The sequence below is a fragment of the Malus domestica genome, chromosome 02 (genome assembly GCF_042453785.1).
Source record: "Malus domestica chromosome 02, GDT2T_hap1".
Classification (NCBI taxonomy): Eukaryota; Viridiplantae; Streptophyta; class Magnoliopsida; order Rosales; family Rosaceae; genus Malus; species Malus domestica.
Genome location: NC_091662.1, coordinates 1,903,798 through 1,975,886, shown reverse-complemented (window position 1 = coordinate 1,975,886; position 72,089 = coordinate 1,903,798). Strand labels below are relative to the sequence as shown.

Sequence of the window (72,089 nt, the reverse complement as noted above, 5' to 3'; positions counted from 1 at the left end):
AAACAAAAAAGAAAACTCAAGTTTACCCATCTCGTCACTTCGCTCTCAAAGCCTGCAATCGAACGCTGGAAAGGCCCTTGAAACACATCTAGCGGAACCTCGGATATGTCCAGATGGAATCCATTTCCATCATGCGCCCAGGTCACGCCTATTGGGTTTCCGTTGAGAAACGCATACAGATATCGGACAAAGTTTTCAGCCATGTTAACTAGCTCACAGATTGAAATTTTAATCAGTTCAGCGTTACTTGGCATTCTGCACTACTGAATTAACAAATGGAAAAAAGAAAAAAAAATTCCAAAATTTTCCGAACTTTCCCTACATTTTCTCAGCAGCCAAACAGAGCACAAAGATTCTCTGATTACTGATCAATTTCCAAGAAATTAATCACGCAGTTCACTCATAGCTCGCTTTATCAAATGTGTATCTATAAAAGGAACGACTTAAGATAGTAGTATACATTTTTCTTTCGCTCCCTTTTCTCGGCAGCCAAACAGAGCACAAAAAATTCTCTGGTTACCGCTGAATTACCAAGAACTTAATTACGCGATTCATTCATAGATCGTTTTATCATATGTGTATATAGTAGTAATCGATTTCTTTCGCTCCATTTTCTCGGCAGCCAAACAGACCACTGAGTACTAAATTTCCAAGAAATCAGGTAGTTCAATCGCAGTTCATTTTCCATCGAATCTCACAAACAAAACATCACATGCATGTGCGTACCAACTGTATATCACCTAAATCAAGAACAATTTCACAGAGGATTGCCAAAAAAAGAACGAACGATTTCACAGAGGATTACCAAAAAACAAAAAAAAGAAGAAGAATGATTTCAGAGCAGCAATCAATTTTCTTTCGATTTGGAAAAACAACAGTTTGTAAGGTTTCAGAGGTGAGATGAATTACCTGATTTGTTGCAGGCCCCTGAAGCTTTCAACTCCAACTCCAAGGTCTGAAATGGTTTTAGAGAGAGAGAGCGCGAAGCACAGAAGTTGCAGAGTCTGAAATGGTTTTAGAGAGAGAGAGAGGGCGGGAGACGGTTGAATTCATAACAGAATATCACACGTGCGAGACACTCGTGTCGGAAAATGGATTCAGAAGAAAGCAAGGGAGGGGATTCCCTTGGGCACTGACCATTTCAAGGACTTGTACTCCTTTCTGTCTATTGGGAGATTAATGAGTTTGGGCTACGTGGAGCAATGTGGTTGGTTTAGCTCTGAGTACTACGGTGACGTCGAGGGTCTCACATCCAACTTTGGGCTACGTGGTGCAACTAATCTTACCAAAATCTTTGTTTACATAGTTAGATCGTGCTACTTTGGCGAAATTACACATTTTTGGTTTAGTTCCTACCTTAGCGAAATTACATATTTAAAGTTACTACTACCAACTCGAATAGAGTTTTTATTTAAAATATTAGTGATCAATGCTAGAAGCCTGAAATTCATTTAGAGAGAGTTCGTTGGAGATGCTCTTACACTTGCAATAGTTATGTCACACCATTTGGATATCAGACATTACTTTAAATGTGATTAATGCAATTTATATAAAAATATATGATCGATTCAGTGTGGTTTTAGTTGGGTTTTAAAGTATGAAAATCGGACTCAAATAAAAAGAAATTGGTTTAGTTTTTCAATTATTTGACTTTTTTATTGATTCAAAATCAAGATTAAGTTCGCTTTTGGTCAGTTTGATTCCCACCCCTAATTTGAGTGTTGGAAAATACATTTACAAGATAGTTCATATGCGGTTGGAACCGGTGTTGGTATTGAAAATTTTAATAACCAACCAAACTCGAAGTAGTATTGCCAGGGACGTAGCTAGAGATCTACATAATTTTTTTTTTGGGGGGGGGGGGGGGCGGTCTTCAAACAATAAAGTCACAAATTATAAAATTCAAAAATGTACTAAACAAAATACTTATATACTAATCCATAAAGTTTGTCATACAACATTTTACAATAACCCTTGTTGTGTTTTCATGTTTTAAAACCGTTGCATGACAACTTCATTACCAATACCATAAAAATTCTCTCTCTATAAAAGTAATGGAGTTTCCATTGACCGAAAAACTGAAACAAAACTTGTTTGCATCATCCTGCTTTTATCTGTGCACAAACATGAACATCCTGAGAATGTTGTTTGGGTTTGAGGTCACAATGGTTTGTGTTTGTTTATCTGTATATCATCCCTGCATTGATAAAAATTCTCTCCAACAATTGCAGAACTCAATCAACACCACACATAACAATTTTCATCTAACGGTCTAATTTCCTTCTAATAATTCAATCTCAACGACATGAACTTTCTGACCGTCCTCAGGCAAATGATCCAATCTCAAAATTACCAACCCAGACGACGAGTCGTACTCAAAATCCACCACATTAGACCCGATCCGACACTTCTTGGGCTTAGCAGAAGAGTAAGCGCCAAATTTGCCGCAGCCCTTAACCTCCAATCGGACGACGCCGTTCTGTTCATATCCCAACCCTTCAATTGCTCCGCCTGCATTGTACATCTCCACCAGTCCAATTGGCGCGAAACTCAATCTGCCGCCCAAAACCCTGATCGGAGTCACCGTGAAAACCTCGTGCTCCAGCACTTTGAGCGAAATCGGCATCGACACATTGTAAGGAAGGGTCACCAGCTCTCCCGTCCGGTGACTGTACACGGCGCAGTCGCCTTTCCAGTCGTTGTCCACGGCGGCCTCCGCAATCAGGTGGACGTCGCGGCCGCGAATCAGACCCGTGATGGCCTCGGATTTGGTTTCGTGGAATGTGTTCTTCCGTTCCGCGGTGCTCCACGCTGCGCCTTGGCAGTTGTAGACGCCGAGGACTCCGGTGTACTTGTTCATGTTCCATATCTTCAGCAAGCTCACGCCGTCGCGGGCCGGGTCAGAGAACAGGCAGTCTTTCGTCGGGCGTCCAGGCAATCGGGCCCGAAGCACTGACCCGTCCGGCAACACCAGCTTCCTCAGCAGCTCGAAATTGTGCTTCCCAGGCGCGTCACTGTAAAAACCAATTATTAATTACTAATTACAAAACAAATTAACGTACAAAATTCGATATTAGAAGAGATAAATCTCTAATTACCTGACATAGATGGGCCCACCACTGACGGCCCTGGCGGAAGCGTGGTACTCAGCCGCCGGATGGAGCGACTGGAACATGTCCCAGTCTGGCAGCATAAACTCGCCGAGAAACACGCTGTTGTAAGCAACCGCCGCAATGTGGATCGTGTGCGACACCGGGTCGCGGGGGTAGAAATCGTCGGACGCCCTCACGACGGCGGTCTGTTTGGAGCAGTAGAGCGCGTCAGTATTGTGGCTCATGCACGCGATGCAGCCGTTGTCCGGGAAATTCCTCGCCACTGAGGCGTCCAGCGCCTGGTGGTACTTCTGGGTCAACTCGACCCGACCGCCTAGCCCGGCTCCGAGAGTTTCCAGTATGCACTGCACGTCCACCTTAACGCCGTCAATACCCGCAGAGCTCAAGTAGCTGTGCAATTCGTTGTAGAATTTGTACACGCCCTTCGGATCCACCAGCCCCAACCCTCGCACCGCCATCGCGTCCGTCTTCCACGTCGGCTCGTTGGCCACAACACCGCTGGAAACGTTCGGGTACTTCATCAAGGATCCGAATTCCTCCATCTCTTTGATTCCGGGTCTGACCCCGCCCCAGTAGCCAGTAATCGCGTGCCACACGTACACATACTTCAACCCGTGCTTTTGTTTCGCGATGCTGACGATGTTCTTAATCCCCACTGTCGGATCGTCCTTCTTCTGAAACTTTGAATTTTCTTTGATCCCAGTCAGCCTTAGCGGCTCCTGCTTTTCAACGCCGTCGTCGCCGCCGACGGACTGCCACCCATCGTCGATGATAACGAACTTCGGAGGTGTTCCACCGGCGGCTAAAGACTCGAGCCCGGCCTCCACGTCCTCCTGAGTCACGTCCCGGTAAAACGCGTCCCAGGTGCACCACCCGAAATAGTCAACGAATCCGGGGAGTTTCTTCTCGTGACGTTGACGAAACGTCTGAAGGTGAACTTTGACGGACCTGATCGCTTCCGTTATCGTACCGAACGGGTCCGTCCCGGCATGGACGTGCAGTGCGTGGGAAAACGACGACGCTTTGGTGTCGGCGTCGCCGCTCTCCAAACAGAGCTCGAGCTCGTCGCTCGCGTTGCCCTGCAGGCAACCGCGGAACGAGCCTTCGATGAGAGGGAGGAACACGGTGTAGACGATCTGGTTCTCTTCGTCTCCGCCGTCCGATTCCAGGTGGGACCCGTGCTTGGTCTCGAGCAATAGGAATTGAGTCTCAAGAGGTATGTCCCTTCCCTGATCCCCCATCTTCTGGGCCATCCACCACAGCTTGAACCGGAAGCACGCCATGAACCGGACTCCGGTAAGCGTCCCTAACGAAACCACGTGCCGGCTTTTCTCCTCCGAGAAATTCGCGCCGAGGAAGACCCCGTCGACCGGACCGGAAGACGAACCGGACGTGGCCACTACATTGTCCGGCAATCCCGTCAGAATCGTCCGGTCCTTCACGATCAGCTTCCGTTCCGAGATTCGAACCGCCGGTTTGATCGTCATCTCTCTTTCTTCTCTCTACAATTTCACAGAAAACGGATTCAAAATCTCCACTTCGAATTAAATCGAACACTGCAAGCACTAATAAGCCAATTAATCACCTGAAAAGCCAAAAACGAAGACGCCCGATTCCGAGAAAATCTGGAAATTCCACAACCCGAACAGTAAAACAAAAAAGCAATCAGCTTTGTCAGTAAAGATCTTCAAGCTAATTATTTTCTCGGAAACCAAACACTAATTGTTTTCTCAGAAAACAAACAGATTGAAGACAGAGAAAGAAGAGAATAGTACCAGAAGTAGTAGCAGGACGAGAAATTACAGAGCGCCTGAGAAAGTACAAGTTGTTTGGGTTCGGAAGATTGAATCTTGTAGTAGGAGAATGCTTGGGATAATTTGATTTGGGTAAATTATGCTTGGGATAATTTGATTTGGGTAAATGAATAATGGGGCTGGTATTTATAATACGAGATAGAGAACTGCTACACGAATTTGACACCATTGCTTGAGAGCTTCGACCTCTCTCGCTCTGAGATTAATCTACTAGTTTATTCTTCTAAGCCCCCAACTTCTCTAACAGCTTATCCATACAACGGCGACGGGATGTCGTATTAGTTGGACCGTTGAAATCGATGATAGGTAGCCACGTCGGATCCACGTCCTATCAATCCAGAAAGATTTTTCAGTGCGACCGGTATACAGGTGGTACATCACGTGTTATTATACACCTATCGAGATATGTGTGTTAAAAAGTTAATAAATTAAAAAAATAAATTTTTTATTTCTATGAAAATATGTGATGTACCATTTGTATTCCCGTCACAAAAAAAAATTTCTCGTATCAAACCTATTACTCGGATTACAACGCGACAACAGTTGGCTCCCATATCCAAATTCACCGGAGGGATTTTTATATCTACGTGGTATTTGACTAATAATATTTTTGCTGAAGCCGTATTTATGGACAACGCGGTAATGTCACAAAATGTACGTACAAATTTACAAGTAATTATTGTGTAACTTTGTATTACAGTACAGAGTATAATCTTTTTAGAGATTGTAATACGCATCTTTTTTTTTCTGTTTTTTAGAAAAACTAATGAAAATGGTTAGAAAACTTTGAGTTTTAACTATAAGAATAAAGTAAAAGGTAAAGTGAATAGTACCATCTTTTTAGAAATTGTAATATGTGTTTTTTTTTTTTTTTTTTAGAAAAACTAATGAAAAGGGTTTGAAAACTTTGCGTTTTAACGATAAAGATAAAATAAAGGGAGTTTTAACGAAAAGCTCATGGTACTGTTCACTTTAACGAAAAACCATATTTTTACACTAAAAAGTCAAACCTGATACTATTCACTTTACCCTTTATTTTGTCCTTATCATTAAAACTCAAAGTTTTCAAGCTATTTTCATTATATTTTCTTAAAATAAAAGGTAAAGTGAATAGTACCATAATTGACTTTTTAGTGTAAAAATATGATTTTTCGTTAAAGTAAACAGTACCGAAAGTTTTTCGTTAAAGTTCTTTTTTTTTATATATATAATTTATTAGTTATGATATAAGTGAATGACATCTAGTTGTTTAAGTACGCGATAATCGATCTCTTTAGTAATAATTCATTATACACGGTTGAAATTGACTACTGCCTATTCAACGTAAGACTACCTCGCCTATTCATTTATCGTATATTAATAAGCCGAGTATAGGTTCAAAATGAAAATGATACTCATAACCTGTTTTTGATATGTAAACATAGTATTAATATTTAAATTATAAATTTTATCATTCACTCGCATAATACTTATGAATTACCATATCACGTAATAGAGTACCATCCAATAATTTTTTTCAAAAGCATTGTTTGGGTCGATTCAAATTAGTAAAGGATTCATGGAATATTGTTGGGGAATCAGTAAAAATAACATGCGCAACGCGTAATTTTTTTTGGAAGGAAAGCATGCAAATTGACATTTCATCAAGCCTTGATAGGCTATAAGTTATTTACCAAGTCATATTGCATACTTGTCGACATATGTCAATAACTTCCACGCTTGTCGACATATGTCAATAACTTTCGAATAAGCATATCCATAGATGTCAATAGTTTTTAGCAAGCAAGATGAGTGAACCTATCGACAAATTCTCATAGCAACGCATACAAAGACATTTAGCTAGCAACTATCCTATTAAGTAGCTATAGAAGTAATTCATCTAGCAGTCGAAAGACATCATCCAACTCTTCCATGAAAGATTTCTTAGCTTGAGAACAGCTAACCCACTTGTTCCAAGATGATCAGCCCCTGGTCCCAATTCGTTGAATTGTAATTATTCTCCTAGGTGCTAGAACCCAATGGACCCGGCTCCTTTGCCCTCCCAGTTCCCATACAATCTCTTTCCCTCCTATTTTGTGCGGTCACGGTTAAGACACGTCAACATTTTATATTGATTTTTTTATAGGGATAATAAAAAAAAGTAATAGTAATATAAAATGTTGATGTGGCTTAAACGTGATCGCACAAATAGAAAGGGATAAGAATGTATGAGAAGTGGAATGGTACAGAAGTCAGGTCCGAGCCCAATACCCATAACTTTTTGAATTAGTTTATCAAGTGCGCTGATCTGTGTCCACGTACTCACTACTCTCCCACCATCTACGCGGCAAAAATAAACAAAAACGCGTTACTTTCTTTACATTCATCACACGTGGAGGCCTACTATTTACTTTCTAAGACAAAAATAAAATTGAACTTTTCTTTGTATCAGTTTAAGTGACAATTTATGATCATTGCGTTAAGAAATTGATTATTGGATAATGGTCATTATTATCAAATCATTGATCTTCCACGTTTGCATAAGGATAAGATCCCGTATTCCTGTAGGTAGCCCAAACAATTTGTTATGCGACCCGTTAATCTAATATGAATAATACGAAATAAAGGATTTCGGGTTAACTTGTTAAGTTGAGTCGTTATCAAGTAATCTATTAAAAATCTATTAGCATGTCACGTCATTGTCGGGTTGTCCGTTAAAAATCCAGTAAAATATCATTTGTCAGATCTAGACATTAGGCATGACAATTTCTTGTTAATCTGTTAACCTGACACGAAACGACACGACTCGTTAACTAATCGGGTCGTTATTGAGTCACTTGTTAAGAACCAATAAAATAACGAGTTTAGTAACGGATAAGACACGAAACAACACAAACACGATCATTTTGCCAGACCTCTCAATAACCTTATTATAATGGGGTTTTCATGTGCACGGAATAAGAAGTTATCTAGAACGAGAACAACACATTTTGATTTTCTAAACGCATTAAACACAATCTCATACGTTTTTAACTTCCCACACGATAATCTATTATTAATTCATATCCTATTATAGTAACATTCACGTTACGTAGAAGTTCTTCTCAAGTTGTCTTTGGTTCATTTGGAAATCTATTATTTAGATGAGAAGGTGGTACGTGGAATGGGAAAAGGATTCTACCGGATCCTTTTTGTATGGATCCTAGGGATGCTATGATTGTGATAATTCATCATACATTGTGCGGTCAATTTTCGTTAAGTACTATTTATATTTAATTTTAAAATTTAAATTTTGAAATAATTTCTGACCGCATGATATATGATAAACGATTACGATTATTGAATCCATAGAAAAAGAATCTGGCGAGAATCCTTTTTCCGTGGAATGGTCGCGATGGACTCCAAGTTGTGTGTTGGTGAATTCTTGGAAGGAAAACAATAATTTGGGATATTATCTGCACATGTATAATTGTATTGAAAATTTAATATTTATACGTAACCAATTATTATATATTGAAAGAGATAAAAAAATGATTCGGTCTGACGTGGATCCTTTGAATCGAACTATGAAAATGAGTTGTAAAGTTGGCAGCGTCAGTTTACTGTAGTTGGCATCTTGAATTATCTTCTACTATTTCTCAAGTCTCTACTATTTCTCCCAGAATTACTAAGTAATTCGAAAAATGAACGATGAAGATTGATTTTAAAAAATCAAGCTGTGAAGATTGTTTAAGAAGTCGAAATACTTAGCAAGTTGAACTACAAAGAAATATTATTCAGTAAATCTTATTTCCATGTAAATATTTAATAGCTTTCAAGTTAGGCATGGCAAACATATCGTATTTGTGGTGTTTGTGTTATAGCCGTTATCTTAAAAGGTTCTCAACAGATGACCCGATAACACCTCGATTTGTTAACTAATCATGTTTCATGTCGGATAACAGGTTATGCAAGAAATTGCAATCCCTAATGTTTAGATATGTAAAATGATATCTTATCATATTCTTAACGGGTCATCTGTTAAAGATCCAAATCATTATCAAGTTGATTCAAAACTATTATTTCCATATCATTTCGTATTGGATTAACGAATCATATGACAATTTACAAGACCTATTTCAAGTTATACTTTTGTTGAAATTCCAGTTTAAATCTACATTCTATCAAAATTGACAACATTTCCAATATGTCCACGAAGATTCCTCAAAATACAAAATTCTAACCAGCAACAAAAATATTCAGGTGGGTCACTATCCATTATCCAACATCACATGATTATTCAATAAACGACATTAATCAAACTTTCAACCTGCACCTTTGTTGGCTTCCCCTGCAATTTGCAACGTGTGTAATTTGGCTTATCTGCACTCCTCTTCCTCCTGGCTTATTGGCTCATAAAGTAAAAGAATCAAAACACACTATTTTGTTAAATTTTAACTGTTTACTCGTGAAAAATGATGTGCAGAATTAAGGTACACGTAACGTAAGTGACCAATATTTGTCTTGTTCCAACACAATAATATCTTATGGACAATGATTGTAAAACATATTTGTCCCGTGCATCACATCAAAAATACGTTTAGGAACATCTAGGTGCATGCATGACTAGAAGTCCAACCGACTGGCATAGTGGTGCTGATAGGTAGCGTTTGGTACGCAGACCGGATGGGACGGGACGGGACGGGACGGGACGGAACGGATGTTTTGTGTTATATTTGGTACGCGCAAGACCGAACAAGACGGAACGGAACCAAAAGATTAAAATGACTAAAATACCCATGTTCCATCTCTTGTTTGGTACAATTTTATGCGTGGAACGGGACAAGACTTTTTATAAGTTGTTCAAATTTGAACACTATTATCCATTATTTGTTTTTCTTGGTCCAAATTTTAATAGGTATATGTTGTGTTCACTTGGAGGGTTTGGTTTATACTAATGAAGTAAGTCAATGAAATTAAAGGAAGTAATAATATATAATGTTTACGGACGCTGCTTTCTTAGCTTGAAACCATTGAGCCATATGATCATCATGAACTCAAATGCTCAGTGAGAAATTTGACAACAAGGTCCCAAACTTTTTGCAAGGGTAATGGTCTACTCAACAACATATCAAATTTTCTAACTTCAATTTCTATTCACTTTTCCATCCATCAAAGAATTATGAACAAATAAAACCGATAATAAAATTTTGATCAAAACAAGAAATGGGAACGCCATAGTAAGCTGTATAAATAGACGCTGAAGTCCATCACTTCAATTTTGATCAAAACAATATTACCGAAAAAACCCTCCTGCATCGTCGAGTGATACTTTTCTGAGTTAGAAATTGGCGCTGAAGTCCATCACTTCAATTTTTGGGACTCTCGCACCCTCTACCATCCCTTGTGCTTGAAAACTTACATCTTCTTTCAAGTAATCCCGATTGAAGAAAAAGTCGTAATCCAGTGGTAGATCGTTTGTCTCGTTCACAAGCAGCACCCTTAGGCCAGCCACCTTCCCATTCGGATCCACATGAAATTTGTACGACCGCCGCCTTCCCTTCGTAGCTACATTGATTCGAATCCTTGTTTGCGTATGACGTCCACGTTGGACTGTTTGTGCTGCCGATACAGGTAGGTGTGCAACACTTGAACCGCCCAATACAAGGTTCCTGGGGCGGACTGTTTGTGTTGCTAATGGAGGCTGTGGAACACTTGTACTGCAAAATTCAAAGTGGACAGTTTGTGTTGCTGAGGGAGGTGGGTGTGTAGGAATTGAATTGCACAATTGAAAGTCCATGAAACAGTTAAATTATTGACAGACAGAGAGAGAAATAGAGAAAGAAATGGTTCGACTACTCAACTAATACACTAAATCTTGGGGCGCACACACATATACACATCACTCAAACATAACCTTTCAGATTTCGCAAGTGGATAACACATAATAAGCATAAACAAAAACAGGGTTTTGCAACAAAAAAAATAAAAGACCTTTATGATAGTTGATAATCGCTTTCAAAATTTAAAGGTTACACACTTAAATAAAAACCCAACAAATTAATTTTGGTTTTATATCAAATTGCTATGAGAACTGAACCGATCACTCCGTTGATTTCGAGTGAGAAAAAAACTGAAAGGAATTATGCTTAAAAGAGAAATAAAACCAAAATCAACTGAAGCATACCCTTGTGGTTGTTCATTATCAACACCTGTACTGCCAAATTCAAAGTTCCTGAGGCTGACTGTTTGTGTTGTTGAGGGAGGTGGGTGTGTAGGAATTGAACTGCACAATTGAAAGTCCATGAAACAGTTAAATTATTGACAGACACAAAGAGAAATAGAGAAAGAAATTGTTCGACTACTCAACTAATACACTAAATCTTGGGGCGCACACACATATACATTATCACTCAAACATAACCTTTCGGATTTCGTAAGTGGATAACACATAATAAGGAAAAACAAAAACAGGGTTTTGCAACAAAAAAATAAAAGAACTTTTTGATAGTTGATAATCGCTTTCAAAATTTAAAGGTTACACACTTAAATAAAAACCCAACAAATTGATTTTGGTTTTATATCAAATTGCTATAAGAACTGAATCGATCACTCCGTTGATTTCGAGTGAGAAAAAAACTGAAAGGAATTATTCTTAAAAGAGAAATAAAACCAAAATCAACTGAAGCATAACCTTGTGGTTGTTCATTATCAACACTTGTACTGCCAAATTCAAAGTTCCTGAGGCAGACTGTTTGTGTTGGTGAGGGAGGTGGGTGTGTAGGAATTGAATTGCACAATTGAAAGTCCATGAAACAGTTAAATTATTGACAGACACAGAGAGAAATAGAGAAAGAAATGGTTCGACTACTCACCTAATACACTAAATCTTGTAGCGCACACACATATACACTATCACTCAAACATAACCTTTCAGATTTCGTAAGTGGATAACACATAATAAGGATAAACAAAAATAGGGTTTTGCAACAAAAAAATAAAAGAACTTTATGATAGTTGATAATCGCTTTCAAAATTTAAAGGTTACACACTTAAATAAAAACCCAACAAATTGATTTTGGTTTTATATCAAATTGCTATGAGAACTGAACCGATCACTCCATTAATTTCGAGTGAGAAAAAAAATGAAAGGAATTATTCTTAAAAGAGAAATAAAACCAAAATCAACCGAAGCATACCCTTGTGGTTGTTCATTATCAACACCTGTACTGCCAAATTCAAAGTTCCTGAGGCGGACTGTTTGTGTTGCTGAGGGAGGTGGGTGTGTAGGAATTGAACTGCACAATTGAAAGTCCATGAAACAGTTAAATTATTGACAGACACAGAGAGAAATAGAGAAAGAAATGGTTCGACTACTCAACTAATACACTAAATCTTGGGGCGCACACACATATACACTATCACTCAAACATAACCTTTCCGATTTCGTAAGTGGATAACACATAATCAGGATAAACAAAAACAGGGTTTTGCATAAAAAAAATAAAAGAACTTTATGATAGTTGATAATCGCTTTCAAAATTTAAAGGTTACACACTTAAATAAAAACCCAACAAATTCATTTTGGTTTTATATCAAATTGCTATGAGAACTGAACCGATCATTCCGTTGATTTCGAGTGAGAAAAAAACTGAAAGGAATTATTCTTAAAAGAGAAATAAAACCAAAATCAACTGAAGCATACCCTTGTGGTTGTTCATTATCAACACCTGTACTGCCAAATTCAAAATTCCTGAGGCGGACAGTTTCTGTTGCTGAGGGAGGTGGGTGTATAGGAATTGAACTGCACAATTGAAAGTCCATGAAACAGTCAAATTATTGACAGACACAGAGAGAAATAGAGAAAGAAATTGTTCGACTACTCAACTAATACACTAAATCTTTTGGCGCACACACATATACATTATCACTCAAACATAACCTTTCGGATTTCGTAAGTCGATAACACATAATAAGGATAAACCAAAAACAGGGTTTTTTCAACAAAAAAATAAAAGAACTTTATGATAGTTGACAATCGCTTTCAAAATTTAAAGGTTACACACTTAAATAAAAACCCAACAAATTGATTTTGGTTGTATATCAAATTGCTATAAGAACTGAACCGATCACTCCGTTGATTTCGAGTGAGAAAAAAACTGAAAGGAATTATTCAGAAAAGAGAAATAAAACCAAAATCAACTGAAGCATATCCTTGTGGTTGTTCATTATCAACACTTGTACTGCCAAATTCAAAGTTCCTGAGGCGGACAGTTTGTGTTGCTGAGGGAGGTGGGTGTGTAGGAATTGAACTGCACAGTTGACAGTCCATGAAACAGTTAAATTATTGACAGACACAGAGAGAAATAGAGAAAGAAATGGTTCGACTACTCAACTAATACACTAAATCTTTGGGCGCACACATATATACACTATCACTCAAACATAACCTTCCGGATTTCGTAAGTGGATAACACATAATAAGGATAAACAAAAACAGGGTTTTGCAACAAAAAAATAAAAGAACTTTATGATAGTTGATAATCGCTTTCAAAATTTAAAGGTTACACACTTAAATAAAAACCCAACAAATTGATTTTGGTTTTATATCAAATTGCTATGAGAACAGAACCAATCACTCCGTTGATTTCGATTGAGAAAAAAACTGAAAGGAATTATTCTTAAAAGAGAAATAAAACCAAAATCAACTGAAGCATACCCTTGTGGTTGTTCATTATCAACACTTGTACTGCCAAATTCAAAGTTCCTGAGGTGGACTGTTTGTGTTGCTGAGGGAGGTGCATGTGGAGGAATTGAATTGCACAATTGAAAGTCCATGAAACAGTTAAATTATTTACAGACACAGAGAGAAATAGAGAAAGACATGGTTCGACTAGTCAACTAATACACTAAATCTTTGGGCGCACACACATATACACTATCACTCAAACATAACATTTCGGATTTCATAAGTGGATAACACATAATAAGGATAAACAAAAACAGGGTTTTGCAACAAAAAAAAATAAAAGAACTTTATAATAGTTGATAATCGCTTTAAAAATTTAAAGGTTACACTTAAATAAAAACCCAACAAATTGATTTTGGTTTTATATCAAATTGCTATGAGAACAGAACCAATCACTCCGTTGATTTCGAGTGAGAAAAAAACCGAAAGAAATTATTCTTAAAAGAGAAATAAAACCAAAATCAACTGAAGTATACCCTTGTGGTTGTTCATTATCAACACTTGTACTGTCAAATTCAAAGTTCCTGAGGCTGACTGTTTGCGTTGCTGATGGAGGTGGGTGTGTAGGAATTCAACTGCACAATTGACAGTCCATGAAACAGTTAAATTATTGACAGACACAGAGAGAAATAGAGAAAGAAATGGTTCGACTACTCAACTAATACACTAAATCTTTGGGCGCACACATATATACACTATCACTCAAACATAACCTTTCGGATTTCGTAAGTGGATAACACATAATAAGGATAAACAAAAACAGGGTTTTGCAACAAAAAAATAAAAGAACTTTATGATAGTTGATAATCGCTTTCAAAATTTAAAGGTTACACACTTAAATAAAAACCCAAAAAATTGATTTTGGTTTTATATCAAATTGCTATGAGAACAGAACCAATCACTGCGTTGATTTCGAGTGAGAAAAAAACTGAAAGGAATTATTCTTAAAAGAGAAATAAAACCAAAATCAACAGAAGCATACCCTTGTGGTTGTTCATTATCAACACTTGTACTGCCAAATTCAAAGTTCCTGAGTTGGACTGTTTGTGTTGCTGAGGGAGGTGGATGTGTAGGAATTGAATTGCACAATTGAAAGTCCATGAAACAATTAAATTATTTACAGACACAGAGAGAAATAGAGAAAGAAATGTTTCGACTAGTCAACTAATACACTAAATCTTTGGGCGCACACACATATACACTATAACTCAAACATAACATTTCGGATTTCATAAGTGGATAACACATAATAAGGATAAACAAAAACAGGGTTTTGCAACAAAAAAAATAAAAGAACTTTATAATAGTTGATAATCGCTTTCAAAATTTAAAGGTTACACTTAAATAAAAACCCAACAAATTGATTTTGGTTTTATATCAAATTGCTATGAGAACAGAACAAATCACTCCGTTGATTTCGAGTGAGAAAAAAACTGAAAGGAATTATTCTTAAAAGAGAAATAAAACCAAAATCAACTGAAGCATACCCTTGTGGTTGTTCATTATCAACACCTATACTGCCAAATTCAAAGTTCCTGAGGTGGACTGTTTGTGTTGCTGAGGGAGGTGCATGTGGAGGAATTGAACTGCACAATTGAAAGTCCATGAAACAGTTAAATTATTTACAGACACAGAGAGAAATAGAGAAAGAAATGGTTCGACTAGTCAACTAATACACTAACTCTTTGGGCGCACACACATATACACTATCACTCAAACATAACCTTTCGGATTTCATAAGTGGATAACACATAATAAGGATAAACAAAAACAAGGTTTTGCAACAAAAAAAATAAAAGAACTTTATAATAGTTGATAATCGCTTTCAAAATTTAAAGGTTACACTTAAATAAAAACACAACAAATTGATTTTGGTTTTATATCAAATTGTTATGAGAACTGAAGCGATCACTCCGTTGATTTCGAGTGAGAAAAAAACTGAAAGAAATTATTCTGAAAAGAGAAATAAAACCAAAATCATCTGAAGCATACCCTTGTGGTTGTTCATTATCAACACTTGTACTGCCAAATTCAAAGTTCCTGTGGCGGACTGTTTGTGTTGCTGAGGTAGGTGGGTGTGTAGGAATTGAACTGCACAATTGACAGTCCATGAAACAGTTAAATTATTGACAGACACAGAGAGAAATAGAGAACGAAATGGTTCGACTAGTTAACTAATATACTAAATCTTTGGGCGCACACATATATACACTATCACTCAAACATAACCTTTTGGATTTCGTAAGTGGATAACACATAATAAGGATAAACAAAAACAGGGTTTTGCAACAAAAAAATTAAAAGAACTTTATGATAGTTGATAATCGCTTTCAAAATTTAAAGGTTACACACTTAAACAAAAACCCAACAAAATGATTTTGGTTATATATCAAATTGCTATGAGAACAGAACCGATCACTCCGTTGCTTTTGAGTGAGAAAAAAACTGAAAGGAATTATTCTTAAAAGAGAAATAAAACCAAAATCAACTGAAGCATACCCTTGTGGTTTGTCATGATTAACACCTGTACCGCCAAATTCAAAGTTCCTGAGGCGGACTATTTATGTTGCTGAGGGAGGTGGGTGTGTAGGAATTGAACTGCACAATTGAAAGTCCATGAAACAGTTAAATTATTGACAGACACAGAGAGAAATAGAGAAAGAAATGGCTCGACTGCTCAACTAATACACTAAATCTTGGGGCACACACACATATACACTATCACTCAAACATAACCTTTCAGATTTCGTAAGTGGATAACACATAATAAGGATAAACAAACACAGGGTTTTGCAACAAAAAAATAAAAGAACTTTATGATAGTTGATGATCGCTTACAAAATTTAAAGGTTACACACTTAAATAAAAACCCAACAAATTGATTTTGGTTTTATATCAAATTGCTATGAGAACTGAACCGATCACTCCGTTGATTTCGAGTGAGAAAAAAACTGAAAGGAATTATTCTTAAAAGAGAAATAAAACAAAAATCAACTGAAGCATACCCTTGTGGTTGTTCATTATCAACACTTGTACTGACAAATTCAAAGTTCCTGAGGCGGACTGTTTGTGTTGCTGAGGGAGGTGGGTGTGTAGGAATTGAACTTCACAATTGACAGTCCATGAAACAGTTAAATTATTGACAGACACAGAGAGAAATAGAGAAAGAAATGGTTCGACTACTCAACTAATACACTAAATCTTTGGGCGCACACATATATACATTATCACTCAAACATAACCTTTTGAATTTCGTAAGTGGATAACACATAATAAGGATAAACAAAAACAGGGTTTTGCAACAAAAAAATAAAAGAACTTTATGATAGTTGATAATCGCTTTCGAAATTTAAAGGTTACACACTTAAATAAAAACCCAACAAATTGATTTTGGTTTTATATCAAATTGCTATGAGAACTGAATTGATCACTCCGTTGATTTCGAGTGAGAAAAAAACTGAAAGGAATTATTCTTAAAAGATAAATAAAACCAAAATCAACTGAAGCATACCCTTGTGGTTGTTCATTATCAACACCTATACTGCCAAATTCAAAGTTTCTGAGGTGGACTGTTTATGTTGCTGAGGGAGTTGGATGTGTAGGAATTGAATTGCACAATTGAAAGTCCATGAAACGGTTAAATTATTGACAGACACAGAGAGAAATAGAGAAAGAAATTGTTCGGCTAGTCAACTAATACACTAAATCTTTGGGCGCACAAGCATATGCACTATCACTCAAACATAACATTTCGGATTTCATAAATGGATAACACATAATAAGGATAAACAAAAACAGGTTTTTCCAACAAAAAAATAAAAAAACTTTATCATAGTTGATAATCGCTTTCAAAATTTAAAGGTTACACACTTAAATAAAAACCCAACAAATTGATTTTGGTTTTATATCAAATTGCTATGAGAACTGAACCGATCACTCCGTTGATTTCGAGTGAGAAAAAACTGAAAGGAATTATTCTTAAAAGAGAAATAAAACCAAAATCAACTGAAGCATACCCTTGTGGTTTGTCATTATCAACACCTGTACTGCCAAATTCTAAGTTTCTGAGGCGGACTATTTGTGTTGCTGAGGGAGGTGGGTGTGTAGGAATTGAACTGCACAATTGAAAGTCTATGAAACAGTTAAATTATTGACAGACACAGAGAGAAATAGAGAAAGAAATGGTTCGACTGCTCAACTAATACACTAAATCTTGGGGCGTACACACATATATACTATCACTCAAACATAACCTTTCAGATTTCGTAAGTGGATAACACATAATAAGGATAAACAAAAACAGGGTTTTGCAACAAAAAAATAAAAGAACTTTATGATAGTTGATAATCGCTTTCAAAATTTAAAGGTTACACACTTAAATAAAAACCCAACAAATTGATTTTGGTTTTTTATCAAATTGGTATGAGAACTGAACCGATCACTCCGTTGATTTCGAGTGAGAAAAAAACTTAAAGGAATTATTCTTAAAAGAGAAATAAAACCAAAATCAACTAAAGCATACCCTTGTGGTTGTTCATTATCAACACCTGTACTGCCAAATTCAAAATTCCTGGGGCGGAAAGTTTTTATTGTTGAGAGAGGTGGGTGTGTAGGAATTAAACTGCACAATTGAAAGTCCATGAAACAGTTAAATTATTGACAGACAAAGAGAGAAATAGAGAAAGAAATGGTTCGACTACTCAACTAATACACTAAATCTTTGGGCGCACACACATATACATTATCACTCAAACATAACCTTATGGATTTCGTAAGTCGATAACACATAATAAGGATAAACCAAAAACAGGGTTTTTTCAACAAAAAAATAAAAGAACTTTATGATGGTTGACAATCGCTTTCAAAATTTAAAGGTTACACACTTAAATAAAAACCCAACAAATTGATTTTGGTTTTATATCAAATTGCTATGAGAACTGAACCGATCAATCCGTTGATTTCGAGTGAGAAAAAAACTGAAAGAAATTATTCTGAAAAGAGAAATAAAACCAAAATCATCTGAAGCATACCCTTGTGGTTGTTCATTATCAACACTTGTACTGCCAAATTCAAAGTTCCTGATGCGGACTGTTTGTGTTGCTGAGGGAGGTGGGTGTGTAGGAATTGAACTGCACAATTGACAGTCCATGAAACAGTTAAATTATTGACAGACACAGAGAGAAATAGAGAAAGAAATGGTTCGACTGCTCAACTAATACACTAAATCTTGGGGCGCACACACATATATACTATCACTCAAACATAACCTTTCAGATTTCGTAAGTGGATAACACATAATAAGGATAAACAAAAACAGGGTTTTGCAACCAAAAAATAAAAGAACTTTATGATAGTTGATAATCGCTTTCAACATTTAAAGGTTACACACTTAAATAAAAACCCAACAAATTGATTTTGGTTTTATATCAAATTGGTATGAGAACTGAACCGATCACTCCGTTGATTTCGAGTGAGAAAAAAACTGAAAGGAATTATTCTTAAAAGAGAAATAAAACCAAAATCAACTGAAGCATACCCTTGTGGTTGTTCATTATCAACACCTGTACTGCCAAATTCAAAATTCCTGGGGCGGACAGTTTTTATTGTTGAGGGAGGTGGGTGTGTAGGAATTAAACTGCACAATTGAAAGTCCATGAAACAGTTAAATTATTGACAGACACAGAGAGAAATAGAGAAAGAAATGATTCGACTACTCAACTAATACACATATACATTATCACTCAAACATAACCTTATGGATTTCGTAAGTCGATAACACATAATAAGGATAAACCAAAAACAGGGTTTTTTCAACAAAAAAATAAAAGAACTTTATGATGCTTGACAATCGCTTTCAAAATTTAAAGGTTACACACTTAAATAAAAACCCAACAAATTGATTTTGGTTTTATATCAAATTGCTATGAGAACTGAACCGATCAATCCGTTGATTTCGAGTGAGAAAAAAACTGAAAGAAATTATTCTGAAAAGAGAAATAAAACCAAAATCATCTGAAGCATATCCTTGTGGTTGTTCATTATCAACACCTGTACTGCCAAATTCAAAGTTCCTGAGGTGGACTGTTTGTGTTGCTGAGGGAGGTGGATGTGTAGGAATTGAATTGCACAATTGAAAGTCCATGAAACAGTTAAATTATTGACAGACACAGAGAGAAATAGAGAAAGAAATGGTTCGACTAGTCAACTAATACACTAAATCTTTGGGCGCACACACATATACACTATCACTCAAACATAACATTTCGGATTTCGTAAGTGGATAACACATAATAAGGATAAACAAAAACAGGGTTTTGCAACAAAAAAATAAAAGAACTTTATGATAGTTGATAATCGCTTTCAACATTTAAAGGTTACACACTTAAATAAAAACCCAACAAATTGATTTTGGTTTTATATCAAATTGGTATGAGAACTGAACCGATCACTCCGTTGATTTCGAGTGAGAAAAAAACTGAAAGGAATTATTCTTAAAAGAGAAATAAAACCAAAATCAACTGAAGCATACCCTTGTGGTTGTTCATTATCAACACCTGTACTGCCAAATTCAAAATTCCTGGGGCGGACAGTTTTTATTGTTGAGGGAGGTGGGTGTGTAGGAATTAAACTGCACAATTGAAAGTCCATGAAACAGTTAAATTATTGACAGACACAGAGAGAAATAGAGAAAGAAATGGTTCGACTACTCAACTAATACACATATACATTATCACTCAAACATAACCTCATGGATTTCGTAAGTCGATAACACATAATAAGGATAAACCAAAAACAGGGTTTTTTCAACAAAAAAATAAAAGAACTTTATGATGCTTGACAATCGCTTTCAAAATTTAAAGGTTACACACTTAAATAAAAACCCAACAAATTGATTTTGGTTTTATATCAAATTGCTATGAGAACTGAACCGGTCAATCCGTTGATTTCGAGTGAGAAAAAAACTGAAAGAAATTATTCTTAAAAGAGAAATAAAACCAAAATCATCTGAAGCATACCCTTGTAGTTGTTCATTATCAACACTTGTACTGCCAAATTCAAAGTTCCTGAGGCGGACTGTTTGTGTTGCTGAGGGAGGTGGGTGTGTAGGAATTGAACTGCACAATTGACAGTCCATGAAACAGTTAAATTATTGACAGACACAGAGAGAAATAGAGAAAGAAATGGTTCGACTACTCAACTAATACACTAAATCTTTGGGCGCACACATATATACACTATCACTCAAACATAACCTTTTGGATTTCGTAAGTGGATAACACATAATAAGGATAAACAAAAACAGGGTTTTGCAACAAAAAAATAAAAGAACTTTATGATAGTTGATAATCGCTTTCAAAATTTAAAGGTTACACACTTAAACAAAAACCCAACAAATTGATTTTGGTTATATATCAAATTGCTATGAGAACAGAACCGATCACTCCGTTGATTTTGAGTGAGAAAAAAACTGAAAGGAATTATTCTTAAAAGAGAAATAAAACCAAAATCAACTGAAGCATACCCTTGTGGTTGTTCATTATCTACACCTGTACTGCCAAATTCAAAGTTCCTGAGGTGGACGGTTTGTGTTGCTGAGGGACGTGGATGTGTAGGAATTGAATTCCACAATTGAAAGTCCATGAAAAAGTTAAATTATTTACAGACACAGAAAGAAATAGAGAAAGAAATGGTTCGACTAGTCAACTAATACACTAAATCTTTGGGCGCACACACATATACACTATCACTCAAACATAACATTTCGGATTTCGTAAGTGGATAACACATAATAAGGATAAACAAAAACAGGGTTTTGCAACAAAAAAATAAAAGAACTTTATAATAGTTGATAATCGCTTTCAAAATTTAAAGGTTACACACTTAAATAAAAACCCAACAAATTGATTTTGCTTTTATATCAAATTGCTATGTGAACTGAACCGATCACTCCGTTCATTTCAAGTGAGAAAAAACTGAAAGGAATTATTCTTAAAAGAGAAATAAGACCAAAATCAACTGAAGCATACCCTTGTGGTTTGTCATTATCAACACCTGTACTGCCAAATTCAAAGTTCCTGAGGCGGACTATTTGTGTTGCTGAGGGAGGTGGGTGTGTAGGAATTGAACTGCACAATTGAAAGTCCATGAAACGGTTAAATTATTGACAGACACAGAGAGAAATAGAGAAAGAAATGGTTCGACTACTCAACTAATACACTAAATCTAGCGGCGCACACACATATACATTATCACTCAAACATAACCTTTCGGATTTCGTAAGTCGATAACACATAATAAGGATAAACCAAAAACAGGGTTTTGCAACAAAAAAATAAAAGAACTTTATGATAGTTGATAATCGCTTAAAAAATTTAAATGTTACACACTTAAAAATAAAAACCCAACAAATTGATTTTGGTTTTATATCAAATTGCTATGAGAATTGAACCGATCACTCCGTTGATTTCGAGTGAGAAAAAAACTGAAAGGAATTATTCTGAAAAGAGAAATAAAACCAAAATCAACTGAAGCATACCCTTGTGGTTGTTCATTATCAACACCTGTACTGCCAAATTCAAAGTTCCTGAGGTGGACTGTTTGTGTTGCTGAGGGAGGTGGATGTGTAGGAATTGAATTGCACAATTGAAAGTCCATGAAACAGTTAAATTATTGACAGACACAGAGAGAAATAGAGAAAGAAATGGTTCGACTAGTCAACTAATACACTAAATCTTTGGGCGCACACACATATACACTATCACTCAAACATAACATTTCGGATTTCGTAAGTGGATAACACATAATAAGGATAAACAAAAACAGGGTTTTGCAACAAAAAAATAAAAGAACTTTATGATAGTTGATAATCGCTTTCAAAATTTAAAGGTTACACACTTAAATAAAAACCCAACAAATTGATTTTGGTTCTATATCAAATTGCTATGAGAACTTAACCGTTCACTCCGTTGATTTCGAGAGAGAAAAAACTGAAAGGAATTATTCTTAAAAGTGAAATAAAACCAAAATCAACTGAAGCATACCCTTGTGGTTTGCCATTATCAACACTTGTACTGCAAAATTCAAAGTTCCTGAGTCGGACTGTTTGTGTTGCTGAGGGAGGTGGGTGTGTAGGAATTGAACTGCATACCCTTGTGGTTTGTCATTATCAACACCTGTACTGCCATATTCAAAGTTCCTGAGGCGGACTGTTTGTGTTGCTGAGGGAGGTGGGTGTGTAGGAAATTGAACTGCATAATTGAAAGTCCATGAAACAGTTAAATTATTGACAGACACAGAGAGAAATAGAGAAAGAAATGGTTCGACTACTTAACTAATACACTAAATCTTGGGGCGCACACACATGTACACTATCACTCAAACATAACCTTTCGGATTTCGTAAGTGGATAACACATCATAAGGATAAACAAAAACAGAGTTTTGCAACAAAAAAATAAAAGAACTTTTTGATAGTTGACAATCGCATTCAATATTTAAAGGTTACACACTTAAATAAAAACCCAACAAATTGATTTTGCTTTTATATCAAATTGCTATGAGAACTGAACCGATCACTCCGTTGATTTCGAGTGAGAAAAAAACTGAAAGGACTTGTTCTTAAAAGAGAAATAAAACCAAAATCAACTGAAGCATACCCTTGTGGTTGTTCATTATCAACACTTGTACTGCCAAATTCAAAGTTCCTGAGGCGGACTGTTTGTGTTGCTGAGGGAGGTGGGTGTGTAGGAATTGAACTGCACAATTGAAAGTCCATGAAACAGTTAAATTATTGACAGACACAGAGAGAAATAGAGAAAGAAATGGTTCGACTACTCAACTAATACACTAAATCTTTGGGCGCACACACATATACACTATCACTCAAACATAACCTTTCGGATTTCGTAAGTGAATAACACATAATAAGGATAAACAAAAACAGGGTTTTGCAACAAAAAAAGAAAAGAACTTTATGATAGTTGATAATCGCTTTCAAAATTTAAAGGTTACACACTTAAATAAAAACCCAACAAATTGATTTTTGTTTTATATCAAATTGCTATGAGAACTGAACCGATCACTCCGTTGATTTCGAGTGAGAAAAAAACTGAAAGGAATTATTCTTAAAAGAGAAATAAAACCAAAATCAACTGAAGCATACCCTTGTTGTTGTTCATTATCAACACCTGTACTGCCAAATTCAAAGTTCCTGAGACGGACTGTTTGTGTTGCTGAGGGAGGTGGGTGTGTAGGAATTGAACTGCACAATTGAAAGTCCATGAAACAGTTAAATTATTGACAGACACAGAGAGAAATAGAGAAAGAAATGATTCGACTACTCAACTAATACACTAAATCTTGGGGCGCACACACATATACACTATCACTCAAACATAACCTTTCGGATTTCGTAAGTGGATAACACATAATAAGGATAAACAAAAACAGGGTTTTGCAACAAAAAAATAAAAGAACTTTATGATAGTTGATAATCGCTTTCAATATTTAAAGGTTACACACTTAAATAAAAACTCAACAAATTGATTTTGGTTTTATATCAAATTGCTAGGAGAACTGAACCGATCACTCCGTTGATTTCAAGTGAGAAAAAAACTGAAAGGACTTATTCTTAAAAGAGAAATAAAACCAAAATCAACTGAAGCATACCCTTGTGGTTGTTCATTATGAACACCTGTACTGCCAAATTCAAAGTTCATGAGGCGGACTGTTTGTGTTGCTGAGGGAGGTGGGTGTGTAGGAATTGAACTGCACAATTGAAATTCCATGAAACAGTTAAATTATTGACAGACACAGAGAGAAATAGAGAAAGAAATGGTTCGACTACTCAACCAATACACTAAATCTTTGGGCGCACGCACATATACACTATCACTCAAACATAACATTTCGGATTTCGTAAGTGGATAACACATAATAAGGATAAACAAAAACAGGGTTTTGCTACAAAAAAATAAAAGAACTTTATGATAGTTGATAATCGCTTTCAAAATTTAAAGGTTACACACTTAAATAAAAACCCAACAAATTGATTTTGCTTTTATATTAAATTGCTATGAGAACTGAACCGATCACTCCGTTGATTTCGAGTGAGAAAAAAACTGAAAGGAATTATTCTTAAAAGAGAAATAAAATCAAAATCAACTGAAGCATACCCTTGTGGTTGTTCATTATCAACACCTGTACTGCCAAATTCAAAGTTCCTAAGGCGGACTGTTTGTGTTGCTGAGGGAGGTGGGTGTGTAGGAATTGAACTGCACAATTGAAAGTCCATGAAACAGTTAAATTATTGACAGACACAAAGAGAAATAGTGAAAGAAATTGTTCGACTACTCAACTAATACACTAAATCTTGGGGCGCACACACATATATACTATCACTCAAACATAACCTTTCGGATTTCGTAAGTGGATAACACATAATAAGGATAAACAAAATCAGGGTTTTGCAACAAAAAAATAAAAGAACTTTATGTTATCAGTAAAAGTAACATGTGCAACGCGTAATCTTTTTTGGAAGGAAAGCATGCAAATTGACATTTCATCAAGCCTTGATAGGCTATAAGTTATTTACCAAGTCATATCGCACACTTGTCGACATATGTCAATAACTTCCACACTTGTCGACATATGTCAATAACTTTCGAATAAGCATATCCATTGATGTCAATAATTTTTAGCAAGCAAGCTGAGTGAACCTATCGACAAATTCTCATAGCAACGCATACAAAGACATTTAGCTAGCAACTATCCTATTCAGTAGCTATAGAAGTAATTCATCGAGCAGTCGAAAGACATCATCCAACTCTTCCATAAAAGATTTCTTAGCTTGAGGATAGCTGACCCACTTGTTCCAAGATGATCAGCCCCTGGTTCCAATTCGTTGAATTGTAATTATTCTCCTAGGTGCTAGAGCTCAATGGACCCGGTTTCTTTGCCCTTCCAGTTCTCATACACTCTCATCCCCTCCTATTTTGTGCGGTCATGGTTAAGCCATGTCCACATTTTATATTGATTTTTTATAGGGATAATAAGATAAAAAGCAATAGTTATATAAAATATTGACGTGACTTAACTGTGACAGTACAAATAAGAGGGAATGATAGTGTATGAAAACTGGAAGGGTAGAGAAGTCAGGTCCGAGCCCAATACCCATAACTCTTTGAATTAGTTTATCAAGTGCGCTGATCTGTGTCCACGTACTCACTACTCTCCCACCAACTACGCGCCAAAAATAAACAAAAACGCGTTACTTTCTTTACATTCATCACACGTGGAGGCCGACTATTTACTTTCTAAGACAAAAATAAAATTGAACTTTTCTTTGTATCAGTTTAAGTGACAATTTATGATCATTGCGTTAAGAAATTGATTATTGGATAATGGTCCATTAATATCAAATCATTGATCTTCCACGTTTGCATAAGGATAAGATCCCGTATTCGAGTAGGTAGCCCAAACAATTTGTTATGCGACCCGTTAATCTGATACGAACAATACGAAATAAGGAATTTCGGGTTAACTTGTTAAGTCGAGTCGTTATCAAGTAACTTGTTAAAAATCTATTAGCACGTCACGTCATTGTCGGGTCGTCCGTTAAGAATCCAATAAGATATCATTTGTCAGATCTAGACATTACGCATGACAATTTCTTGCTAATCTGTTAACCTGACACGAAACGACACGACTCGTTAACTAATCGGGTCGTTATTGAGTCACAGGTTAAGAACCATTAAAATAACGAGTTTGGTAACGGATAAGACACGAAATAACACAAACACGATCCTTTTGCCAGACCTCTCAGTAACCTTATTATAATGGGGTTTTCATGTGCACGGAATAAGAACTTATCTAGAACGAGAACAACACATTTTGATTTTCTAAACGCATTAAACACAATCTCATACGTTTTTAATTTCCCACACGATAATCCATTATTAATTCATATTCTGTTACAATAACATTCACGTTACGTAGAAGTTCTTCTCAAGTTGTCTTTGGTTCATTTGGAAACCTATTATATAGATGAGAAGGTGACACGTGGAATGGTCGCGATGGACTCCAAGTTGTGCGTTGGTGAATTCTTGGAAGGAAAACAATAATTTGGGATATTATCTGCACATGTGTAATAGTATTGAAAATTTAATATTTATACGTAACCAATTATTATATATTGAAAGAGATAAAAAAATGATTCAGTCTGACGTGGATCCTATGAATCGAGCTATGAAAAGGACAAGGATTGTCCACCCTCCTTGTTCCCGTGCCCTTCCGTGCCCTCCTGTTTTGTGTGGTCACGGTTAAGCCACGTTAACATTTTATATTTTTTTTATAGAGATAATAAGACAAAAATAAATAGTAATATAAAATATTGACGTTGGTTAACCGTGATCACACAAACAGGAGGGCATAGGAGGGCACGGGAATAAGGAGAGCAGACAATCTTTGTCCCTATGAAAATGAGATGTAAAGTTGGCAGCGTCAGGTTAATATAGTTGGCAACTTGCATTATCTTAGTCTCTACAATTTCTCCAGAATTACTATGTAATTCAAAAAATGAACGGTGAAAACTTATTTTAAGAAATTGAGTTGTGAAGATTATTTAAAAAGTCGAAATACTTAGCAGGTTGAACTACACCAAAATATTATTCAGTAAAACTTATTTCCATGTAAATATTTAATAGCTTTCAAGTTAGGCATGTCAAACATGCCGCATTTGTTGTGTTTGTGTTATACTCATTATCTTAAAATGTTCTTAATATGTGACCTGATAACACCTTGATTCGTTAAGTAATAATGTTTCATGTCGGATAACGGGTTATGCAATAAATTGCAATCCCTAATGTTTAGATATGCAAAATGATATTTTATCAGATTCTTAATGGATCATCCGTTAAAGATTCGAATCGTTAACAAGTTGATCCAAAACCTATTATTTCCATATCATTTCGTATTGGATTAACGAATCATACGACAATTTACCAGACTTATCTCAAGTTATACTTTTGTTGAAATTCCAATTTAAATCTACATTCTATCAAAATTGACAACATTTCCAATACGTTCATGAAGATTCCTCCAAATACAAAATTCTAACCAGCAACAAAAATATTTAGATGGGTCACTATCCATTATCCAACATCATCACGTGATTATTCAATAAACGACATTAATTGAACTTTCAACCTCCACCTTTGTTGGCTTCCCCAGCAATTTGCACGCGTGTAATTTGGCTTATCTACACTCCTATTTATCTTGGCTTATTGGCTCAAAAGTAAAAGAATCATAACATACTATTTAGTTAAATTTTAACCCTTTATTCGTGAAAAATGATATGCAGAATTAAGGTACACCGAAGTCACCAATATTTGTCTTGTTCCAACACAATAATATCTTATGGACAATGATTTCTTTTAAGCAAATTGTGAAACATATTTGTCCCGTGCATCACATCAAAAATACGTTTAGGAACATCTAGGTGCATGCATGACTAGAAGTCCAACCGAGTGGTATAGTGGTGCTGATAGTGATGATGGCAGTGGTTGTGGCAGTGGATGACTAGGAGTCTAGAAAAGATGGAGCGGGAGCGGTGGTGGTGGTGATGATGCTGCAGCAACTAGCATGACTTCAAACTTTGGGTGTTTTATACTCTTGTTAAATTTTGTCCATAAATCTATTCAATTCATTCGATCTAAGGACCGGAATTGACTAGAAGATCGATCAAATTCAAGGAAAGAGTTATTACTACTTCAAGATTACATTGAAATTCATAAAGGGATCAATCGATCTTGTTTCCAAGTGTGAACAACCTAATTTATATCTTCTTATTCTTCTCTTTGTGTGTACCTCGAAAACGTGTCACATGATATAATTAAATACATGTGTTACAATTGATTAGAACTATTTTATCACTATGACAATGTTCAAAGTACACAGAAAAAACCTCTCCGTTAGCAGGCTACGTTAGGTTACATGCATCAAAGATTTTTACTATATCTCATCCATGATGTACCAAAGTTTTATTTATAATATAGCACAAAGACTTTGGTGGCTTGTTGGTATTGTAATGTTTACTAGCTAATGGTGGCTAACATATAAGTTAAGGGCTCATCTATTAACGTTTGCCAAACAGCTTTGAAAAATGAAAATTTTATCACATGCTTTACAAGGACCCATCATTAACAACATCAATACTTTCTATCAACTTGAATTTTCCTACATGCACAACATTTCATATGTGAATATTTTATCACAAAATACTTTGATATAATTTGGAGTGGAAATTGCAATATAAGTCATATTTAATTTTGACAAATTTGATGTGAGATCCTTGTTATCTTCAGCATGTCTAGGGATGGACTTGTTGCGGATACGGTGACATTTATCTCAATTGGATTTATGGTGTTGATGCACAAAACCGGAGGTCTTGGAACAACGTAAATTCGACCGTGAATTTGCAAGGAAGTAAATAACAAAAGATGTATCGTGGTTCACCCCAATGTTTGGGCTACGTCCACACTGATTGTATTTCTCTGTAAGAGCTTGATTGTGAGGGTGAGAGCATGAGAGAGCTTAGAGCTTAGGGGATGTGAGGAGGCTTAGGGTTTGTGAGGGTGAGGAGGCATTTTTATTTAATAAGGGCTCATCTCATTTTTACATATTTGCCCCTCCTCTATTACATAATTACATTTGAGTCCTCCGAGTATTTATACAAGATATAAATACGGAGGCCCTAAGTATGGTACAAACATATGGTATTATTGAGTTTTTGAGTTTGCTTATGAGGGGAATTTAGCCGACTTTGTTATGCCTAACAGTGATGATTATAATTTTAAAGAGTTGGTTGTTTGATGTATTTACTTGCTAAGTGAACAACCTAAAAATCATCTTAAAATTGTTGTTATTAATTATACAAGGCGTATTGCTTTGCACGCCTTGATAACATTTACATAAGTACTATCAAAATCTCATGAACGCGAAAGCGATTATCTTTAGCAGGGAGAGATATTGATCGATTAGCTGATCAGTTTAGTGGGTTGACATTGCAGATGAAATAGGAGGAGGTAGCTCTTAATTGTTTCTACCCTTGTATTCTTGAAAAAGAAATGCTTGCACTAGCAGGACTCACTTTTGTGAGTATCCTCAGCCGGATATTCTTTGTGAGAATTTTTAAGATCCTCAAATTATATTCATTTATTGTATATCGTGTGATTAGAAATCATTGTAAATTTTTTTATTTAAAATTGAAAATAAACAGTACCTGATGAAAACTGACCGCATAATATACGATGGACGGATATGATGAAAGATCACAGAATCTTCACAAAAAGATCCGGCGAAGATTCTCTCACGGATTGGCCTCCATAATTAATGGTGAGCTGGGCCTCATTGTTAATTTCATAAAAAACATACCATTAAAAATAATTTTATTCTCTCTCTCTGTCACCCTTCCCTTCCTCTTCCTCCATCACGATAAATCCAAGAACACCAAAGTACTTTTCCCTCCAACTCCTCCCCCCTACATTTCAGTCCGCCCTCCTGCTATGAAATTGAAAAAGATGGCTTCCAAGTTACAAAAATCCCTTGAAAATTCTCGACCACCCACGATCTGGATTCTGAATTGGAAAATTTCTCGGGCGAACCTACGATTTGAGTGCAGGTCTCCTTCTCTCTCCTAAACTTGCTACTGCTGTGATGGGGTTTTCTACTGGAATATGTTTAATGTGATCTTTTTGTTTTTTTTGTTGCAAGATGCAGAAGGAGATAATATATATATATTTTTTTCAATTGCAGAGTTTTATTTATTTCCTCTTTTCCTCTCTCTTTCCCTGCACCATTTATATTATATTATAAACTTTTGCCTTTGTTGACTCAAGAATCTTGATTTATGTTTAATTATCATCCTTCGGCAACTCAAACACAGCTGTCGCCATTTTTTCAGTCTGTGATCTGAACCACTGCTAAGCCATAACGGTGGATACCGCCATGACAGCCCACGAAGCCTCCTCTTCGTCCTCCTCCAAGTCCAAACTCTGGAACTACGACGTATTCTTGAGCTTCAGGGGTGAAGACACGCGCTATGGCTTCACGAGCCACCTCCACGCGGCATTAGAAGCCAGAGGGTACCGGGTCTTTATTGATGAGGACGATCTACCAACAGGGGAAGAAATAAAAGAGAAACTGTTTCGTGCAATCGAAGAGTCGAGGATCTCTGTCATTATCTTCTCAAAGATGTATGCGGATTCGAGTTGGTGTCTTGACGAGCTGGTGAAGATCATGGAGTGCAGATACAAACTGGGGCGACATGTTTTGCCAATATTCTATCACGTTGATCTTTCGCATGTCAGGAAGCAGGACGGAGATTTAGCCGAAGCATTTCAGAAGCACGAAAATGACATCAGTAAAGAAAAAGATGACAACAAACGTGAAGCTAAACAAGAAAGGCTAAAGCAGTGGAGAGAGGCTCTCACAAAGGCTGCAAATTTGTCTGGCCACCATCATAAAATCGCTAACAATGGGTAATCATTCAGCTGCTTTTCAAGATTTGAGTTGTATTACTCTAATTAACATGCTTAATTAATACACCTTAATCTCTCAAGTTGATCCTTCACAGAACTGCTAATTTTAGTGAATGATTTAATCTCTCAATTTATTGACATGCTTAATTAACTTTTTGCATAATCTAAACATTCATTCACATGCTTAATGAATACACCTTAATCTCTCGTAAGTAACCTAAACCGTAATTGGAGTTTAAATCATACGCCTAACTTTTATTTATCAATGAATTCTTTTATTCAAGTTCGTTATATATATATATATATATTATATGAAGGGAAGAAGGAAAGAAAATTGTTTATGTACTACCGAGCCTTCATTGATTCCCACTAATGATTACAAATTCAATTTTCAGGGGCGAAGCAGAGTTCATTAAGAAAATTATTGACGAGAATATTTGTGAATGGCTCACCGGCACTAACGAATTACATGTGGCCAAGCACATAGTTGGAATCAATTCACGCGTTCAAGGTATTATCAGATATCTTTCAAGTGGTGGATCAAATGATGTTCTCATGGTTGGAATTTGGGGGATGGGTGGATTGGGTAAAACAACAGCTGCCAAAGCCATTTATAACCAAATTCATCCTCAGTTTGAATTCAAAAGTTTCCTTGCTGACGTTCGCGATGCTACAAGTAAACATGATCTGGTTGATTTGCAAAAAAAACTTATTTATGACATCTTGAAAAAAAAGCATAAAATAAGCTGTGTTGCAGAAGGTATCGGTCTGATAAAACACCAATTTCGACGTAGAAAGATACTTGTCATCGTGGACAACATAGATAAAGTGGAACAACTGGATGCAATAGTTGGAAGTCATGATTGGTTTGGTCCTGGAAGTAGAATTATCATAACGACACGAGATGAACGTCTACTACTAAATGTGGACAGAGCATGTCAGGCTAAGAAAATGAATAAAGAAGAAGCTCTTGAGCTATTTAGTTGGCATGCCTTTAAAAATAGTTGTCCTGATCAAGGATATCTTGAAGTTTCAGAAAAGGTTGTTTCTTACTGTGGAGGTTTACCACTAGCGCTTGAAGTTTTAGGATCTCTTTTGATTAAAAGATCATTGGCAGAGTGGGAAAGTCAACTGGAGAAATTAGGAAGATATCCAGATGGAAAAATTGTAAATCGACTCAGAATAAGCTATGACGGGTTAGATGATTCAGAGAAGGCTATATTTCTTGACATATCTTGTTTCTTTATTGGAAAGAACAAGGACTATGTCGCAAAAATGTTAGATCGATGCGGATTTTTTGGAACAATAGGAATCAATGTCCTCCGTGAACGATGTCTTGTAACTGTTGAAGGCAACAAGTTGAATATGCATGATTTGCTTCGAGAAATGGCCAGAGTAATCATTTCTGAAAAATCTCTTGATCACCCTGAAAAGTGGAGTAGGTTGTGGAACCGTCAAGAGGCCGTCAAAGTCTTGAGAAATAAATCTGTAAGTACATTCCTAATAAAATTTTGCATAATGCATCCTGCTTGAAAACATATATATAACCCACGTATGTCTATTATACACTAAACAACATTTATGTGTAAATATAATCACCGTAGGTGATTTTGCCTAATGAATAATAATACATGTAAATATATGCAAATAATCCATTTCTTACACATGAATATAACCTTTTGTTAACAGGGAACTGAAGAAGTTGAAGGACTTGCTCTAAGTATCTCTTATGGCAAACTTAGTTACAGTATAGAAGCATTTGCCAATATGAAGAAATTGCGATTGCTCTGGCTATATTGGGTACAGCTTAATGGAGAATACAAGCATCTTCCCAAGGATATAATATGGTTGTGTTGGGTAGGAAGCTCTTTAAAGTCCATACCAGCTGACTTTTTTGATCAACCAAGACTAGTTGTTTTAGATATGCAGTACAGCAAACTGGTACAAGTTTGGGAGGGTTATAAGGTACGATCAATTACACATGATGATGTTCTGTTTCTATTTGTTTTTGGATTTCCTTCTTTTTTTTGTGACATCTTCCTTTTGGATATTAATTTCAATTTTCCTTTGGTCTTCTGTAACAGTTGCTAGAGAGGTTGAAAATTCTGAATCTCAGTCATTCCCTATCTCTAATTAAATCACCGGACTTTTCACAAGTCCCAAATCTTGAAGAGTTGATACTGGAAGATTGTGGGAGTCTGTCCGAGATTCACCCCTCCATTGGTCAACTTCAAAAACTTTCTTTGGTGAACCTTAAAGAATGCAAAAAGCTTAGTTCTCTTCCAAGGGATTTCTATAAGTTGAAATCTGTTGAGACTCTTCTTCTTAATTGGTGTACAAGTTTCAGAGAAGTGCATAAGGATTTAGGGGAGATGATATCATTGAGAATACTTGAAGCAGACTATACAGTCATAAGACAAATACCATCTTCCACAATTAGATTGAAGAATCTCACTCTTTTATCCCTAAATGGTGTGCATTTTGCACATGATGCAATCCCTGAGTATCTTGGGAGTCTAATTTCTTTACAAGTTTTGGATCTTCAAGGGACTGATTTTCATACCCTACCCGGCCTCAGTGGTCTTACAAAGCTTGAAACATTGAGGTTAAATGACTGCTTTAACCTTCGTACAATCCCAGATTTACCAACAAATTTGAAATTTCTGTATGCCCTTCATTGTCCTGCATTGGAAACAATGCCCAATTTTTCGGAAATGTCAAATATGACAGAGTTGAAGGTAAGTGATTCACCCAAACTCACTGAGGTTCCAGGCTTGGATAAGTCATTAAACTTCATGACGTTGATTGATATGAGTAATTAACTGCACCAATCTCACATCTGATTTTGGGAAGAACATCCTACAGGTATCTCACACTCTCTCTCTCTCTCTCTCATTGCCTTCCTATCGTGCACATGCACACGCATACGCATGTTTACATGTATATATACATGACACTTGCATTGTATATGTAGGGATGGACTTCGTGCGGATTTGGTGGCGCTTTACTCCATGGGAATTTTGTTCCTGATTGGTTTGAGTTTCTTAACCATGGCAATACATTCAGTTTTGATATTCCCCCGAATGATGGTCGTACTTTTGAAGGGATGACTCTGTGCTTCTGGAGCAAATATTCAATTATGAATTATTTTGAATTTGGCATTACTGTTATAAATAATACCAAGCGTACCGAGTTGCAGGCTTACTTATGCAGCGAATTTTGGGATACGCTTGTACTTTGGCAAGGACAACTATCGAACGATAAGTTCAAATTGCAAAGTGGGGATAAAGTTGAAGTCATATTTTCAAGAAAATCTGGTAATTATTTGCCATCATCAGTGAGAACAATGGTTAATCTGGTGTGGAACAAACCTTTGAAGGAAAATACGCATGATTTGGACAAAGCTAGTTATGTTTTTGACTAACATCCAGCTCGGTTCTATGAGGAGTCATCAGATGATTATGATCTCAGCAAGTACATCGGTAGTACTATAGCAGTGCATGATCATGGTTCTCTGAGCATTCACATTTTTCCTTATCTTCTAATCCTTTTCCTGCAGGCCATCATATTCAGCCTCAAACTCGTTCTGGGAATCTCTCAGTATTCTTCCAGTCACAGGGTTCGGCAGTCAATGACAGAGGAGATCAGATAGCCGACCCAATGGAGGAAGATTTTCTTACGCGCCTTTCTCAGTCTCATCATTGGAAGCCACAGGGTCCAGCAGTCAGTGACAGAGGATATCAGATATCCGACCCAATGGACGAAGATCTTCGTACGTGTCTTTCTTTATCTATTCATCATTGGAAGCCACAAGGTCCGGCAGTCTGTGATAGAGGAGATCAGATATCCGACCCAATGGACGAAGATCCTCTTACACGCCTCTCTTTGTCTCTTGATTATTCATCATCTACTTGTTCAGGTAACATTCAGCTCGACACCTGAGTCTCTTAGCCTTTACCATTTAGAGATAGTGAGACTATGAGAGTTGAATAAATTGTAGGGCTGTTCACGTTAGGATAAAAAATCTCCTCCGCAAGACTAAGGATGGATTTCTCAATAGAAAATCTCCAAAATTTTATCCGCTTTAAAACATTTTGCCATCATTTGCAATCCAACTCGTGTTCTGAAGCTCAATTTGCAAGGCAGGGATAAAGTTGAAGGTGATCTAATTTTGGCAGGATCTTATATAATTATGTTTCGTTGAACCTGCATCCATCAAATATTGCAGACAGACAGATTACATATGAACATTCCCGTAAACAACAAGAAGAAATTAAGAAGGAAGCTTTTGTGAAAACAAAAAAACACCAGCTCAAAGGTTAACGTAAACAACAACTTACTGGAGTAGAAATCGAAATGTAGATTTGGTACTTTGAAATAACTAATAACATAAAAGTTGATAATTAGTGCGTCTAAACCAGCTCAAGAAACCAAAATGAGAAAGAGGAAAAGGAAACAAAACAGAAGAAAACATGAAGAAAATGAATAGCAATTAGCAAGCGATCGGGAAAATATATACGTTTCAATCCATCAACAAGGAAACACACTGGTGATGGTAATTCCTCGTAATCATCAGTGAGGAAGATCTAAACTTGTTAAGAGCGTCATCGCGACTCATAATATGGATGGATCCCAATATAAGGATGTGAGGCTAATCTCCGGCCCACCAAACTCTGCCCGGAGGCCCTTGAAACATCAGCTAGTGGAATGGCCCAAACAGAATATGAGTACCGCCTCCTGCAGCTTTCCCTCTTGCCTTCTACCGCCACCATCGCATCTTCATCTTTGTCTAAGCAATTATTTTCTTTGCTCTCAGGCTTGTGGTTGCGTCTCATGACCGAAACTACGCTATTCACATAACCAACAAACTCACCTCATGTTTCAGTGGGAATATATGTAAGCTTTTTCGTACAAAGATTAAAGCAAACTACGCATCCATCATTGTGAACCATAAGAAACTGATTCATTCCACACAATAAGCTTCAAATCAAGGTCACGCCCCAGGGGTAATCGTTGGAGCTCAGATGGTTCGGGTATACCATGAAATATCTCGCGACTTGTATCGAAAGAAATGATCACTCTCCTGCCTTCTGGGTCATCAAAAGCGTCATAAACAGATATTTCCTTACCTTGCTCAATTCCCAGCCAAAAACACATTCCCTTGAAGCACATCTGGAACCTGTCAGGCCAAACCAAAGTGCTTATATACAAAAATGGCTTTTAGAAAAGAAAAGTGACAAACAGAAGTGGTTTGTAAAGTGCTTATCCGTTTTACAAAGTGTTTTTTTTTCATAGAGACCAGTTTTATTTATAATATAGCACATAGACTTTGGTGGCTTGTTGGTATAGTAATGTTTACTAGCTAATGGTAGCTAACATATAAGTTAAGGGCTCATCTATTAACGTTATACAAACGGCTTTGATATAACAGCTTTGAAAATTTTATCGCATGCTCTACAATGACCCATCATTAACAACATCAATACTTTCTATCAACTTGAATTTTCGTACATGCACAACACTTCATATGTGAATATTTTATCACAAAATACTTTGATATAATTAAGAGTGGAAATTGCACAATATAATTCATCTTTAATTTTAACAAATCTGATGTGAGATCCTTGTACTCTTCAACATGTATAAGGATGGACTTCTTGCGGATACGGTGACATTTATCTCAATTGGATTTATAGTATTCTTGAGTTGTTTGAGTTTGCTTATTAGGTGAATGTAGCCGACTTTGTTATGCTTAAAAGTGATGATCGTAATTTTAAATAGGTGGTTGTCTGATGTATTTACTCGTTAAATGAACAACCTAAAGATCCTCTTGAAATTACTGTTATTAATTATACCAGGCGTACTGCTTTGCAGGCCTTGAAAACATTTACTTAAGTACTACCAAAATCTTGTGGACGCGGAAGCGATTATCTTTGACAGGGAGGGATATTGAACGATTAGCTGATCAATTTAGCCAGTTGACATTGCAGATGAAATAAGAGGATTGAAAACGAAATGCTAGCAGGACTCACTTCCGCCAAACTCCCCCATTCCTCCATAATTAAGGAATGAAAAATAGGTTGATTACTATATTGCTCTTACATAAATAAATTACGTTCATATAAAGTTATTGGATGTGTATATGTTATATACTTGCCTCAACACGACACAAATTTAAAAGTGCGCTACATATTATTGAAAAATAGGAAAACAGAAAAAGAAAAAGGAAAGTAAGAGAGAGACTGAAGAAAGGACGACTTGGAGACTGAGAGGAAGAAGAGGTCTTTGTTTCTTGCGTCCTCGATTCCATTCGATCTTCCTCAATCCGATTGCTACCCTCGATTTTGTTTGATTGAGGTACGTGCTTCTCTCATCTGATCATCCATCATTGGAATTATCCAAGTACATGGGTTTCCTCGAATTTTGATGCCAGCTTCTGAATCAGTTTCCCATTTTTTTCGTTTAGAATACTTTCATGTTGAGTGAGTTCCTCTCAATCCTTTTCATTTGTATGAGCTGTCGATTCTGTTCAGATTTTTCTTTAAATTGGTTTTGGGTTTGCTGTTGTTTGGTGAGGGAGAAGGAGAGGGATAACACTGGGGACGAGAGCTTGGGTTTATTTGGAATTTCAACTTTTATGCGAGGGCACAATGGGTAACAAAAATGGATTCCTCACCGCCTCAATCCTCCGGAATCCAAATACCATCTAATTGTTAGGAGTCTAATTCCTCCAAATTTCGGAATTGGATTCCAAAATTTGTGTGGGACCACTAAACTTTGATTTCCTTAAATTTGGTAAAGTATTCCGTAATCGGAATTCAATTCCGTTTCCTGATTCTGATTACCCTTACATAAACGGGCCATTAAAGTGATTTTTTTTGTTTGTTAGTTGCAAGTTGAAGAAGGAGATAATATTTTTTTTCAAGTGCAGGTCTCTTTCTCTCTCCTAAAACTTCCAAATTCATTGTATATGAGTGGTGCTGGGATATGAGAGTACTCCACAGCTGCTACCTCACTGTGGCCATCTGTGAGCCAAAGTTTCCAAAGCTGCCGACTACTCGAATTCCTCGAAAATCCTCCACACGGAATTTAGTAACTTCTCTTACCCAAGCTATTTGATTCGGCTCAGCTTTCTTATTTTTGTACCATAATAGTGTATTATTTAGTACGACGTATTCTTGAGCTTCAGGGGTGAAGACACGCGCTATGGCTTCACGAGCCACCTCCACGCGGCATTAGAAGCCAGAGGGTACCAGGTGTTTATTGATGAGGACGATCTACCAAGAGGGGAAGAAATAAAAGAGAAACTGTTTCGTGCAATCGAAGAGTCGAGGATCTCTGTCATTATCTTCTCAAAGATGTATGCGGATTCGAGTTGGTGTCTTGACGAGCTGGTGAAGATCATGGAGTGTAGAGACAAACTGGGGCGACATGTTTTACCAATATTCTATCACGTTGATCCTTCGCATGTCAGGAAGCAGGACGGAGATTTAACCGAAGCATTTCAGAAGCACAAAAAGGACATCCGTGAAGAAAAAGATGACAAGAAACGTGAAGCTAAACAAGAAAGGGTAGCAGTGGAGAGAGGCTCTCACAAAGGCTGCAAATTTGTCTGGCCACCATCATAAAATCGCTAACAATGGGTAATCATTCAGCTGCTTTTCAAGATTTGAGTTGTATTATTCTAATTAACATGCTTAATTAATACACCTTAATCTCTCAAGTTGATCCTTCACATAAGCTGCTAATTTTAGTGATTGACTTAATCTCTGAATTAATTGACATGCTTAATTAACATTTTACATAATCTAAACATTCATTCACATGCTTAATGAATACACCTTAATCTCTCATAAGTAACCTAAACCGTAATTGGAGTTTAATTCATACGCCTAACTTTTATTTATCAATGAATTCTTTTATTCAAGTTCTTTATATATATATATATATATATATATATATATATATATATATATATATATATATATATATATTATATTATATGAAGGGAAGAAGGAAAGAAAATTGTATATGTACTGATATCTCCTACCGAGCCTTCATTGATTTCCACTAATGCTTACGAATTCAATTTTCAGGGGCGAGCAAAGTTCATTAAAAAAATTATTGACGAAACTATTTGTCAATGGCTCACCAGCACTAACAAATTACATGTGGCCAAGCACATAGTTGGAATCAATTCACGCGTTCAAGATATTATCAGTTGTCTTTCAAGTGGTGGATCAAATGATGTTCTTATGGTTGGAATTTGGGGGATGGGTGGATTGGGTAAAACAACAGCTGCCAAAGCCATTTATAACCAAATTCATCCTCAGTTTGAATTCAAAAGTTTCCTTGCCGACGTTCGCGATGCTACAAGTAAACATGATCTGGTTGATGTGCAAAAAAAACTTATTTCTGACATCTTGAAAAAGAAGCCTGAAATAAGCTATGTTGACGAAGGTATAGGTCTGATAAAACAACAATTTCGACATAGAAAGATACTTGTCATCGTGGACAACATTGATAAAGAGGAACAACTGGATGCAATAGTTGGAAGTCATGATTGGTTTGGTCTTGGAAGTAGAATTATTATAACGACACGAGATGAACGTCTACTACTAAATGTGAACAAAAAATTTCAGGCTAAGAAAATGAATGAAGAAGAAGCTCTTGAGCTATTTAGTTGGCATGCCTTTAAAAATAGTTGTCCTGATCAAGGATACCTTGAAGTTTCAGAAAAGGTTGTTTCTTACTGTGGAGGTTTACCACTCTCGCTTGAAGTTTTAGGATCTCTTTTGATTAAAAGATCGTTGGCAGAGTGGGAAAGCCAATTGGAGGAATTGGGAAGATATCCAGATGAAAACATTGTAAATCGACTTAGAATAAGCTTTGACGGGCTATGTCGTTCAGAGAAGGCTATATTTCTTGACATATCTTGTTTCTTTATTGGAGAGGACAAGGACTATGTCGCAAAAAGATTAGATAAATGCGGATTTTCTGCAACAATAGGAATTAGTGTCCTCTGTGAACGATGCCTTATAACTGTTGAGCAGAATAAGTTGAATAAGCATGATTTGCTGCGAGAAATGGCTAGAGTAATCATTTCTGAAAAATCTCTTGGTCACCCTGGAAAATGGAGTAGGTTGTGGAACCGTCAAGAGGCCGCCGAAGTCTTGAGAAATAAATCTGTAAGTACATTCCCAATAAAATTTTGTATAATGCATCCTGCTTGAAAACATATATGTAACCCACGTTTATTGAGGGCAACTTACCTAACGGAAAAGCAAAGTGTCACCAAGTTTATTGAGGGCATACCTGGACGTGTATGCCTTACTTTGGACATGTGGACTTCCTCTCAGAGCGTGGGTTATGTGTTTGTTACTGGGCACTTCATTGATGCTGACTGGAAGTTGCACAGGCGGCTGCTCAATGTGGTGATGCAACCATATCCAGACTCTGATTCTGCTCTTAGTCATGCTGTTGCTGTTTGCCTTCATGATTGGAGTTTGGAAAACAAGTTATTTTCAGTCACTTATGATCAGCCACTGAGTGAGACTGCTCTTGAAAATCTAAGGCCTCTTCTTTCAAATAAGAACCCACTTATCCTCAATGGTCAACTATTGGTTGGGCATTGCATTGCCCGTACTTTGAGCAGCATTGCAAAAGAAGTGTTAGCGGCAGGAAGTGATGTGGTCAAAAAAGTACGGGATAGTGTAAAGTATGTGAAGACATCAGAGTCCCATGAAGAAAAGTTTCTGGAGCTTAAGAGTCAGCTCCAAGTCCCAAGTGAAAGGAGCCTATCAATTGATGACCAGACTAAATGGAACACAACGTATCAAATGCTGGTGGCCTGTTATGAGTTAAAGGAAGTGTTTTCTTGCTTGGATACATCTGATCCTGATTACAAACAAGCCCCGTCAATGGAAGACTGGAAGCAAGTTGAGACTATCTGCACATTTTTGAAACTTATCTTCGATGCAGCCAACATCCTTACCACTACGACTAACCCAACTCCAGTTACTTTCTTCCATGAAGTGTGGAGGATTCAGACAGATCTGACTAAGACGGTTGCAAGTGAGGATCCCTTCATTAGCAGCCTAACTAAGACAATGCAAGAAAGGGTTGAAAAATACTGGAAGAATTGTAGCCTGGCTTTGGCAACAGCGGTAGTTATGGATCCCAGGTTCAAGATGAAGCTTGTTGAGTTCAGTTTCAACAAAGTTTATGGTGAAGAAGCTCCCACGCATATCAAGGTTGTCGATGACGGAATTCATGAGCTCTTTCATGAATATTTGACACTGCCTTTGCCTCTCACACCAACTTATGCAGACGAAGGGAATAACTACGTTAAGACAGAGGATTCCCAAGGTGGAGCTAATCTAACAGACAACGGACTCACGGACTTTGACATGTACATCATGGAGACAACCAGCCAACAGATGAAGTCGGAGCTGGATCAGTATTTGGACGAGTCTCTGCTGCCCCGAGTTCATGACTTTGATGTATTAGGCTGGTGGAAACTGAACAAGATGAAGTACCCGACGCTTTCAAAGATGGCTCGTGACATTTTGTCAATTCCGGTATCTACAGTTCCTTCCGACTGTGTCTTTGATACAACGGTCAAGGAAATGGATCAGTACAGGACTTCCCTACGACCAGAGACGGTGGAAGCCCTCATATGTGCCAAGGACTGGATGCAGTATGGATCAGCCGACGCGTCCACTGCACTTGTCAGAATGGAATATTAGATCGTAGGTCTCTTCCACCGTCACGAGCGATGGACGGGAAGTTGGCCGCCGGGAAGATGTATGATGGTAGGTGTTTGTATCATTTAACCTAGTTTACTTCTACCAGTTGGAGTTTTATCTTTTGTACTATTTTAAGAGGTGGAATGCTTGGACATGAGTTTTTAGCCTTAATTTATGGTAGTCTTAAAATTATGATGATTTACATGAAGTTTGGGATATGGATGGAGCATTATATGCTTTGTTTTCGAGTTATTTTTGCTCGGAAAATACTTGGTTCCTTACATGTAAGGTGATTATTTTTCCTCGCACACAAAATTGATTTTGACGTATGTGCAAAAAAAATAAAATTCAGTTCATAGATTTAACGGGATTTTGGTACGTATCTAACCGTCATTGCCAGTTAAGGAAGAACCTTCTTTACTTCGAAAACCTAATAGTTTGTTTGCTACTTTTAAAATGATTGAAACCATTTTTAGAAAAAATGTTTTTGGATTCTAAAATCATTTGAAGTGCTTCTTGTAAAAAAACACATAACTACATATTTGTTTTATTTTAATAAAAAAGGCTTTCAATCATTTAACAGTACTTTCAAACGAGCCCTAAGCTGTGTGATTTTTTTTTTTTTTTGATCGTTCACAAATTTATAATGTTCAGCCTCACCACTCCATTATTTGTCGGAGAACAAATTTGATTTAGGTAAATAATTATCCCACTCCATGTTATTCATATACTGCTTTCTTGCTTTGATCTTTGATCGAACAAATCAAATAAGAATCATAACACTGCCATGAAGAGAAGTGCAAAACGAAAAACGAGTGTGTGAATATCATTTTTGCTTGCGTCGGTGATTCAATTGGGAGTTTAAGCTCATAATTTTTTGACAAATGGAATTATATTGACGCATGGTTCATATGATCACATAATATGTAATAAATTTATTTAAATATCCTCCCGCTTCTCAACAATGTGAAGAAAACCAAAAACACGTATGCTACACTACACTAAGTGCATATAATACAATTGATTATAAATCTTTTTTCAAGATTTCAACTAATCGTATTATTCCACTTTGTTTACAGACTGTGTTCATGCACTCTAAAAACTGGCGTGCAAGTCAGATGACGTCTTTCATAGTTTGTTTTATTAATTGTTTAGGAGTTTGTTTTATGGAAAAATTAGGATCCAGTCCTTAGTCATCAATTTCATAGACTAAAACCTTATTGGTTTTTAGTTTTTTTATCAAAGTCTTTTGACTTTGTACACCTCAGCATTATACTAATAACACACTTCCATGTTATCTTTTTTATTTTATTTTTTGGCTTTTTAGCCAAAATGGTCACTGAAATTTACATAACACATCACTTTGGTCCTTGAGATTGTCCACCATCCATTATTTTGGTTCTTCCGTTAAAAACTCTGTTAAGTGTTCCGGAGCTCTTGACCGAAAGTTGGGGCAATTTTCAAAGCTTCGTAACTTAATCTTTTCTTAACCAAATTCGACCCAGAATATATCAAAATGAAGATAAGAAAATGTAGAGCAAGTTTATACCATTTAGAAGCCCAATGGTTGCCGGAGATGGCTGGAAAATAGCCTAAAGGTGACTAGTCCGTTGGAAAACTGAAAAACTCGCCGGAAACTGGGTAAACTTTAAATATTCATAACTTCTTCAATACTCAACGAAATCGAGTGATTCAAAACGAAAATCATACTTCTCAATGAGACGAAGAGAATGATACCTTTCTTGATGGCTAATTCTCCGTTGTTTGGCCGGAAAATGGCTCAAAAGTGGCTAACTAGAGACCAAGATAGCCACTTTCGACCCGTTTTCCGACCAAACCACAACGATTTAGCAGTCGAGAAAGGTACCATTCTCTTTATCTCATCGAGAAGTATGATTTTTTTTTTAATCACTTGATTTCGTTGTGTATTGAAGAAGTTATAAACGTTTAAAATTTACCCAGTTTCCGGCGAGTTTTCCAGTTTTCCCTCAGACCAGTCACTTTTCAGGCTGTTTTCCGGCCATCTATGGCAACCATTGGGCTTCCAAACAGGTGTAATCTTGTTCTACACTTTCCTATCTTCATTTTAATATATTATGGGTCGAATTTGATTAATAAACGATTGAGTTACGAAGCTTTGAAAATTGCCTAAACTTTCGGCCAAGAGCTCTTGCACACTTAACGGAGTTTTTAACAGAATGACCAAAATAATGGATGATGGACAATCTCAGGGACCATTCCTATTGATTTTCAATCTCAGGGACCAAAGTGATTTGTTATGCAAAATCTCAGGGACCATTTTGGCTAAAAAACCTTTTCCTTTTTTTTTTTTTTTACAACAAAATTTAATTTATAATTTCTCGCACATAGATTATCCATTCAAAAGGTTGAATAACATTTGTAGCTGAAAATCTCAAAATTCTTTGTATTCAAATTCAACATTATTAAATTGAATATGTATCTCCAAAATTAAATTTTGCCAAAAAAATTTTCGAACTTATTTTTCTCCATGACCATTATATTGCAAAATTCTAACAAATGACCATTATATTGCAAAACCATAACCAATGGCCATTATATTGCTATGAACGCAATTTTAATTTCATTGGGTACATATGATTTTAATGTTGAAATTGTATATGGTTACATTTTTATGAATTACTATAATTGTACATGGGTACATTCTTATGGGAACATTTATCTTTTATCATGACATTTTATCTTATTAATTTGCAACTACTATTTTCATTCAATAAAAAATACAATTCTTTTCATAACTTATTTTCCACATTTTAATCACCAATTTTTCATTGGTTTAAGGTTTTCTAAGGGTGGATTTTGTTGTTTAATCCCATAAACGTTAAATTTCAAATCTTATGGGAATTTATATCCCGTAAAATGTGGTAATTTATTTATTTAATTGCTTTAAATGTTCCGACAAAAAAAATTGCTTTAAAGGATGTCTTACGGGATTTCAAATCTTTGAGCGTATTTTACTCTAGGTTCAGATTTCAAATGACTGATCACCTTTAGGAATTTTTCATATAGATATATAGATAAATTTATGAGGATGACCAATCAATTAGGTTTATTGGAATTAAGATTAAGAATAGTAGACAAACTAGCGAGGATGACCAATATCAGGCTAGTCCTACTTGGTTGACATGATTCTTCTACACTTAACAGGTTTTTATGTGTTAATTTGTATGTCTAACTGTCATATCCCAGCTCGGGCCCCCATCACATCCCAGGCTTGATTCCGCCGCAGCACGATATTGTCCGCTTTGGGTCCCGACCTCGACCTCATGGTTTTGTTTCTGGGAACTCACACGAGAACTTCCCAGTGGATCACCCATCATGGGATTGCTCTCGCAGGAACTCGCTTAACTTCGGAGTTCCGATGGAACCCGAAGCAATGAGCTCCCAAAAGGCCTCGTGCTAGGTAGAGATGAGAATATCTTACATGATCCACTCTCCTGGGCGATGTGGGATGTTACAATACACCCCCTTAGGGGCCTGAAGTCCTCGTCGGCACACTTCCGGCCAAAGATTGGCTCTTATACCAAATTGTCACATTCCGGCCAAGGTCCCCACCACATCATGGGCTTAACTCCGCCGTAGCACGATATTGATTGCTTTGGACCCTGACCACACCCTAGTGGTTTTGTTTCTAAGAACTCACAAGAGAACTTCTCAGTGGGTCACCCATCATGGGATTGCTCTCGCATAAACTCGCTTAACTTCGAAATTCCGATGGAACCCGAAGCCAATGAGCTCCCAAAAGGCATCGACCTAGGTAGAGATGTGAATATAAGGCTTACATGATCCACTCCCCTGGGCGATGTAGGATGTTACACTAACCAATAAGATATAATTATCACGTAGAGATAGTTGATGCCTGACCATAGATTAATTCATACATTAAAAAGAACAACCTTTAACATTGACATGGTAATTGGATAGTAGTTGGCTCTTGGAGATGTAAATAGGATTTTTATTGGAGAATTCATAACCATAGGTTTTCTTGTGTCGTATGTTTATTTTAATTAATTGTCTTTTCTTTTTTCTTGTTAATTTTAGTCTTAATCAATTACTCAATTATTCAATTCAATTTATCCTTTGTTGTTTAATTAAGTCTAGCGTGATTAGTTGGTTAAATTGGTGTTAAAGCAATACATGTGAGATCGACCTTATATTTGCATATCTTACTACAATTGATTCGTGCTCTTACGAATTTAATTTGGTTTAAATTAATCTATTATTTAGGTTAGTTTAAATATACATCAAGTTGTTGGCGTCGTTGCCAGGAATTGCCCCTTAATCTTAATTGTGCTTTACTTAATTTTATTTTTCCGTTTTCCATTTTTGTTTGTGTAGTTCTTTTTTTTTCCTTATTCATTCATTCTTTCTTTCTTTCTATTTTCTGTTTTATTTAAATAAAAAACACGGTAACCTTCTTTTTTGTCCAATTCAGTTTCTAATTGAAGTCCTTTAGTTATTTGGTGTCTTTTTGTTTGTGTTGAACTTCGTGAGTTATTAGGAGTAGTAGTCTTTGGTTTAATTACTCTTTTCAATCAACTAGCTTTCTTTTGTTGTCATTTATTACTACGGTCTGATGATATTCCTTTTCATTTGTAAGTGAGAGGCAAAAATGAAATGTTCCAAATATTCCTGTAAATTCTTGTTCGAATCTCGTAGAAAGCAAATTCGATACTAAATTAAGTTGCTTGGCTGAACTCACCCTCTCCTTAGTGTGAAAATATGTCATCGTGCTAAAAAAAAAAAAAAAGTCCTCTTCTGTTTTTTTTTTCACTATTTTCAATTTTCTTTTTGTAGGCACATGCCTGATGGCTTGGAAACAATGCCAAAGGAACATTGACCTTCTAATTCTCAATTCTAAGAGTTTATACAAGAAGCCACACCCTTGGAACCCAATAAACGTACATGGAAGAAGCTTTTTGCATTGATGGTTCAAGCTAATATACAGTCAGCAAACAACCACTCAACTTTTACAAAAGCTCACTCAAGGGCATCGAATTCCTCCGCAAGGGAAGCAAGCAAATAATCGAGCAATCGCAATTTTGGAAAAACAAGTTGGTCAAATTGAGTGACAAACAATGTATTGAGTGCCATCTCCAGTAAAATCTATATAAGGGTATAAGTACTACATAACCTTTGTAGATGAATTTTCCATATTCATGTGGATATTTCCTATAATTAAGAAGTCAGATGGTTGTTCAATTTTTGTGAAGTTTGTTGCATTTGTGTTTAATCAGTTTAATGCTTCAATTAAATGCTTTCAATCTGATGGAGGAGGTGAGTATATGAGTAAAAATTTTGAGGAGTTTCTAGCAAGCAAGGGCATTTCACACATGGTTTCATGTCCAAACACTCCTCAGCAGAACGGTATTTCTGAAAGGGGACATAGCCATGTAGTGGAAACTGCTATAACTTTACTAACAGAAGCAAACTTGCCACAAATGTTTTGGTATCATGCTTGTTCCTATGCAGTTTTACTAATTAATAGAATGCCATCTAAGAATTTGGAGTTTAAATCTCCATAGCGGCTTTTGTTTGGGAAAGTTCCAGAGATTCATAATTTTAAGGTGTTTGGGACTGCCATTTATCCCTTGATGAGACCATAAGCTGTTAACAGGCTCCAAGCTCGATCTTCGCAGTGTGTATTTCTTGGCTATGCCCTCGGGTATAAAGGAGCAATATGCAATGATTTGAAGAATAGAAGGTTGATTTTGTCAAGACATGTAATACACGATGAAGAAGTGTTTCCATATAAAACTGAACTGTCTCAAGAGTATAATAATTCTGAGCAATCCAAGAGGGTAAGAGATGATATGGTAGTGGTACAAATGCCTATCCCTCCAACAAATAGTCAAGTACCAGTATCAAGTGGTGTTTCCATTCAAGAATTACGAGCAGATTCGTTATTAGAGAATGCCTCTCAGCAGCAAGCTTGGGGTTGTATTGAGCGACTGACACCAAGAAATATTTCTGAAGTGTAATAGCAGTAATCAATTTGAGCAAGATAGGGCCATCACCACATCCGATATATGGGGTCTAAGGGACCTCATATCTTGGGGTCCTGCCCATGCGAACTCCCCAACCCGGTGCAATAGCAGTAGTCGACTCAAAAGGTGCCCATCCCCATGCTCCTGCTCGTGGAATTCTTGGACCTCGCTGGGATTTGCGCCCCCAAACTGGTAGAATAGCGAGTGGCACTGCTGCAGCGGCAGCAACTGGAGGAGCACCATGGAGTGGAGGCACGACAGCAACTGGAGGAGCACCGTGGAGTGGAGGCATGACAGCTGCTGCATCCGCCTGGGGTGATGCACCAGCCGGAGGAGAAGCAGCTGGGGAAGGGTCACGAACTATACCATCGACCAACTCTGGCTGGTCTCTCAGGAAGAGATCATCCCTGTGCCTGTAATGATTGCCTTCCACCACAAAACCCTGAAAAGTTAGAAAACTAAAGTTTCAGTTTCCTCTCAGTTTAACGCAGTGACAATATTCAACTACTTAAAACAAAAAAGAAAACTAAAGTTTACCCATCTCGTCACTTCGCTCTCAAAGCCTGCAATCGAACGCTGGAAAGGCCCTTGAAACACATCTAGCGGAACCTCGGATATGTCCAGATGGAATCCATTTCCATCATGCGCCCAGGTCACGCCTATTGGGTTTCCGTTGAGAAACGCATACAGATATCGGACAAAGTTTTCAGCCATGTTAACTAGCTCACAGATTGAAATTTTAATCAGTTCAGCGTTACTTGGCATTCTGCACTACTGAATTAACAAATGGAAAAAAGAAAAAAAAAAATCCAAAATTTTCCTAACTTTCCCTACATTTTCTCAGCAGCCAAACAGAGCACAAAGATTCTCTGATTACTGATCAATTTCCAAGAAATTAATCACGCAGTTCACTTATAGATCGCTTTATCAAATGCGTATCTATAAAAGGAACGGCTTAAGATAGTAGTAAACATTTTTCTTTTGCTCCCTTTTCTCGGCAGCCAAACAGAGCACAAAAGATTCTCTGGTTACTGCTGAATTACCAAGCACTTAATTACGCAATTCATTCATAGATCGTTTTATCATATGTGTATATAGTAGTAATCGATTTCTTTCGCTCCATTTTCTCGGCAGCCAAACAGACCACTGAGTACTAAATTTCCAAGAAATCAGGTAGTTCAATCGCAGTTCATTTTCCATCGAATCTCACAAACAAAACATCACATGCATGTGCGTACCAACTGTATATCACCTAAATCAAGAACAATTTCACAGAGGATTACCAAAAAAACAACGAACAAGCAGCAATCAATTTTCTTTCGATTTGGAAAATCAACAGTTTGTAAGGTTTTGGAGGTGAGATAAATTACCTGAATTGTTGCAGGCCCCTGAAGCTTTCAACTCCAACTCCAAGGTCTGAAATGGTTTTAGAGAGAGAGAGCGCGAAGCAGAAGTTGCAGTCTGAAATGGTTTGAGAGAGAGAGAGAGGGCGGGAGACGGTTGAATTCATAACAGAATATCACACGTGCGAGACACTCGTGTCGGAAAATGGATTCAGAAGAAAGCAATGGAGGGGATTCCCTGGGGCATTGACCGTTTCAAGGACTTGTGCTCCTTTCTGTCTATTGGGAGATTAATGAGTTTGGGCTACGTGGAGCAATGTGGTTGGTTTAGCGCTGAGTACTACGGTGACGTCGAGGGTCTCACATCCAACTTTTGGGCTACGTGGTGCAACTAATCTGACCAAAATCTTTGTTTACATAGTTAGATTGTTCTACTTTGGCGAAATTACACATTTTTGGTTTAGTTCCTACCTTAGCGAAATTACATATTTAAAGTTACTACTACCAACTCGAATAGAGTTTTTATTTAAAATATTAGTGATCAATGCTAGAAGCCTGAAATTCATTTAGAGAGAGTTCGTTGGAGATGCTCTTACACTTGCAATAGTTATGTCACATTATTTGGATATCAGACATTACTTTAAATGTGATTAATGCAATTTATATAAAAATATATGATCGATTCAGTGTGGTTTTAGTTGGGTTTTAAAGTATGAAAATCGGACTCAAATAAAAAGAAATTGGTTTAGTCTTTCAATTATTTGACTTTTTTATTGATTCAAAATCAAGATTAAGTTCGCTTTTGGTCAGTTTGATTCCCACCCCTAATTTGAGTGTTGGAAAATACATTTACAAGATAGTTCATATGCGGTTGGAACCGGTGTTGGTATTGAAAATTTTAATAACCAACCAAACTCGAAGTAGTATTGCCAGGGATGTAGCTAGAGATCTACATAATTTTTTTTTTTTGGGGGGGGGGTCTTCAAACAATAAAGTCACAAATTATAAAATTCAAAAATGTACTAAACAAAATACTTATATACTAATCCATAAAGTTTGTCATACAACATTTTACAATAACCCTTGTTGTGTTTTCATGTTTAAAACCGTTGCATGACAACTTCATTACCAATACCATAAAAAATCTCTCTCTATAAAAGTAATGGAGTTTCCATTGACCAAAAAACTGAAGCAAGACTTGTTTGCATCATCCTGCTTTTATCTGTGCACAAACATGAACATCCTGAGAATGTTGTTTGGGTTTGAGGTCACAATGGTTTGTGTTTGTTTATCTGTATATCATCCCTGCATTGATAAATACTGAGATTTTCTGCTTTTCTCGGTAAACTGCTGTTATTACTTAAACTTCAAATCACACATGTGGTCACAGACAGATAGGAGACCGCGGAGCAAAAACGAAACAAGAAAAAAAATACAACACAGAAAGAAACTAGTTGCCATTGCTGAACAACATATATCAGTTTTACTAAATAAATCGGTACTTTTGTTCTTCCTATGTCCTAGCTCGCGGCTAATTCCTCTCCGCGGGCTAGCCGATTAGCACGCTGCTGTGGTAGTCTAGGAACGGGTGTCGGCCACCACGGCAGCACATACGGGAAGAAGTATATGCTCGTAACAATTGCACTATTTTCAGCTATCGTTGACCACTCCCTTGTATGAATGTTGCACATTACAATATCTTGATTCACACGCAGATACCAAACATCCTTGTTATTTGGGTCCACACTTGCCAATGTAAGTGGATATGCATCATCGTGGTACATTTCGGGGTCCAAGGAACAAACCCTGTGTTCACTCAAACATAATTTCCCATCTCCTTGATTATCTTCTTCTTTCAACTCCCAAACGTACAAACTTCTCCCGACAATGTCCAGCTCATACATATGCAGACGCCCTCCACACTGATCACCTAGGCACTGAATGGAGTGTTCATCCATAGGCTTATCGAATACAATGAAACGACATTCACCGTCAACACCGCCGTCTTTACTAGTGACAGTGATGTTATCGTCGTTGAACAGATCCAACCCGAGAACCAGAAGACGGCCCTTAACGTAATTCGACCAATACAACCTTCTGTTGCAAGCAAAGCCGAAGCGATCAAACATAACATGATGGAGTTTTCTCGGGCATGATATTAATGACTCTCGCCATTCTCCCGTCTCAGAAGAGAATACCTCTATTAAAAACTTATCGGAGGTAAGTTCCTCATCACTAGGAGGAAGAATTCTAACAACCTTGCACCTGTACTGAGCATTAAGCCGCACGACATGTCGTCCTTCTGTATCGCCTTCCTCGTAGTTATAGTAGGGCATATCGCAGACGAATCCCACGTGTGCTATCTTGTTGCTTCGGGTAGGGGCTGGAGGAAGCGCAACCCAGCTCAAGGTGTGCGGATTGCATATGTAGTACGAACGAGCGAAATATTTGTGGTCGCGGCACAAAACCAAATCATTATACGTCCCTGCCACAAACGGACCTTCTTTCAATCCGTGGAAACTCTTGAGTCTTTCAAACATCGGAGTTAGCACCTTTGACGACGACGATGATGGCGATGGTGTCAGTCTCGAAAGTAAATCTTCTCCTTCCACGCTTATCAGAGTGCGTATGATCGGCGTTTGCTTGTCAATTTGGAGACCTAGAAAGCGGCCGATGAAATAAGATTCCGAGATGAGAGTGTGCCAACGCTTGGACACGCACTTGCATTGAAAAACGAATCTACTGCTTGGAAGCCGAGAAATTATTTCCGCCAACAAAGCATCGGGGAGATCAGCAATATGAGTAGCACTCATCACTTCTGATGATGTTGATGTTTTTGATAGTTTTGAGTGGACATATTCAGAGACCGGGGCTCCAACGGACGACTGGGATCTACGTCTATTTTCCATGGCGGCACAAATATAATTAAATCCACTACGACCTTCCTCCTGTCTCTACGTTATGTTATATAGTGTTTCAAAGATGTATTTTACATGAAGAGGGAGAGTTCGGCTAAACCATATAATGGACAACCTAAATTAGTTGTACTTCACCTTTCTTACTCTCCAAATGAAGATGTGGTCATCTGCCATTTGATGCTAATACGACGGTAACGGTAGATTTGTTGTTTGTATTTTTTCTCCACCGTTGAATTAAATCCAACAGTGAGTAACTACGGGACTCTTTGATATATATACAAAGCCTTTTCAGATAAATCAAAAGCTCTTTTAACCAAGTTTGGCAAAAACAGTTGAACTTATAAGTGCTTTCAGAGGAAGCAATTGCAAGTGGATTTCCAATAAGCGCTTAAACTTTTACTTTAGCAAAATTTCAACCTTCTTATTCATAAAAGTACTTGTGAGAAAATCACTTGCAACGTGCCAATTTACATATTCTAAACCTTATGCACTAGATTTTGTTAAAACAGACACCAAAGAATCCGGTCTCTCATAGGTTTAGGATTCCTATTATGATTCTGTGATTGTATACCTATATGACAAGTATTGTTGTCTTGCACCTTAACATATCTGTATATATAACACTCTTGTGAGATTAATACGATTATTAAATTCACAATTCTATAGATTTAGGGGGTGTAGTCAACTTAGGTTTCGAAATGATTTTAATATATTTTGATAAGGGATGAATTTCGTAGGATTATGTAGACTTCTACAAATCCATATGGATTTTGGAAGATTTTGGAAGATTTGAGAAGATTCATGTAACACGTTTCTATGTATTTTGATAGATTTTACAATGTTAAATCTTGACCGTCAAATAAATCAAATGATGATAAATGTACCTACGTCATAAATCTAAAAAACAAAGCTGCTTTTTGTTCATGCTCTGGAGCTACCTTTCACGTTTTCTAATTTGTCAATTAAAAGTATCAATTACTTTCTATACATTAATCAATTTCATTACTCTATTGAATTGTAACAACTCATATTAGTCCAATCTAATATTTTTTTATTTAGTTCGTACTTCATTTAGGAATACAACAATGTAAAGTTACTAATACCAACACGAAAAGAGTTTTTATTTAAAATATGGGAATTGTTATTGGCATTCCACATTTCTCATTCAGCACTTCAAACTTTCTATATCTGAAAAAAAAAATACACTTATGAGGAGTGTAAAATGAGATCTTTGGTATGCAAATAACAGTTCTCTAAAATATTATTAAAATATTAGCAATTAATACTATAAGCTTTATTTAGGATATCTGAAAAATCCATGTCTAAGGAGGTCACTATATAGTGTGATTGGAGATGATTTTTTCAAATTCCTCTATAAAGTTTAGCTAGAACTCATTTAGAGAGTTCATTGGAGATGCTCTTACAATTACAATAATTATGTCACACCATTTGGATATCAAACATTACTTTAAATGTGATTAATGCAATTTATTTTAAAATATATGATAGATTCAGTGTGGTTTTAGTCAGTTTTAAAAGTATGAAAATCGGACCAAACTAAAAGGAAATCGGTTCAAATTTTAAATTATTTGACTTTTTTTATTGGTCAAAGTCAAACTAAACCAAAATTAATTGATTAATTTTCGTTTTGGTAAATTTGATGCCCACCCCTAATTTGTGTGTTGGAAAAAAACATTTACAAGATTGTTCATATGAGGTTAGAACCAGTGTTGGTATTGAAAATTTTGACTAGTACGAGATATTTTGATATTGTAATTTTCAAGTCCTGATCATCCCTAAACCAAATGGTTTCGGTTTGGTACAATACCATTTTGGTGTATTCATACCATAGCCTCTTCGAAGTGAAAATAACTTATATGGAACGAGTTTACCACTACGTGATGTCTTTTGTCCAATAAAGCATTGCTATATGCAATTTTTTTCTGCACATGACAGTAGGGGTGGGCATTCTCATGGGTCACCCAACCGACCCATCCGTAATTCTCTAGGTTGGGTTTTGTCTTTAAAGTTTTGATTTTCGGGTCATAACCCGCCCACCCGTGTGAAACAAGCGTAATTAGAAGTCTGCACAGTGCTTCCATGATTTTTGTTGCTCAATTCATTGATTATCAAATCAAATCCATCTCTTGCTCCCTATTAGCGCCAGCAAAAGGGCCAAATTTAGATTAATCTTACATGCGAATAATTTTTTTCACAAATGGAATAATATTGATGCATTTATTCATTAGTGTTACAAGACTGGTTCATATGATCATATAATATATAATAAATTTATTTAAATATCCTCCCTTCTCCCAACAATGTGAAGAAAACCAAAAACACGTATGTTACACTAAGTGTCTTAATACAATTGATTGTAAATCTTTTTTCAAGTTTTCAACCAATCGTATTATTCCACTTTGTATAACGGGTCATGTTCCTGCACTCTAAAAATTCTCTCCAACAATTGCAGAACTCAATCAACACCGCACATAACAATTTTCATCTAACGGTCTAATTTCCTTCTAATAATTCAATCTCAACGACATGAACTTTCTGACCGTCCTCAGGCAAATGATCCAATCTCAAAATTACCAACCCAGACGACGAGTCGTACTCAAAATCCACCACATTAGACCCGACCCGACACTTCCTGGGCTTAGCAGAAGAGTAAGCGCCAAATTTGCCGCAGCCCTTAACCTCCAATCGGACGACGCCGTTCTGTTCATATCCCAACCCTTCAATTGCTCCGCCTGCATTGTACATCTCCACCAGTCCAATTGGCGCGAAACTCAATCTGCCGCCCAAAACCCTGATCGGAGTCACCGTGAAAACCTCGTGCTCCAGCACTTTGAGCGAAATCGGCATCGACACATTGTAAGGAAGGGTCACCAGCTCTCCCGTCCGGTGACTGTACACGGCGCAGTCGCCTTTCCAGTCGTTGTCCACGGCGGCCTCCGCAATCAGGTGGACGTCGCGGCCGCGAATCAGACCCGTGATGGCCTCGGATTTGGTTTCGTGGAACGTGTTCTTCCGTTCCGCGGTGCTCCACGCTGCGCCTTGGCAGTTGTAGACGCCGAGGACTCCGGTGTACTTGTTCATGTTCCATATCTTCAGCAAGCTCACGCCGTCGCGGGCCGGGTCAGAGAACAGGCAGTCTTTCGTCGGGCGTCCAGGCAATCGGGCCCGAAGCACTGACCCGTCCGGCAACACCAGCTTCCTCAGCAGCTCGAAATTGTGCTTCCCAGGCGCGTCACTGTAAAAACCAATTATTAATTACTAATTACAAAACAAATTAACGTACAAAATTCGATATTAGAAGAGATAAATCTCTAATTACCTGACATAGATGGGCCCACCACTGACGGCCCTGGCGGAAGCGTGGTACTCAGCCGCCGGATGGAGCGACTGGAACATGTCCCAGTCTGGCAGCATAAACTCGCCGAGAAACACGCTGTTGTAAGCAACCGCCGCAATGTGGATCGTGTGCGACACCGGGTCGCGGGGGTAGAAATCGTCGGACGCCCTCACGACGGCGGTCTGTTTGGAGCAGTAGAGCGCGTCAGTATTGTGGCTCATGCACGCGATGCAGCCGTTGTCCGGGAAATTCCTCGCCACTGAGGCGTCCAGCGCCTGGTGGTACTTCTGGGTCAACTCGACCCGACCGCCTAGCCCGGCTCCGAGAGTTTCCAGTATGCACTGCACGTCCACCTTAACGCCGTCAATACCCGCAGAGCTCAAGTAGCTGTGCAATTCGTTGTAGAATTTGTACACGCCCTTCGGATCCACCAGCCCCAACCCTCGCACCGCCATCGCGTCCGTCTTCCACGTCGGCTCGTTGGCCACAACACCGCTGGAAACGTTCGGGTACTTCATCAAGGATCCGAATTCCTCCATCTCTTTGATTCCGGGTCTGACCCCGCCCCAGTAGCCAGTAATCGCGTGCCACACGTACACATACTTCAACCCGTGCTTTTGTTTCGCGATGCTGACGATGTTCTTAATCCCCACTGTCGGATCGTCCTTCTTCTGAAACTTTGAATTTTCTTTGATCCCAGTCAGCCTTAGCGGCTCCTGCTTTTCAACGCCGTCGTCGCCGCCGACGGACTGCCACCCATCGTCGATGATAACGAACTTCGGAGGTGTTCCACCGGCGGCTAAAGACTCGAGCCCGGCCTCCACGTCCTCCTGAGTCACGTCCCGGTAAAACGCGTCCCAGGTGCACCACCCGAAATAGTCAACGAATCCGGGGAGTTTCTTCTCGTGACGTTGACGAAACGTCTGAAGGTGAACTTTGACGGACCTGATCGCTTCCGTTATCGTACCGAACGGGTCCGTCCCGGCATGGACGTGCAGTGCGTGGGAAAACGACGACGCTTTGGTGTCGGCGTCGCCGCTCTCCAAACAGAGCTCGAGCTCGTCGCTCGCGTTGCCCTGCAGGCAACCGCGGAACGAGCCTTCGATGAGAGGGAGGAACACGGTGTAGACGATCTGGTTCTCTTCGTCTCCGCCGTCCGATTCCAGGTGGGACCCGTGCTTGGTCTCGAGCAATAGGAATTGAGTCTCAAGAGGTATGTCCCTTCCCTGATCCCCCATCTTCTGGGCCATCCACCACAGCTTGAACCGGAAGCACGCCATGAACCGGACTCCGGTAAGCGTCCCTAACGAAACCACGTGCCGGCTTTTCTCCTCCGAGAAATTCGCGCCGAGGAAGACCCCGTCGACCGGACCGGAAGACGAACCGGACGTGGCCACTACATTGTCCGGCAATCCCGTCAGAATCGTCCGGTCCTTCACGATCAGCTTCCGTTCCGAGATTCGAACCGCCGGTTTGATCGTCATCTCTCTTTCTTCTCTCTACAATTTCACAGAAAACGGATTCAAAATCTCCACTTCGAATTAAATCGAACACTGCAAGCACTAATAAGCCAATTAATCACCTGAAAAGCCAAAAACGAAGACGCCCGATTCCGAGAAAATCTGGAAATTCCACAACCCGAACAGTAAAACAAAAAAGCAATCAGCTTTGTCAGTAAAGATCTTCAAGCTAATTATTTTCTCGGAAACCAAACACTAATTGTTTTCTCAGAAAACAAACAGATTGAAGACAGAGAAAGAAGAGAATAGTACCAGAAGTAGTAGCAGGACGAGAAATTACAGAGCGCCTGAGAAAGTACAAGTTGTTTGGGTTCGGAAGATTGAATCTTGTAGTAGGAGAATGCTTGGGATAATTTGATTTGGGTAAATTATGCTTGGGATAATTTGATTTGGGTAAATGAATAATGGGGCTGGTATTTATAATACGAGATAGAGAACTGCTACACGAATTTGACACCATTGCTTGAGAGCTTCGACCTCTCTCGCTCTGAGATTAATCTACTAGTTTATTCTTCTAAGCCCCCAACTTCTCTAACAGCTTATCCATACAACGGCGACGGGATGTCGTATTAGTTGGACCGTTGAAATCGATGATAGGTAGCCACGTCGGATCCACGTCCTACCAATCGAGAGAGATTTTTCAATGCGACCGGTATACAGGTGGTACATCACGTGTTATTATACACCTATCGAGATATGTGTGTTAAAAAGTTAATAACTTAAAAAATAAATTTTTTTTATTTCTATGAAAATATGTGATGTACCATTTGTATTCCCGTTATAAAGAAAAATTTCTCGTATCAATCCTATTACTCGGATTCCAACGCGACAACAGTTGGCTCCCATATCCAAATTCACCGGAGGGATTTTTATATCTACGTGGTATTTGACTAATAATATTTTTGCTGAAGCCGTATTTATGGACAACGCGGTAATGTCACAAAATGTACGTACAAATTTACAAGTAATTATTGTGTAACTTTGTATTACAGTACAGAGTATAATCTTTTTAGAGATTGTAATATGTGTCTTTTTTTTTTTTTTTATAGAAAAACTAATGAAAATGATTAGAAAACTTTGAGTTTTAACTATAAGAATAAAATAAAAGGTAAAGTGAATAGTACCATCTTTTTAGAAATTGTAATATGTGCTTTTTTTTTATAAGAAAAACTAATGAAAATGGTTTGAAAACTTTGAGTTTTAACGATAAAGATAAAATAAAAGGTAAAGTGAATAGTATCATGATTGACTTTTTAGTGTAAAAATATGATTTTTCGTTAAAATAAACCGTACCGAAAGTTTTTCGTTAAAGTTCTTTTTTTTATATATATTATTTATCAGTTATGATATGAGTGAATGGCATCTAGTTGTTTAGGTACGCGATAATCGATCTCTTTAGTAATAATTCATTATACACGGTTGAAATTGACTACTGCCTATTCAACGTAAGACTACCTCGCCTATTCATTTATCGTATATTAATAAGCCGAGTATAGGTTCAAAATGAAAATGATACTCATAACCTGTTTTTGATATGTAAACATAGTATTAATATTTAAGTTATAAATTTTATCATTCACTCGCATAATACTTATGCATTACCATATCACGTAATAGAGTACCATCCAATAATTTTTTTCAAAAGCATGGTTTGGGTCGATTCAAATTAGTAAAGGATTCATGGAATATTATTGGGGAATCAGTAAAAATAACATGCGCTACGCGTAATTTTTTTTTTGGAAAGAAAGCATGCAAATTGACATTTCATCAAGCCTTGATAGGCTATAAGTTATTTACCAAGTCATATTGCACACTTGTTGACATATGTCAATAACTTCCACACTTGTCGACATATGTCAATAACTTTCGAATAAGCATATCCATAGATGTCAATAGTTTTTAGCAAGCAAGCTAAGTGAACCTATCGACAAATTCTCATAGCAATGCATACAAAGACATTTAGCTAGCAACTATCCTATTGAGTAGCTATAGAAGTAATTCGTCTAGCAGTCGAAAGACATCATCCAACTCTTCCATGAAAGATTTCTTAGCTTGAGAACAGCTGACCCACTTGTTCCAAGATGATCAGCCCCTGTTTCCAATTCGTTGAATTGTAATTATTCTCCTAGGTGCTAGAGCCCAATGGACCCGGCTCCTTTGCCCTCCCAGTTCCCATACAATCTCATCCCCTCCTATTTTGTGCGGTCACGATTAAGACACGTCAACATTTTATATTGATTTTTTTATAGGGATAATAAAACAAAAAGTAATAGTAATATAAAATGTTGACGTGGCTTAACCGTGATCGCACAAATAGAAGGGGATAAGAATGTATGAGAAGTGGAATGGTAGAGAAGTCAGGTCCGAGCCCAATACCCATAACTTTTTGAATTAGTTTATCAAGTGCGCTGATCTGTGTCCACGTACTCACTACTCTCCCACCATCTACGCGGCAAAAATAAACAAAAACGCGTTACTTTCTTTACATTCATCACACGTGGAGGCCTACTATTTACTTTCTAAGACAAAAATAAAGTTGAACTTTTCTTTGTATCAGTTTAAGTGACAATTTATGATCATTGCGTTAAGAAATTGATTATTGGATAATGGTCATTATTATCAAATCATTGATCTTCCACGTTTGCATAAGGATAAGATCCCGTATTCCAGTAGGTAGCCCAAACAATTTGTTATGCGACCCGTTAATCTAATACGAATAATACGAAATAAAGGATTTTCAGGTTAACTTGTTAAGTTGAGTCGTTATCAAGTAATCTATTAAAAATCTATTAGCATGTCACGTCATTGTCGGGTTGTCCGTTAAAAATCCAGTAAAATATCATTTGTCAGATCTAGACATTAGGCATGACAATTTCTTGTTAATCTGTTAACCTGACACGAAACGACACGACTCGTTAACTAATCGGGTCGTTATTGAGTCACTTGTTAAGAACCATTAAAATAACGAGTTTAGTAACGGATAAGACACGAAACAACACAAACACGATCCTTTTGCCAGACCTCTCAATAACCTTATTATAATGGGGTTTTCATGTGCACGGAATAAGAACTTATTTAGAACGAGAACAACACATTTTGATTTTCTAAACGCATTAAACACAATCTCATACGTTTTTAACTTCCCACACGATAATCTATTATTAATTCATATCCTATTACAGTAACATTCACGTTACGTAGAGGTTCTTCTCAAGTTGTCTTTGGTTCATTTGGAAACCTATTATTTAGATGAGAAGGTGGTACGTGGAATGGGAAAAGGATTCTACCGGATCCTTTTTGTATCGATCCTAGGGATGCTATGATTGTGATAATAATTCATCGTACATCGTGCGGTCAATTTTCTTTAAATACTATTTATATTTAATTTTAAAATTTAAATTTTAAAATAATTTCTGACCGCATGATATACGATAAACGATTACGATTACTGAATCCATAGAAAAAGAATCTGGCGAGAATCCTTTTTCCGTGGAATGGTCGCGATGGACTCCAAGTTGTGTGTTGGTGAATTCTTGGAAGGAAAACAATAATTTGGGATATTATCTGCACATGTATAATAGTATTGAAAATTTAATATTTATACGTAACCAATTATTATATATTGAAAGAGATAAAAAAATCATTCGGTCTGACGTGGATCCTTTGAATCGAACTATGAAAATGAGTTGTAAAGTTGGCAGCGTCAGTTTACTGTAGTTGGCAACTTGAATTATCTTCTACTATTTCTCAAGTCTCTACTATTTCTCCCAGAATTACTAAGTAATTCGAAAAATGAAAGATGAAGATTGATTTTAAAAAATCAAGCTGTGAAGATTGTTTAAGAAGTCGAAATACTTAGCAAGTTGAACTACAAAGAAATATTATTCAGTAAATCTTATTTCCATGTAAATATTTAATAGCTTTCAAGTTAGGCATGGCAAACATATCGTATTTGTGGTGTTTGTGTTATACCCGTTATCTTAAAAGGTTCTCAACAGATGACCCGATAACACCTCGATTTGTTAACTAATCATGTTTCATGTCGGATAACAGGTTATGCAAGAAATTGCAATCCCTAATGTTTAGATATGTAAAATGATATCTTATCATATTCTTAACGGGTCATCTGTTAAAGATCCAAATCATTATCAAGTTGATTCAAAACTATTATTTCCATATCATTTCGTATTGGATTAACGAATCATATGACAATTTACAAGACCTATTTCAAGTTATACTTTTGTTGAAATTCCAGTTTAAATCTACATTCTATCAAAATTGACAACATTTCCAATATGTCCACGAAGATTCCTCAAAATACAAAATTCTAACCAGCAACAAAATTATTCAGGTGGGTCACTATCCATTATCCAACATGACATGATTATTCAATAAACGACATTAATCAAACTTTCAACCTCCACCTTTGTTGGCTTCCCCTGCAATTTGCAACGTGTGTAATTTGGCTTATCTGCACTCCTCTTCCTCCTGGCTTATTGGCTCAAAAAGTAAAAGAATCAAAACACACTATTTTGTTAAATTTTAACTGTTTACTCGTGAAAAATGATGTGCAGAATTAAGGTACACGTAACGTAAGTGACCAATATTTGTCTTGTTCCAACACAATAATATCTTATGGACAATGATTGTAAAACATATTTGTCCCGTGCATCACATCAAAAATACGTTTAGGAACATCTAGGTGCATGCATGACTAGAAGTCCAACCGACTGGCATAGTGGTGCTGATAGGTAGCGTTTGGTACGCAGACGGGATGGGACGAGACGGGACGGGATGGAATGGATGTTTTGTGTTATATTTGGTACGCGCAGGACCGAACAAGACGGAACGGAACCAAAAGATTAAAATGACTAAAATACCCATGTTCCATCTCTTGTTTGGTACAATTTTATGCATGGAACGGGACAAGACTTTTTATAAGTTGTTCAAATTTGAACACTATTATCCATTATTTGTTTTTCTTGGTCCAAATTTTAATAGGTATATGTTGTGTTCACTTGGAGGGTTTGGTTTATACTAATGAAGTAAGTCAATGAAATTAAAGGAAGTAATAATATATAATGTTTACGGACGCTGCTTTCTTAGCTTGAAACCATTGAGCCATATGATCATCATGAACTCACATGCTCAGTGAGAAATTTGACAACAAGGTCCCAAACTTTTTGCAAGGGTAATGGTCTACTCAACAACATATCAAATTTTCTCTAACTTCAATTTCTATTCACTTTTCCATCAATCAAAGAATTATGAACAAATAAAACCGATAATAAAATTTTGATCAAAACAAGTAATGGGAACGCCATAGTAAGCTGTATAAATAGACGCTGAAGTCCATCACTTCAATTTTGATCAAAACAATATTACCGAAAAAACCCTCCTGCATCGTCGTGTGATACTTTTCTGAGTTAGAAATTGGCGCTGAAGTCCATCACTTCAATTTTTGGGACTTTCGCAGCCTCTACCATCCCTTGTGCTTGAAAACTTACATCTTCGTTCAAGTAGTCCCGATTGAAGAAAAAGTCGTAATCCAGTGGTAGATCGTTTGTCTCGTTCACAAGCAGCACCCTTAGGCCAGCCACCTTCCCATTCGGATCCACATGAAATTTGTACGATCACCGCCTACCTTTCGTAGCTACATTGATTCGAATCCTTGTTTGTGTACGACGTCCACGTTGGACTGTTTGTGCTGCCGATACAGGTAGGTGTGCAACACTTGAACCGCCCAATACAAGGTTCCTGGGGCGGACTATTTGTGTTGCTGATGGAGGCTGTGGAACACTTGTACTGCCAAATTCAAAGTGGACAATTTGTGTTGCTGAGGGAGGTGGGTGTGTAGGAATTGAACTGCACAATTGAAAGTCCATGAAACAGTTAAATTATTGAGAAAAAAACTGAAAGGAATTATTCTTAAAAGAGAAATAAAACCAAAATCAACTGAAGCATACCTTTGTGATTGTTCATTATCAACACCTGTACTGCCAAATTCAAAGTTCCTGAGGCGGACTGTTTGTGTTGTTGAGGGAGGTGGGTGTGTAGGAAATTGAACTGCACAATTGAAAGTCCATGAAAGAGTTAAATTATTGACGGACACAGAGAGAAATAGAGAAAGAAATGGTTCGACTACTTAACTAATACACTAAATCTTGGGGCGCACACACATATACACTATCACTCAAACATAACCCTTCAGATTTCATAAGTGGATAACACATAATAAGGATAAACAAAAACAGGGTTTTGCAAAAAAAAAATAAAAGAACTTTATGATAGTTGATAATCGCTTTCAAAATTTAACGGTTACACACTTAAATAAAAACCCAACAAATTGATTTTGGTTTTATATCAAATTGCTATGAGAACTGAACCGATCACTCCGTTGATTTCGAGTGAGAAAAACATTGAAAGGAATTATTCTGAAAAGAGAAATAAAACCAAAATCAACTGAAGCATACCCTTGTGGTTGTTCATTATTAACACCTGTACTGCCAAATTCAAAGTTCCTGAGGCGGACAGTTTCTGTTGCTGAGGGAGGTGGGTGTGTAGGAATTGAACTGCACAATTGAAAGTCCATGAAACAGTTAAATTATTGACAGGCACAGAGAGAAATAGAGAAAGAAATGGTTCGACTACTCAACTAATACACTAAATCTTGGGGTGCACACACATATACACTATCACTCAAACATAACATTTCGGATTTCGTAAGTGGATAACACATAATAAGGATAAACAAAAACAGGGTTTTGCAACAAAAAAATAAAAGAACCTTATGATAATTGATAATCGCTTTCAAAATTTAAAGGTTACACACTTAAATAAAAACCCAACAAATTGATTTTGCTTTTATATCAAATTGCTATGAGAACTGAACCGATCACTCCGTTGATTTCGAGTGAGAAAAAAAACTGAAAGGAATTATTCTTAAAAGAGAAATAAAACCAAAATCAATTGAATCATACCCTTGTGGTTTTTCATTATCAACACTTGTACTGCCAAATTCAAAGTTCCTGAGGCGGACTGTTTGTGTTGCTGAGGGAGGTGGGTGGTGAGGAATTGAATTGCACAATTGAAAGTCCATGAAACAGTTAAATTATTGACAGACACAGAGAGAAATAGAGAAAGAAATGGTTCGACTGCTCAACTAATACACTAAATCTTGAGGCGCACACACATATACACTATCACTCAAACATAACCATTCGGATTTCGTAAGTGGATAACACATAATAAGGATAAATAAAAACAGGGTTTTGCAACAAAAAAATAAAAGAACTTTATGATAGTTGATAATCGCTTTCAAAATTTAAAGGTTACACACTTAAATAAAAACCCAACAAATTGATTTTGGTTTTATATCAAATTGCTATGAGAACTGAACCGATCACTCCGTTGATTTCGAGTGAGAAAAAAAACTGAAAGGAATTATTCTTAAAAGAGAAATAAAACCAAAATCAACTGAAGCATACCCTTGTAGTTTGTCATTATCAACACCTGTACTGCCAAATTCAAAGTTCCTGAGGCGGACTGTTTGTGTTGCTGAGGGAGGTGGGTGTGTAGGAAATTGAACTGCACAATTGAAAGTCTATGAAACAGTTAAATTATTGACAGACACAGAGAGAAATAAAGAAAGAAATGGTTCGACTACTTAACTAATACACTAAATCTTGGGGCGCACACACATATACACTATCACTCAAACATAACCTTTCGGATTTCGTAAGTGGATAACACATAATAAGGATAAACAAAAACAGGGTTTTGCAACAAAAAAATAAAAGAACTTTTTGATAGTTGACAATCGCTTTCAATATTTAAAGGTTACACACTTAAATAAAAACCCAACAAATTGATATTTGTTTTATATCAAATTGCTATGAGAACTGAATCGATCACTCCGTTGATTTCGATTAAGAAAATAACTTAAAGAAATTATTCTGAAAAGAGAAATAAAACCAAAATCAACTGAAGCATACCCTTGTGGTTGTTCATTTTCAACACTTGTAATGCCAAATTCAAAGTTCCTGAGGCGGACTGTTTGTTATGCTGAGGGAGGTGGGTGTGTAGGAATTGAACTGCACAATTGACAGTCCATGAAACAGTTAAATTATTGACAGACACAGAGAGAAATAGAGAAAGAAATGGTTCGACTACTCAACTAATACACTAAATCTTGGGGCGCACACATATACACTATCACTCAAACATAAACTTTTGGATTTCGTAAGTGGATAACACATAATAAGAATAAACAAAATTAGGGTTTTGCAACAAAAAAATAAAAGAACTTTATAATAGTTGATAATCGCTTTCAAAATTTAAAGGTTACACACTTAAATAAAAACCAAAAAAATTGATTTTGGTTTTATATCAAATTGCTATGAAAACTGAACCGATCACTCCGTTGATTTCGAGTGAGAAAAAAACTGAAAGGAATTATTCTTAAAAGAGAAATAAAACCAAAATCAACTGAAGCATACCCTTGTGGTTGTTCATTATCAACACCTGTACTGCCAAATTCAAAGTTCCTGAGGTTGACTGTTTGTGTTGCTGAGGGAGGTGGATGTGTAGGAATTGAATTGCACAATTGAAAGTCCATGAAACAGTTAAATTATTGACAGACACAGAGAGAAATAGAGAAAGAAATGGTTCGACTAGTCAACTAATACACTAAATCTTCGGGCGCACACACATATACACTATCACTCAAACATAACCCTTCAGATTTCGAAAGTGGATAACACATAATAAGGATAAACAAAAACAGGGTTTTGCAACAAAAAAATAAAAGAACTTTATGATAGTTGATAATCGCTTTCAAAATTTAACGGTTACACACTTAAATAAAAACCAAACAAATTGATTTTTGTTTTATATCAAATTGTTATGAGAACTGAACAGATCACTCCGTTGATTTCGAGTGAGAAAAACACTGAAAGGAATTATTCTTAAAAGAGAAATAAAACCAAAATCAACTGAAGCATACCCTTGTGGTTGTTCATTATCAACACCTGTACTGCCAAATTCAAAGTTCCTGAGGCGAACAGTTTATGTTGCTGAGGGAGGTGGGTGTGTAGGAATTGAACTGCACAATTGAAATTCCATGAATCAGTTAAATTATTGACAGACACAGAGAGAAATAGAGAAACAAATGGTTCGACTACTCAACTAATACACTAAATCTTTGGGCGCACACACATATACATTATCACTCAAACATAACCTTTCGGATTTCGTCAGTGGATAACACATAATAAGGATAAACAAAAACAGGGTTTTGCAACAAAAAAATAAAAGAACCTTATGATAATTGATAATCGCTTTCAAAATTTAAAGGTTACACACTTAAATAAAAACCCAACAAATTGATTTTGCTTTTATATCAAATTGCTATGATAACTGAACCGATCACTCCGTTGATTTCGAGTGAGAAAAAAACTGAAAGGAATTATTCTTAAAAGAGAAATAAAACCAAAATCAACTGAAGCATACCCTTGTGGTTGTTCATTATCAACACTTGTACTGCCAAATTCAAAGTTCCTGAGGCGGACTGTTTGTGTTGCTGAGGGAGGTGGGTGTGTAGGAATTGAATTGCACAATTGAAAGTCCATGAAACAGTTAAATTATTGACAGACACAGAGAGAAATAGAGAAAGAAATGGTTCGACTACTCAACTAATACACTAAATCTTGGGGTGCACACACATATACACTATCACTCAAACATAACCTTTCGGATTTCGTAAGTGGATAACACATAATAAGGATAAACAAAAACAGGGTTTTGCAATAAAAAAATAAAAGAACTTTATGATAGTTGATAATCGCTTTCAAAATTTAAAGGTTACATACTTAAATAAAAACCCAACAAATTGATTTTGGTTTTATATCAAATTGCTATGAGAACTGAACCGACACTCCGTTGTTTTCGAGTGAGAAAAAAACTGAAAGGAATTATTCTTAAAAGAGAAATAAAACGAAAATCAACTGAAGCATACCCTTGTGGTTTGTCAATATCAACACCTGTACTGCCAAATTCAAAGTTCCTGAGGCGGACTGTTTGTGTTGCTGAGGGAGGTGGGTGTGTAGGAAATTGAACTGCACAATTGAAAGTCTATGAAACAGTTAAATTATTGACAGACACAGAGAGAAATAGAGAAAGAAATGGTTCGACTGCTCAACTAATACACTAAATCTTGGGGCGCACACACATATACACTATCACTCAAACATAACCTTTCGGATTTCGTAAGTGGATAACACATAATAAGGATAAACAAAAACAGGGTTTTGCAACAAAAAAATAAAAGAACTTTTTGATAGTTGACAATTGCTTTCAAAATTTAAAGGTTACACACTTAAATAAAAACCCAACAAATTGATTTTGCTTTTATATCAAATTGCTATGAGAACTGAACCGATCACTCCGTTGATTTCAAGTGAGAAAAAAACTGAAAGGAATTATTCTTAAAAGGGAAATAAAACCGAAATCAACTGAATCATACCCTTGTGGTTGTTCATTATCAACACTTGTACTGCCAAATTCAAAGTTTCTGAGGCGGACTGTTTGTGTTGCTGAGGGAGGTGGGTGTGTAGGAATTGAATTGCACAATTGAAAGTCGATGAAACAGTTAAATTATTGACAGAAACAGAGAGAAATAGAGAAGGAAATGGTTCGACTACTCAACTAATACACTAAATCTTGGGGTGCACACACATATACACTATCACTCAAACATAACCTTTCGGATTTCGTAAGTGGATAACACAAAATAAGGATAAACAAAAACAGGGTTTTGCAACAAAAAAATAAAAGAACTTTATGATAGTTGATAATCGCTTTCAAAATTTAAAGGTTACACACTTAAATAAAAACCCAACAAATTTATTTTGGTTTTATATCAAATTGCTATGAGAACTGAACAGATCACTCCGTTGATTTCGAGTGAGAAAAAAACTGAAAGGAATTATTCTTAAAAGAGAAATAAAACCAAAATCAACTGAAGCATACCCTTGTGGTTTGTCATTATCAACACCGGTACTACCAAATTCAAAGATCCTGAGGCGGACTGTTTGTGTTGCTGAGGGAGGTGGGTGTGTAGGAAATTGAACTGCACAATTGAAAGTCTATGAAACAGTTAAATTATTGACAGACACAGAGAGAAATAGAGAAAGAAATGGTTCGACTACTTAACTAATACACTAAATCTTGGGGCGCACACACATACACACTATCACTCAAACATAACCTTTCAGATTTCATAAGTGGATAACACATACTAAGGATAAACAAAAACAGGGTTTTGCAACAAAAAAATAAAAGAACTTTTGGATAGTTGACAATCGCTTTCCATATTTAAAGGTTACACACTTAAATAAAAACCCAACAAATTTATTTTGCTTTTATATCAAATTGCCTTGACAACTGAACCGATCACTCCGTTGATTTCGAGTGAGAAAAAATCTGAAAGGACTTATTCTTAAAAGAGAAATAAAACCAAAATCAATTGAAGCATACCCTTGTGGTTGTTCATTATCAACACTTGTACTGCCAAATTCAAAGTTCCTGAGGCGGACTGTTTGTGTTGTTGAGGGAGGTGGGTGTGTACGAATTGAACTGCACAATTGAAATTTCATGAATCAGTTAAATTATTGACAGACACAGAGAAAAATAGAGAAAGAAATGGTTCGACTACTCAACTAATACACTAAATCTTTGGGCGCTCACACATATACACTATCACTCAAACATAACCTTTCGGATTTCGTAAGTGGATAACACATAATAAGGATAAACAAAAACAGGGTTTTGCAACAAAAAAATAAAAGAACTTTATGATAGTTGATAATCGCTTTCAAAATTTAAAGGTTACACACTTAAATAAAAACCCAACAAATTGATTTTTGTTTTATATCAAATTCATATGAGAACTGAACCGATCACTCCGTTGATTTCGAGTGAGAAAAAAAACTGAAAGGAATTATTCTTAAAAGAGAAATAAAACCAAAATCAACTGAAGCATACCCTTGTTGTTGTTCATTATCAACACCTGTACTGCCAAATTCAAAGTTCCTGAGGCGGACTGTTTGTGTTGCTGAGGGATGTGGGTGTGTAGGAATTGAACTGCACAATTCAAAGTCCATGAAACAGTTAAATTATTGACAGACACATAGAGAAATAGAGAAAGAAATGGTTCGACTACTCAACTAATACACTAAATCTTGGGGCGCACACACATATACACTATCACTCAAACATAACCTTTCGGATTTCGTAAGTGGATAACACATAAAAAGGATAAACAAAAACAGGGTTTTGCAACAAAAAAATAAAAGAACTTTCTGATAGTTGACAATCGCTTTCAAAATTTAAAGGTTACACACTTAAATAAAAACCCAACAAATTGATTTTGCTTTTATATCAAATTGCTATGAGAACTGAACTGATCACTCCGTTGATTTCGAGTGAGAAAAAAACTGAAAAGAATTATTCTTAAAAGGGAAATAAAACCAAAATCAACTGAAGCATACCCTTGTGGTTGTTCATTATCAACACTTGTACTACCAAATTCAAAGTTCCTGAGGCGGACTGTTTGTGTTGCTGAGGGAAGTGGGTGTGTAGGAATTGAAATGCACAATTGAAAGTCCATGAAACAGTTAAATTATTGACAGACACAGAGAGAAATAGAGAAAGAAATGGTTCGACTACTCAACTAATACACTAAATCTTGGGGTGCACACACATATACACTATCACTCAAACATAACCTTTCGGATTTCGTAAGTGGATAACATAAAATAAGGATAAACAAAAACAGGGTTTTGCAACAAAAAAATAAAAGAACTTTATGATAGTTGATAATCGCTTTCAAAATTTAAAGGTTACACACTTAAATAAAAACCCAACAAATTTATTTTGGTTTTATATCAAATTGCTATGAGAACTGAACCGATCACTCCGTTGATTTCGAGTGAGAAAAAAACTGAAAGGAATTATTCTTAAAAGAGAAATAAAACCAAAATCAACTGAAGCATACCCTTGTGGTTTGTCATTATCAACACCTGTACTGCCAAATTCAAAGTTCCTGAGGCGGACTGTTTGTGTTGCTGAGGGAGGTGGGTGTATAGGAATTGAACTGCACAATTGAAAGTCCATTAAACAGGTAAATTATTGACAGACACAGAGAGAAATAGAGAAAGAAATGGTTCGACTACTCAACTAATACACTAAATCTTGGGGTGCACACACATATACACTATCACTCAAACATAACCTTTCGGATTTCGTAAGTGGATAACACATAATAAGGATAAACCAAAACAGGGTTTTGCAACAAAAAAATAAAAGAACTTTGTGATAGTTGACAATCGCTTTCAATATTTAAAGGTTACACACTTAAATAAAAACCCAACAAATTTATTTTGCTTTTATATCAAATTGCTATGAGAACTGAACCGATCACTCCGTTGATTTCGAGTGAGAAAAAATCTGAAAGGACTTATTCTTAAAAGAGAAATAAAACCAAAATCAACTGAAGCATACCCCTGTGGTTGTTCATTATCAACACTTGTACTGCCAAATTCAAAGTTCCTGAGGCAGACTGTTTGTGTTGCTGAGGGATGTGGGTGTGTAGGAATTGAACTGCACAATTGAAAGTCCATGAAACAGTTAAATTATTGACAGACACAGAGAGAAATAGAGAAAGAAATGGTTCGACTACTCAACTAATACACTAAATCTTGGGGCGCACACACATATACACTATCACTCAAACATAACCTTTCGGATTTCGTAAGTGGATAACACATAATAAGGATAAACAAAAACAGGGTTTTGCAACAAAAAAATAAAAGAACTTTATGATAGTTGATAATCGCTTTCAAAATTTAAAGGTTACACACTTAATTAAAAACTCAACAAATTGATTTTGGTTTTATATCAAATTGCTATGAGAACTGAACCGATCACTCCGTTGATTTCGAGTGAGAAAAAAACTGAAAGGAATTATTCTGAAAAGAGAAATAAAACCAAAATCAACTGAAGCATCCCCTTGTGGTTTGTCATTATAAACACCTGTACTGCCAAATTCAAAGTTCCTGAGGCGGAATGTTTGTGTTGCTGAGGGAGGTGGGTGTGTCGGAATTGAACTGCACAATTGAAAGTCCATTAAACAGGTAAATTATTGACAGACACAGAGAGAAATAGAGAAAGAAATGGTTCGACTACTCAACTAATACACTAAATCTTGGGGCGCACACACATATACACTATCACTCTAACATAACCTTTCGGATTTCGTAAGTGGATAACACATAATAAGGATAAACAAAAACAGGGTTTTGCAACAAAAAAATAAAAGAACTTTATGATAGTTGATAATCGCTTTCAATATTTAAAGGTTACACACTTAAATAAAAACTCAACAAATTGATTTTGGTTTTATATCAAATTGCTAGGAGAACTGAATCGATCACTCCGTTGATTTCAAGTGAGAAAAAAACTGAAAGGACTTATTCTTAAAAGAGAAATAAAACCAAAATCAACTGAAGCATACCCTTGTGGTTGTTCATTATGAACACCTGTACTGCCAAATTCAAAGTTCATGAGGCGGACTGTTTGTGTTGCTGAGGGAGGTGGGTGTGTAGGAATTAAACTGTATAATTGAAAGTCCATGAAACAGTTAAATTATTGACAGACACAGAGAGAAATAGAGAAAGAAATGGTTCGACTGCTCAACTAATACACTAAATCTTGGGGCGCACACACATATACACTATCACTCAAACATAACCTTTCGGATTTCGTAAGTGGATAACACATAATAAGGATAAACAAAAACAGGGTTTTGCAACAAAAAAATAAAAGAACTTTATGATAGTTGATAATCGCTTTCAAAATTTAAAGGTTACACACTTAAATAAAAACCCAACAAATTGATTTTGGTTTTATATTAAATTGCTATGAGAACTGAACCGATCACTCTGTTGA

At 36.7% G+C, this 72,089-nt stretch overlaps 6 protein-coding genes and 1 pseudogene across 9 annotated transcripts; 4 read left to right on the top strand and 3 right to left on the bottom strand.

Moving 5' to 3' along the window:
- Positions 1-2,257: 2,257 nt before the first annotated feature.
- LOC103425172 (probable galactinol--sucrose galactosyltransferase 6) lies at positions 2,258-5,177 on the bottom strand. 2 transcript variants are annotated; one of them, XM_070805504.1, is made up of 4 exons: positions 4,889-5,177; positions 4,699-4,738; positions 3,099-4,615; positions 2,258-3,014 (listed from the first exon to the last, which is right to left on the bottom strand). In XM_070805504.1, exons 3-4 carry the CDS (start codon positions 4,598-4,600, stop codon positions 2,273-2,275), a joined length of 2,244 nt encoding a protein of 747 aa, XP_070661605.1. In that variant the 5' UTR covers positions 4,601-4,615; positions 4,699-4,738; positions 4,889-5,177; the 3' UTR covers positions 2,258-2,272. The 2 variants fall into 2 exon arrangements, with proteins under 2 accessions (XP_070661605.1, XP_070661602.1); XM_070805501.1 differs by having other exon boundaries at positions 4,699-4,755; positions 4,890-5,154.
- A 24,860-nt stretch (positions 5,178-30,037) lies between these two features.
- Positions 30,038-35,260, top strand: LOC103401589 (disease resistance protein RPV1-like; annotated as a pseudogene). Its single transcript, XR_011571567.1, has 7 exons — positions 30,038-30,311; positions 30,594-31,170; positions 31,566-32,658; positions 32,860-33,135; positions 33,255-34,035; positions 34,145-34,487; positions 34,730-35,260. The product of XR_011571567.1 is annotated as a disease resistance protein RPV1-like (transcript).
- A 1,787-nt stretch (positions 35,261-37,047) lies between these two features.
- On the top strand, positions 37,048-40,453 carry LOC139187619 (disease resistance protein RUN1-like). Its single transcript, XM_070805521.1, has 4 exons — positions 37,048-37,249; positions 37,377-37,527; positions 38,102-38,813; positions 39,267-40,453. Exon 4 carries the CDS (start codon positions 39,426-39,428, stop codon positions 40,401-40,403), a length of 978 nt encoding a protein of 325 aa, XP_070661622.1. The 5' UTR covers positions 37,048-37,249; positions 37,377-37,527; positions 38,102-38,813; positions 39,267-39,425; the 3' UTR covers positions 40,404-40,453.
- Positions 37,821-38,798, top strand: LOC114822585 (disease resistance protein RPV1-like). Its single transcript, XM_029097224.2, has 3 exons — positions 37,821-37,824; positions 37,972-38,038; positions 38,360-38,798. The coding sequence occupies exons 1-3, from the start codon at positions 37,821-37,823 to the stop codon at positions 38,796-38,798; spliced, it is 510 nt and encodes a 169-aa protein (XP_028953057.2).
- Positions 40,377-42,126, top strand: LOC108169405 (zinc finger BED domain-containing protein DAYSLEEPER-like). The gene has a single exon (XM_017322714.3). The coding sequence runs from the start codon at positions 40,512-40,514 to the stop codon at positions 41,916-41,918; it is 1,407 nt and encodes a 468-aa protein (XP_017178203.2). The 5' UTR covers positions 40,377-40,511; the 3' UTR covers positions 41,919-42,126.
- Positions 42,127-50,807: 8,681 nt separating this feature from the next.
- Positions 50,808-52,196, bottom strand: LOC114822582 (uncharacterized). Its single transcript, XM_029097220.2, has one exon. The coding sequence runs from the start codon at positions 52,194-52,196 to the stop codon at positions 50,808-50,810; it is 1,389 nt and encodes a 462-aa protein (XP_028953053.2).
- A 2,107-nt stretch (positions 52,197-54,303) lies between these two features.
- On the bottom strand, positions 54,304-57,927 carry LOC103401588 (probable galactinol--sucrose galactosyltransferase 6). 2 transcript variants are annotated; one of them, XM_070805498.1, is made up of 4 exons: positions 57,336-57,927; positions 57,146-57,185; positions 55,546-57,062; positions 54,304-55,461 (listed from the first exon to the last, which is right to left on the bottom strand). In XM_070805498.1, exons 3-4 carry the CDS (start codon positions 57,045-57,047, stop codon positions 54,720-54,722), a joined length of 2,244 nt encoding a protein of 747 aa, XP_070661599.1. In that variant the 5' UTR covers positions 57,048-57,062; positions 57,146-57,185; positions 57,336-57,927; the 3' UTR covers positions 54,304-54,719. The 2 variants fall into 2 exon arrangements, with proteins under 2 accessions (XP_070661599.1, XP_070661598.1); XM_070805497.1 differs by having other exon boundaries at positions 57,146-57,202; positions 57,337-57,596.
- Positions 57,928-72,089: the final 14,162 nt, after the last annotated feature.

Bases quoted from the DNA above. Each gene is read 5' to 3' on its own strand.
- LOC103425172 (XM_070805501.1), bottom strand. From the start codon at position 5,096: ATGGTGTCAAATTCGTGTAGCAGTTCTCTATCTCGTATTATAAATACC. The intron at 4,756-4,889 runs GGTACTATTCTC...TTTTACTGTTCG, and splicing joins CTCGTCCTGCTACTACTTCT to GGTTGTGGAATTTCCAGATT. The intron at 4,616-4,698 runs GTGATTAATTGG...GTGAAATTGTAG, and splicing joins CTTCGTTTTTGGCTTTTCAG to AGAGAAGAAAGAGAGATGAC.
- LOC114822585 (XM_029097224.2), top strand. The intron at 38,039-38,359 runs GTGATTTTTTTT...CTTGAGCTTCAG, and splicing joins TACATAAACGGGCCATTAAA to GGGTGAAGACACGCGCTATG.
- LOC139187619 (XM_070805521.1), top strand. From the start codon at position 39,426: ATGGTTGGAATTTGGGGGATGGGTGGATTGGGTAAAACAACAGCTGCC.
- LOC108169405 (XM_017322714.3), top strand. From the start codon at position 40,512: ATGTGGACTTCCTCTCAGAGCGTGGGTTATGTGTTTGTTACTGGGCAC.
- LOC114822582 (XM_029097220.2), bottom strand. From the start codon at position 52,196: ATGGAAAATAGACGTAGATCCCAGTCGTCCGTTGGAGCCCCGGTCTCT.
- LOC103401588 (XM_070805497.1), bottom strand. From the start codon at position 57,543: ATGGTGTCAAATTCGTGTAGCAGTTCTCTATCTCGTATTATAAATACC. The intron at 57,063-57,145 runs GTGATTAATTGG...GTGAAATTGTAG, and splicing joins CTTCGTTTTTGGCTTTTCAG to AGAGAAGAAAGAGAGATGAC. The intron at 55,462-55,545 runs GTAATTAGAGAT...TGGTTTTTACAG, and splicing joins GGTGGGCCCATCTATGTCAG to TGACGCGCCTGGGAAGCACA.